The following is a 72,089-nucleotide window of genomic DNA, read 5'->3' as shown; positions in this document are numbered from 1 at the left end:
ATCTGTATTAGTGAACTTGCATCTAGCTTGACATTTTCTTAGTATATTGTTCAGGGGCATCATGATAATGATGAATACTAGTTATTGGCCTATAGTTGCTCGGAATAGCCCCTTTTTGCTGCGTCGTTTTGCGCTAATATGATTCTACCTTTAGTCATCGATTTTGGTACATGTGCTTCGTGGATACATCTTTTCAGGTGCTGAAGTAGCCTGAACTATTATTATTATTATTATTATTATTATTATTATTATTATTATTATTATTATTTGTCTTCCCAAAAAAGGGCCTTTACATATGCTAATCATTGATTGACAATTATTTTGTCATATTCCACCCCCACCCCAACCCCAAAAATAATGAATTATCTCCCTTACTTTATACACAACATGAACTAAAGAAAATACCAAAACACCTACACAATGCTAACATACAGAAATTTAAACATCTGAACAAATATTTTTCTACCAAACTTCTCACGTAGGCTTCTCTCTCTCTCTCTCTCTCTCTCTCTCTCTCTCTCTCTCTCTCTCTCTCTCTCTCTAAATCTGGACCATATAACAATAACTCCTTATATTTCCATCATAATATGACTTGTTTGATGCGGATAATAATATATATAATATATATGTAGAATATATAATATATATATATATATATATATATATATATATATATATATGTATAATATATAATAATATATATAATATATTATATAAAATACATACTAATATATATCATATATTATATAACATACACACACACACATATATATATAATATATGATATATGCTATTATATATATATGTATATAATATGATAGATATATGATATATACAATTATATATTTTATATATATACATATATATATATATTATATAATATATGATATATACTATTATATATTTTATATATATATATATATATTATATATGATATATACTATTATATATTATATATATATATATATTATATAATATATACTATATATATATATTATATAATATATACTATATATATATATTATATATGATATATATTATATATATTATATAATATATGATATATACTATTATATATACATATATAATATATGATATATACTATTTTATATATATATATATATATATATATATATATATATATATATATATATATATATATATATATATATATAAAGATTATATATACTCTGAAATCCAAACAGAAATATTCATTGACTTTGTATTTTTTTTCAAAATTTATATAAAATAAGAAATCTTTTATGCATCAAAAAATTTCAATCCATTACAATTGGTATGTACAAACTGAGTAACGTTTCAAGTAAATGATTAACATATTTCATCAGTGGTGAAAAAACCGGACTAAAGTGCTCAATGTGTAGCCAGAGCAGTATATAGGAAATTTATTGTTGTGAGTCCAGAATGAATTTACATATAGTTTCCGCTAGGAAGATATCCTCAAAAGATGAGGAAATATCCGACCAGTTTCGTCAGAATTCATAGATGGACTGAGTTTTAATACCAAAAAAAGAATGGAAAAAATCGTAGCAGATGAAGGGGAGTTAGACAAGAAGGAGGGGGGAGTGGAAAGGAGAGGATATTGGAATTTAAAGTAGTAGGAGTGTATATAATGAGAGGAGGGGTTATTATTAAATATTAATTATGTGTTTATGTTTATAGACGCTGTTCCACTCCCCCCTTCTTGTTTAACTCCCCTTCATCTGCTACGATTTTTTCCATTCTTATTTGGTATTAAAACTCAGTCCATCTATGAATTCTGACGAAGCTGGTCGGATATTTCCTCATCTTTTGAGGATATCTTCCTAGCAGAAACTAAAGGTAAATTCATTCTGGACTCACAGCAATAAATTTCATATATATATATATATATATATATATATATATATATATAAGCGTTTTTCATGAAAATTGGAATTTCAGAATTATCAATGACTCAAAATCATGTGTATATATTATTAGCATGCAATCTTTATTCTATACTGGTAAGTACACCCGGTGTGGCCCGGAAATGAATGAAGACTCCTCTGTACTTCCTCGCTGAGCCCTGAAATCCATAACACCATTTATATTTTTATATTTTCTGTGTGTATGATTTTTGGTTATTACTTTCAAGATATAAATAAAATAAAATGAAATAAAATAAAGCATTTGTCTTTGCTTTTTATGTATATTCAACATGAACGCAGACCCCAGGTTATTATGCAGAATTGAAAAAAAATTATGTTACATTTTCTGAAAATATCAAACATTGAAAAAAAATTGAATAATTCATCACTGGTCTTTTTCTTTTTTTTGTTTACATGGAGGTCACCACTTATCAAGGCCCGGAAGCCACTCGGGGATAAGGGTTATTGCGCGTACAGTAATCAATGGGATAGTATCGTAGTAATCGTTAGTATTGGAGATTTGATAAAGTGTCTTACTTACGGGGGCGGTTCATCAGGAATTTGTTTATGTTGGACTTGAAGACATCCAAGTTGTAGTCAGGTGGGAAACAGGCAAACGGAAGAGAGTTCCACAGGCGTGTGCTTCTAAGTAAGAAGCTTTGTTTATGGAATCTATGTTTTGATTTAGGCACAGATAACGTCTCTTCTGTGGGAAAGAGGTTGCAGGGAAGAGAAAAGGGCATCCCCCACTAAGCCACGAAGTCTATTTTGTACTCTGTCAAGGCAGGATAGGCTGTTTTTAGCAGTTCCTGCCCAGATGTGGCAGCAGTACTTCATCCTTGGGCGTACTTGGCTTTTATATAGATAGAGAATTGCATCAGTAGTGAGATATCTTCTGGAACGGTAGAAGGATCCCACCATTTTCCCTGCGACCTTAGTAACTGACTTGATGTACGTGTTCCATTTCAGATCAGGAGTAAAGGTCAAACCCAGAAGCTTGTCAAAACATGGAGCCTCTCCAAGACGAGAGCTATCCATTTCAATTGACGCCAGATGGGGATCAGAGCGTTGATGATGTAAAGATAGAAGCTTGGTTTTAGATGCATTAAAAGTAACGAGCCACCTCTTCCCCCACTGTACCACACACTCAAGATCAGAGGAGAGAGAATCAGAGAGAACTTTGGCCTTTGATGTGTTGCCATAGATAGTCGTGTCATCAGCATAGATGTCAACGAATGATTTAAGTATGTGTTTTGAGAGATCATTTATGTAGATCAGGAAGATAGTTGGGCCCAGGATGGACCTCTGAGGGACTCCAGCATTAATACTGTGGGCCTCTGATTTCTGCCCATCAACCACTACTCTTATGAGCCTATCAGAGAGAAATGATTTAATAATTGAGAAAACATTTCCAGTTATACCATAGCTGGAAATCTTGTGAAGTAGACCCTTATGTCATACCTTATCAAGAGCAATTGCCCGAGAAAAGAAACTTTTGTCAAGAGATTCACTAATCCTATGAGATATAACCGTTAGCACATCTGCTGTAGATCTAGCAGAATGGAAACCATGTCACTAAGAAGGTTATTTCTGCTGAGGTGGTTGACTACTTCTCTATTTAATATGGATTCTAGCAGCTTACTCATGACACACAGGAGACTTATTGGTCTGTACTTAGAGGGAGATGACTTATCACCTGAATTCTGAAATACAGGGCATGCTGATGAGGTTTTCCAGGGTGTTGGAAAGCACTTCTCGTTAAGGCAACACTTAAACAGTTTTGTAAGTATGGGGGCAAGTTCTGGTTGAAGCTTTTTCAACACTATAATTGGAATGCTGTCAGGGCCAGTTGCTTTACTGGAATCAAGGTTCTTGATTAGCTTGGCGACCTCATGCACAGATATTTGTATGTTGTATAGCATGTTGTCTGTTATAGGAGGAAATACGGGGAGTTGATGACCTTCGTCACATAGGGTAGAATTAGCTGCAAAGTTCTTAGCAAATAGTTTGGCCTTGTCTGATGCTAACGAGATGACCTCAGGTCCACTGATGATAGTTGGGATAGAACGCATGCTTCTGTTCAGGATTCTGTTTGCTATTTGCCAAAACTGGTGGGAACCAAACCGCTGCTCAGCTACTTTGGATTTAATGGACTGAGTATATAGCTCTCTTGCATTTTTTATTACTCTTTTACAGTGGTTGCTGGCAGTCCTTATAGCAGCTCTAGTCACAGTGCATCTATTACGTTGGTAGCTATGGAAAAGTAATTTCTATGCGCGATGACAGCAGCACATTCTTGGGAGAACCATGGCTAGCTGTTAGGTTTTTGTAGGAATTTTTTGAATGGTATGAATCGATCTACGCCTACAATTAACCATTCGGTCAGGTCTGATACTATAGAGGACACATCCTTTTTAAACATGGAATGCAGAGGTAGATCAGATATGAATGTATGGAAGGTATCCCAGTCAGCCATAGAGTATCAATATACAGTACGGTGGAGAGGTACATTTGAAGACTTATTACATTTCATTTTTATCGTAACTGATACAACGGAGTGGTTGGAGGATCCCAAATAAGACAGATGATGAGGGAAGCTTCTGTCATGATTTTGCCATTGCCTATGACTTCACTCAGATTGTTCACAAACTGTCCAATTGCTCTTCTCCGTTACAAGAACGCCATCAGGTTTTCTGTTGTATTCAACAGTCTCCACACATGTCTTTTTGCAACAACAAACTTACATCTTCTTCTTGCATCACCACCTTTTCGTGGTGAAGGATCTAGAACGTTTCAATGATTCCTAGAGCTATGCTGGCAGGAGCGAAAGCTTCTGGCAGGACCACCCTTGCCAGAAAAGTTGACGAATAGAAACCAGATGAAGAGTGATCCCTTGTCCTACAGGTTGAGGAATTGGGCATAGGGCTAAACGGTCCTTTCTTGTAAAACAAGTATGTGTTGGAAGCGGCAACAAAGAGAACCCCTACTTCAGTGGGGAGGGGGGGCTTCTGAGTACAGTGAAACTCGTATGAATGCTGGTGGCCAAAGCCGAGAGGGCGTTGACAGCAGGATGAGAAGAACGGTAGAAAGGGAGAGAATAACCTATACAGCCTTCTTGGAGTTCACTGATTGGGCTGGCTGAGGATAGGCGAAGGTAGAGGGGTTTTTTTTTGCTGCCTACTACACCACTGGGTGTAATGGTTGATGATGATGCTGACAAACTTACATAAAAATATCAATCTTAATTACTTTTAAACGTGCTTGAATCTTTAATAATGAAACATAAATTTTGTTGTTAATTATTTGTAAACATTTTAAAACAAAACTAACCTTCGATAGTTTGGGTTAGGGTTAGTGTTATCATTAGGACTGACAAAGTTTTCCTCATGGACAACTGTGGTATACTGATAAATACCATTATCAAAGGTTTCCAATCCATCATAAGCTGCCCATCCATCCGAAATTATTCTTGTTCCCTGCAAAATTCACGAACGAATTATCAGGAATAATGTTTTTCGGTTCCTCCTTTCAACCTCTGTAATGGTGTACCTGTTGCTCCCTCTCTCCGCTACCCCCAAACACCCAAATGTTGTCTCCAATTCTTCCTCGATTATATTTCCTCTTGAAGAAAAAGACTCGTCTATCTCCACTACCTAAGCGGTACCATCCTCATATAAGCCCCCCCCCCGGGCATAATGGCTTGTTCAACAGGTCTTGCTCACAAATCTCTCTGATGAAGTTTATCCAGTTGACGATTATGCGTGATGAAACGCCAATTTCCTCCCGTATTCTGCATTGCTTGATGTGAACACTCCATAAAAACAACAGTATCATTATGTAATGTATCATTATGTACCGTATCATTATGTAACGTGTCATTATGTAATGTGTCATTATGTAACGTGTCATTATGTAACGTATCATTATGTACCGTATCATTGTGTAACGTATCACTATGTAATGTATCATTATGTAACATATCCTTATGTAACGTATCATTATGTAGCGCATCTTTGTGTAACATATCGTGATGTAACATATCACTATGTAACGTATCATTATTTACCGTATCATTATGTAACGTATCATTATGTGATGTATTGTTATGTAACATATCGTTATGTAACGTATCATGTACTGTATCATTATGTACCATATCGTTATGTAATATATCGTTATGTAACGTAGCGTTATGTAACGTATCATTATGTAACGCATCGTTATGTATCGTATCATTTCGTGTCGTATCACTATGTAACACATCGTTATGTAACATAGCATTGTGTAGCGTATCATTATGTAGCGTATCATTATGTAACGTATCATTATGTAACGTATCGTTTTGTAATGTATCATTATGTAACATATCGTTACGTAACGTATCATTATGTAACAGTAAATATAATTACACGTAATAAGAGTTTTTAATGTGAATATTAATACGCACATTATATATATATATATATATATATATATATATATAAAGAAAAGTTATAAGCTTTTATACTTTTCGTATTCTCTTTTATATATTTTCATTCATATATATATATATATATATATATATATATATATATATATATATATATATATATATATATATATATATATATATATATATATATGAATGAAATATATAAAAGAGAATACGAAAAGTATAAAAGCTATAAAAGCTTATAACTTTTCTTTATTCGTTTTCAATTGGTGACGTGCTGGAATACAAAATAATGTTATGAAAAAAAAAAAGAATAGCATTTTCTTACAATTGCTTCTCGAATCAAGGGAATTCACTCTTGTTAGAGTCTTGCAAGAGTTATTTCCCATAATGTCTAATACAAAATGAATACCATAATTGGATTACTTGTAAAATTATTATTTCCGAAAAGTTGCGTTTGTTCTTGTTATAGGGCTTTATTTTCAGTTTTTCAATTGCATTCCAAGACAGAGTGACAGACTACGATAGACATCATTGTTACTGATATAGAACTATTCTCGCATATAATAATTTTTTTCACAAAAATGCAAAAGTGGAAACGAGATGTTATACTTTCGAAAAGTATCAATTGAACATTGAAAAAATAGGTAACCTTTTAGGTGCTTGTGTATATTGGTGATATTTTAAACCAACGCATTTCAGGTGAAAACATTATTACGTACTTATGTGTCAGATCGAAATTAGTATAAGTTCCAAAAATTATACTAAATTATACCAGTAAAAAATGTGCTAGATGTATTTTTAACAAAAAGAAAATGTGTTTAAAAATGGCAGACCATTAATTAAAATCAAGGGAGATAAGTCAGTTCGACATACAGAATTAGTCGCATAACTCTTCTACATTAAAGCAACATATTCGTTTTACATATATATTTTATACAAACAGTGTATTATAGAAAATGCTGGAAGCTACTGAATGAAAATTCCGTGATTTTTTTTTTCGATCAAACAAACACTGACCCATTTTTTTACTACAAAATATATTTTTTCTGTCAGTACAAAGCTAATTCAATGAAAAATATTTATTATTATTATTATCATTATTATTATTATTATTATTATTATTATTATTAGATGACGTGTCACGTGTAATCACCTAATCTTTCTGTAATATTGTTGTTCTAACTGAATAAAAACGTTGTATGCAAGGAAAGTCGCAAAGGAAATGAGAACTTTGACACAAACTTTCTAGGTGCAAGAAAAAGTTATTTATTTTCTTTGTTTACCACGACAGTCACCAACACGTATTTAGATCTAGTATGTTCTCCTTGTCTGATTGCCACATTGGCCGGCTGTCAATATACGGCACCAGACACTGCTGACTGTCTTTACATTTTTTTTTTTTTTTACGAGGTGGTCACCACTTATCAAGGCCCAGAAGCCACTCAGGGATAAGGGTTATTGTAAGTACAGTACGTTAGTGTGGATATTTAAAGTGTCTACTTAAGGGGGCGTTTCATCAGGAATTTGTTTACGTTGGACTTGAAGACACCCAAGTTGTAGTCAGGAGGGAAGCAGGCAGACGGAACAGAGTTCCACAGGTGTGCAGTTCTAAGAAAGAAGCTTTGTTCATGGAATCTACGTTTTGATTTAGGCATAGGTAAAGAGTGGGGAAAGTTTTTGACATAGGACCAGACACAGCTGGCTGTCAATACACGGCACCAAACACAGCTGGCTCTCAATCAAAGAAAGAACCGCTGTGTGTTTATCAAGCATAACTTCCCACATTTATTTTTTTATTTTTTCTTCTCCTTCTTTCAAATCTTAATCTCTACATATACATTTGAGTCCATGACGTCATGCTCACACCACGCCCCAAAATGCTCATGTGATAATGTTACATTTCCCATGTGAGGTTTGTGCTATTAATGTTTTTTGTTGTAACCTCACCTTCATTGGATCTAAATTTCCTGTGTGTTGATTTTTCTGCAACATGATAGTCACGACTAATTGCATGTCGAACCAAACTAGGTTTGAACTACTGCACCATAATAACAGCTGAATGACCGTTCCATTTGTAAGTTTGTGCAACTGCATGAATGGCTTTCATTCATAATCAGACTTTCCAGTTCAATAGAGTTTCGTCTATAAATTTTTAATAACAAATTAAAATCTTCATGCATATATATGGGGTGTTTATACATGGTCTTTTATCGCCATATCTGATGCTATTTTTCTTCGCCACATTTCATGAGTGGCCATCGATCATCTCATCTGTTTAAAGATGGATAAAACTCTTTTCACAAAGTAATACAAGGAGACGTTCGCTGGGAGTTTTCTTCAAGGTTTTATTTGGAGAGAATGGACTTAGGAGAGAGGGAAATGTTATTTTAGCTAGCTGTTTACTTCTTAATTTTAACTTCCTAACTTAACGAAATGAGTGACACACACAGACAAACATCAAAGTAGCATTTGCCACGATTGCAAACGAAAAAACGTGAAGTCATTCATCAGCCATCAACGTTCGACTTGTTTTATCTACACCGTTTGACCTCTGCCCCCTGCCTCAACTTTACGCCACCTGTCTGCAAGAACAATTTTGTTTGCAGATTAAGATTATTCTGACATGTACTAAATGGTACCCTTGTTAAAATTCACACTAGCTAACTTAATCGCTACTGAAGTCAGGTCACTAATATGTAACAGAATAAATGAACTACCATTAGTAGCATTTGTTTAATTGTCTGTCATTAGATGAATGTGTGCTTACATCTCACAGAAACCAATGTACAAAATACACAAAATGACACTTTCTCACTTGAGATATGATTGGACACATTTTGCCTCAACAAAGCATTCCTATCATACAAAAGGCTTAAGCCATTTTATACAGAAAATGTTCAACACTGATTTCAGTAATGAGTCAAAAGCTGTAGCCTCGTGGATCATCTGCAAAGCAGTTGGTGTTCTGATGGTTGATGCAAACACTGAAATAATTTCTGGTTCTGCAGATAATTTCTATTATTATATAAAAAGAACTTTGTCGTTATGTGTTTCCTAGGGACTCCAAAACGGCTGGACCGATTTTTATGAAGTTTCACCAGAATGTACTTTATGTGTTTGATAAGCGTCGATGATCGATAATCAATAAAATTCGATGAAAGAAAGCTCCGGACATTTTATGCAGAGAAAGTGTAACATTGATTTCAGTAAGGGGTCAAAAGCTGTAGCTTCGTGGATCAACTGTGAAATCTCTAGTGGAATGGAGGCATAAATGGATGGTCACATTCAATACTGCCAAGACTAAGCTTCTTTCCTATGATAATAACAAGAAACCTTCTCAATTACTAATGAGCCATGTCTAATGATACATTACCTGAAAATACTTCTTTCAAACTCCTCGGCTTAACGTTCATAGGGAACATGAGTTGGAACAGATACATTTGGAGCATTGCAAAGGCTGCTGCGAAAAAGGTGAGCTCTTTACTGTGCAAGAAAGTTACTTATGCCTGAAAGTATCCTGTACATCTACAAGGCCACCATTCGCACATATTATGGAGTATTGTTGCCACATTTGGGCTGGTGGATCTGCTACTAGTCTCTCACTCTTAGCCAGGGTTCAAAAGAGAGTCGCCAAAAGATCCCGTACTGTCAACTAGTCTTCAACCTCTGTCCCATCGACAAAATGTTGCCTGTTTTACAATAATTTTGATGGAAATGTGCTCCGACGAACTACAAGTCTTTGTACCCCTTGACATAGATATACCACAATCAGCCGGTCACTGAGGTGTGACCGACAGACGTGTTACAGTAAATGTCTTAAAGCGGTCTCATGAAGATATGAAGATGGGCCAGTCATTAGGGTCTGAATAGCAAGAAGAAAATCATACCTGAGATGTTGGATCTGGGTGTGGCTCCTTTCCTTTCTCAAGATGATCTCTTCACCCTGGTGGCGTTCTGATGGGAATCTTCATCTCTTTGTCCTCAGGGCCGCCTTTCGACTTCAGACATTTATGAAGGCATTCATGGCAGACACAAGAAAAATGACACGCGACACAATTGTAATATACATAAGGTATGACTAACTATTTTATTTTACCTTAGAAATACAATATATATTACAAAAAACAATTTACAATTCATTTTTACGATTAAAAATGGATAATAGGCTTTTCGAAGCTAACTAAACTACCCTAACTAGTGTTGAGGGAGGGGGTGCCCCCCTCATTTACGGAGAGACAAAATATGCGTCCTCACATCATGGTGGTCGTGCAGGAAAGAGACAGAAAGATAGCAAGGGAATTATGGGAAGGGGTTTCTTTGTATCTCTACGCTCATGGACAATTTACCACCCGTCCATGCTGCAGAGTGTGTTAGAAACAGTGGCACAAGGAAATAGTGCCACATAGATACCCCCAACAAACCCGACAAGCAGTGAAATCCCACCCCTACGCAAACTCATCAGATGCCAAAAAGCCTTATACTCTAATAATTTCAAAGCTGATGACGTTACCACTCTATCAACGTGAACTGATTGAAATAAACTAAGCTGAATGTTTTCGGTTATGATTCTAGCTGATGGAATACTTTTTCTTTTTTTTTTTTTTTGGAAATCACGATTCTATGATAATATATACGAAATCTGGACGAATTAAAATATTATATTTAAGCGTATTTTACGACCGGACAAAGCCGCCCCCACCCACTAGTAATATCATAAAATCAACAGTAGATTCTCTACAGTGCAATGTAGTAATATCATAAAATCAGCAGTAGATTCTCTACAGTGCAATGTAGTAATATCATAAAATCAACAGTAGATTCTCTACAGTGCAATGTAGTAATATCATAAAATCAACAGTAGATTCTCTACAGTGCAATGTAGACTATAATGTATTGTGGACTAAGTCACTTCAGGAGGTATGTGAAGCTTCATCCCAGTGCACTGCAGTGGATCCCCGACTATAACAGGCAATCAATTGATTTGATTGAAAAATGGGCAACTTCACTGATTTCGTTATTGGAAGTGTAGAACATCCGTCAATCATCATTCAATCCCGAGCAATGTCGCGTCTTCCTGTTAAAATATGATTGAGAGGTACATGAATCGGATGAGGTTCTGGCAAAACTGTGATATAGTAGTAAATTATACACAAACAAATGACATAAAACAAAATAAAAAGTTGAAGGTAGACTTTTTTCGTATCGAGGACTTTTATTGATAGTATGCACGTGTACTTTAATCCCCTTTAGCTGCAATGCATTTGTTGTACCATTCCAACAACTTCTGGAAAGCCTCATGAGAGTCCTTTTGTGTGAGCGTGTCAATGACCATCATCACAGCCTCTTTCATCTCTTCTGTTGTCCCATTACGACAGCCTCTCTGGGTCGTAGTAGTAAATCCAGCTTTTATCGCAGATCACCAGAGCATCAAGAACTGTGAAGTCTGAATTGATCAGCTCGATCATTTCATCTTTCTTTCTGGTCTGTTCTGAGCACTTCACGCAAATCTTCCACATCTTCAGTTCCTTGCAAATAATTGTGTGTACAGTTCCCACACTGACATCAAACTGTGCACTTATTGTCTCTATAGACACCCGATGGTCCTTATCTATGAAATTCTTTATTTGGCCAATCAACTCTCGTGTTCTGACTTCCTTACTTATCCCACCCCTCTCATCATCCCTCACAGGCTCTCTGCCTTCCTTGAATCTCTTATGCCACTCAAAAACTGATGTTCGATTCATGCAAGATGGTCGAAAAGTAGTCTAAACCATTCCATACATTTCTGTGGCATTTTGGACAAGTTTAAAACAGAATTTTATTGCATATAGTTCTTCTAAAATGTCCTCACGTCCAGATTGCATTTTTGAAATCCAACAGCTGTGATAATCAGGCTTTAGTAGGATGTATTCCAATTCTTGTTATAGCTGTTCCTTTGAACCTGAATTATAAAAATTAATCAGTCATCTTATAAGATGTATAGCAATAACATACTGAATTTTCAAGCGTCTATGACAATTTTAAATGCCTGCACAAAAAAAGTCTGGAAACTTTTTTAGTGTAGTATGAACAGACATCTCGCTACTCAACTCCCTGCATAGTATTCCTGTGAAATTGATTCTTAATAGTAATTCCTTATGTCCAAGTGTTGTATATTGTAGGAGATTATATTAACAAAGAGATATATTAAAACGTGTCATGTGTTATCTAGTGGATGTGAGATATTGTTCTTTTAACAGACAGATAATAAACGTATAAATCGTATGTATGTTGTTTAGCCAGGAGGACATGATATTGACGTGTAAACTGAATCATGTTGTATCAGACTTATCACACGGGATATTTTTACAGTTCATATATAAGAAGAATAATATATGCTTCATACCTTTTTTCTTGAAGAGTTCTTCTATCTTCCCGATGCTCCATGACGAACCATGAAACGATCAGCACCATCCAATTGAGACATCTGTTCTTACTTGTGAAACCATAAAACAACTCTTTATATTTTTATAATATAAATTTATTACAGTTGTCTCAAATGGTTTTCACAGGATCTGCAGTTTGTCTACATTTTCTATTCTTACAGCCCGCTCCTAGCTGTCTGTCCACCCCTGTCTAGACGTCTGTCCGCTCTGGTGGTCAAATCTCAACTCTCTGAATCTCTCCAAAACTAACTACATCATGTGTTCTCTTACTTCACCTAATTGCGTGTCTCAGACAAACCTAATGTTTCCATCTAGTTATTTGTTTATCCAAATCCAAAAGGATGTTTACATCTATTTTCTATTTTCACATTTCTTTTGCGATTCACACATCAATCATTTCTTCTCCAATTTAATTGTTTATTCTTCTAATCATAATAACTGATTCAGTGACCATCTGTCACTCAAAGCAATTAATAATAATACAACAACAATAATAATAATGTTTTGACCATTGACCCCGCTTGCCACAGTAAACAGATACTATGCTATGATCACAGCCTAAAAGGGTCATAACATTACGCAAGTAGCACTGTGCCTTGTTTGGGATGAATTAACAATAAAAAATTAACAATTTAAATTAGTGTTGAAACGATTAATCAGAATCGGAATTAGGAATCAGAAAAATCAGAACTTTTGGAGGTATCAGAATCGGTATCAGAATCAGTATCAGAATCGGTATCAGAATCGGTACTGGAATCAGTATCGGAATCAGTATCGGAATCAGTATCAGAATCAGAAACATTTGTGCCCATTTTCCGATGCCAAAAACGATTCCTTTAATTATCTTTTTTATTTGATTCAAAACAAAATCTTCCACTGCTGGGGGTGATAATAAAAAATTAATATTTATTAATTTTAAACGACCAGTAAAATTAAAATCTATAGATCACCCACCCACAAGTGTGTTTTTACGTTAGATAAAATATGTACACATTTAACATGTTTTTATCGTAATCAGGAAAAAAAAAAATTTTAAGTTAAATATTTAGAGATTTATAAAGAATCACAATCGGTAACGTTATTAGAATTGGTAATTTTATCAGAATCAGTAATTGTATCAGAATCAGTAATAGTATCAGAATCGGTAATTTTAATCACAATCGGTAATTTTATCAGAATCGGTAATTTCATCATAATCAGTAATTTTATCAGAATCTGTAATTTAATCAGAATCGGTAATTGTATCAGAATCAGTAATTGTATCAGAATCGGTAATTGTATCAGAATCGGTAATTGTATCAGAATCGGTAATTTTATCAGAATCAGTAATTGTATCAGAATCGGTAATTGTATCAGAATCAGTAATTGTATCAGAATCGGTAATTGTACCAGAATCGGTAATTGTATCAGAATTGGTAATTTTATCAGAATCAGTAATTTTATCAGAATCTGTAATTTAATCAGAATCGGTAATTGTATCAGAATCAGTAATTGTATCAGAATCGGTAATTGTATCAGAATTGGTAATTTTATCAGAATCGGTAATTGTATCAGAATCAGTAATTGTATCAGAATCGGTAATTTTATCAGAATCAGTAACTGTATCAGAATCGGTAATTGTATCAGAATCAGTAATTTTATCAGAATCAGTAATTGTATCAGAATCGGTAATTGTATCAGAATCAGTAATTTTATCAGAATCAGTAATTTTAATCACAATCGTTAAGTGTATCAGAATCAGTAATTGTATCAGAATCGGTAATTGTATCAGAATTGGTAATTTTATCAGAATCAGTAATTTTATCAGAATCGGTAATTGTATTAGAATCGTTAACTGTATCAGAATCAGTAATTGTATCAGAATCGGTAATTGTATCAGAATCAGTAATTTTATCAGAATCAGTAATTGTATCAGAATCGGTAATTGTATCAGAATCAGTAATTGTATCAGAATCGGTAATTTTAATCACAATCGTTAATTGTATCAGAATCAGTAATTGTATCAGAATCGGTAATTGTATCAGAATCAGTAATTTTATCAGAATCAGTAATTGTATCAGAATCGGTAATTGTATCAGAATCAGTAATTTTATCAGAATCAGTAATTGTATCAGAATCGGTAATTGTATCAGAATCAGTAATTTTATCAGAATCAGTAATTGTATCAGAATCGGTAATTGTATCAGAATCGGTAATTGTATCAGAATCGGTAATTTTATCAGAATCGGTAATTGTATCAGAATCAGTAATTTTATCAGAATCAGTAATTGTATCAAAATCAGTAATTGTATCAGAATCAGTAATTGTATCAGAATCGGTAATTTTATCAGAATCGGTAATTGTATCAGAATCAGTAATTGTATCAGAATCGGTAATTGTATCAGAATCGGTAATTTTATCAGAATCAGTAATTGTATCAGAATCGGTAATTTTATCAGAATCAGTAATTGTATCAGAATCAGTAATTTTATCAGAATCTGTAATTTTATCAGAATCGGTAATTGTATCAGAATCAGTAATTTTATCAGAATCGGTAATTATAATCACAATCGTTAAGTGTATCAGAATCAGTAATAGTATCAGAATCGGTAATTTTAATCACAATCGGTAATTGTATCAGAATCGGTAATTTCATCATAATCAGTAATTTTATCAGAATCTGTAATTTTATCAGAATCGGTAATTGTATCAGAATCAGTAATTGTATCAGAATCGGTAATTGTATCAGAATCGGTAATTGTATCAGAATCAGTAATTTTATCAGAATCAGTAATTGTATCAGAATCGGTAATTGTATCAGAATCAGTAATTTTATCAGAATCAGTAATTTTAATCACAATCGTTAAGTGTATCAGAATCGGTAATTGTATCAGAATTGGTAATTTTATCAGAATCAGTAATTTTATCAGAATCGGTAATTGTATTAGAATCGTTAACTGTATCAGAATCAGTAATTTTATCAGAATCTGTAATTTTATCAGAATCGGTAATTGTATCAGAATCAGTAATTGTATCAGAATCGGTAATTGTATCAGAATTGGTAATTTTATCAGAATCAGTAATTTTATCAGAATCGGTAATTGTATCAGAATTGGTAATTTTATCAGAATCAGTAATTGTATCAGAATCGGTAATTGTATCAGAATCAGTAATTTTATCAGAATCAGTAATTGTATCAGAATCGGTAATTGTATCAGAATCAGTAATTGTATCAGAATCGGTAATTTTAATCACAATCGTTAATTGTATCAGAATCAGTAATCGATCAGAATCGGTAATTGTATCAGAATCAGTAATTTTATCAGAATCAGTAATTGTATCAGAATCGGTAATTGTATCAGAATCAGTAATTTTATCAGAATCAGTAATTGTATCAGAATTGGTAATTGTATCAGAATCAGTAATTGTATCAGAATCGGTAATTTTAATCACAATCGTTAATTGTATCAGAATCAGTAATTGTATCAGAATCAGTAATTTTATCAGAATCAGTAATTGTATCAGAATCGTTAATTGTATCAGAATCAGTAATTGTATCAGAATCGGTAATTTTAATCACAATCGTTAATTGTATCAGAATCAGTAATCGATCAGAATCGGTAATTGTATCAGAATCAGTAATTTTATCAGAATCAGTAATTGTATCAGAATCGGTAATTGTATCAGAATCAGTAATTTTATCAGAATCAGTAATTGTATCAGAATTGGTAATTGTATCAGAATCAGTAATTGTATCAGAATCGGTAATTTTAATCACAATCGTTAATTGTATCAGAATCAGTAATTGTATCAGAATCGGTAATTGTATCAGAATCGGTAATTTTAATCACAATCGTTAAGTGTATCTAATCAGTAATTGTATTAGAATCCGTAATATTTATCACAATCGTTAAGTGTATCAGAATCACTAATTGTATCAGAATCAGTAATTGTATCAGAATCGCTACTTTTATCAGAATCGGTAATTTTATCAGAATCAGTAATTTTATCAGAATCACTAATTGTATCAGAATCTGTAATTGTATCAGAATCGGTAATTTTATCAGAATCGGTAATTGTATCAGAATCGGTAATTTTATCAGAATCGGTAATTGTATCAGAATCGGTAATTTTATCAGAATCAGTAATTTTATTAGAATCGGTAATTTTATCAGAATCGGTAATTTTATGTTGTTGATTTTTGTTCTATTTTCATTATCTAAATATTAATACCATAGTACCTTTAATGTACGTACATGTGTTACGGTTTCCAGATTATAAATTATTCGATAGGGAGATGCTATTTATTTAAAAAGTAGAATAGAAGGTGATAACATATTACGAACATGAAATTAGTATATAGGATATTCTGATTTAATGTTCGTAGTATGTTCTCACCTTCTATCCTCCTTTTTATGAATAGGATCTTCCGATTACCGAAGACGCAATTTAAAATAAAAATTAATAAAATAAATGATGTCACTTTTGGACCATATGTGAAACTAAAATATACCTTCTTAGTCTTTTAGCTAGGATCCAAGAATAGTATCTGTTCTGTCTACAGTTGTTGTAATGATATTGTTGGGTTTCCATTCGTGCCAGCCGTCCATAGAATGGGACTATGTCACAGACTCTTATAAGGATATTGGAGATAAATCGTAATAACCAGATATATTCTGACACTACATTAACCAGATTACTTTAGATAAATAATTTTAGAGTTTTAACAAAAGGGCTACAATAATATTGTGGCTGAATGTCCACAGAATGCGTAGCAACATATATATTTCATATGAAAGATGCCGCTGTGGAATTTCCACAGGTCCCACTAGTTATTATTATATATGATTAGATGAGGAATCATTTCAAGTTTAAATTCAAGTTTCATTTTTAGATAAACACGACATCAGCTCAAATCTGGTGGCCATTTTGTTTTGATTTCACTTATATTCACATAATGTTGATACACTTCGATGCTTTTGTGGAGGACTAGGATATATATATCCTAATAAATAATGAAACGAATGGAATGACGGAAACAAAACTCAATTTCTGGATAAGATAAACGTGTCGTTTATTTACTGTTGAAAAGTGACTGTTTTAGGTGTAACACTTGCGCGTTTGTATATGACAAGAAATATAGCTTGAAATGTGAACGCGTGTTTTTGTGTGAGACTTGAAAAGGCTCGCGCACTTTTCTCAATTTTACATGCATAATACTAAATGGATTTTAAATGGAAATGATTCATCATTTATTTAATAATATTTAACAAAAGCAAAATAAAAACAATTTTTATTGCTTGTACAGAATTTTTCTCGCATTCTTCTCCGCCTGCGGCCTTCACACATAACCATTATTTCTTTAACTTATTTAAATGTAATCGCCTAAAAATGTAGAATCTTATTGATGATACCTCTTTGACTGCTTGTGTAGATTGGTGATCTTTTAAAGCAGCGCATTTCAGGTGGAAACATTATTACGTGCTTACGTGTCATGTCGAATTTAGTATAAATTTTAAAATTTACAGAAAATCCCGTAGAAAAATAATTACAAGTAAAAATAGAATTCATCGAATTATCGAGTTTTATTGGATGTTTTAGTGTGGAAGAGCTGTGCTACCAGTTCAGTATGACAAACTGACTTATCTCCCTTGATTTAAATTGACTTAAATTAAGAGTCTGCCAATTTTTAAAGGACGTCATTGTGGCTGATTTTTTCTTTCTTTTCTTAAAAATACATCTCGCACATCTTCTACTGGATCATTTATCGTAATTGGTGGACCAAAAGAATAGGCGACTCAAAGTCGGCAGCAAACTGTCCGATAAAAAAATTCGCATTATGATTAATTTTTTTTTTTTTTTTTCCATAAAATAATACAAAAAGTTATTGTTTCATTGTTTTGAATTTATTAGTATTATATATAATATATTACTTTATGAAATATTCAATGGTTTCTTTTTTGTTTCTTTTTTAGAAAAATAGAATATTTTTTACCTTCTGAGTTAGAGTCATCTTGTCATTTTTTGGAATTTATATTTATTTCTATATGACACATAAGTACGCGATAATGTTAGCACCTTAAATGCGTTAGTTTAAACGATCACTAAGATACACATGCCCTCTTTATAGTACTATATATAGGTACAATGGTACATCAAGAATTTATTAAAACAAAATGTTTTTTTTTATTGGTTCCAACAAAGGTAATAATAATTAGAGGATGGGTTTGTAATAAATATTTAAAATAAATAAATAAAATCGTGACTCAAAGATTTACCAATAACATTGTGTGGAGAGTTACGCGCCCTTTTCCCAACCACTTTGCGTTTATAATTGTAAGTTAACGAGCACCTTGCCGCTCTGCGCCGCATCGTCATTGATTTCATTGACAAATTACGATAATCGGCTCAACAAAAGCCTCAGATTATCAGCCATCTCTGCCCTGCCAAACTACTCCCCGTGTCCCTCTTGCTGTTCAACTATTCGTTAATTGTAGTGAGAAGGCGGTCGTTGTATTCCGGACTATTTTTAGTTTTGAAACGCCGAGTAAGTAGTGCTCGGAAGGCTTTACGTACGAGTGGGCAACTTATTATTATCATCATCATCATCATCATCCGTCCTCGTCTGTCACATGGTAGCCACGCTTCTATCAATACTGTCCGCTTTCTGTCCAGTCATGGCCGAAGTTCGAGAAAGAACCTTTCTTGCTATCAAACCCGATGGCGTCCAACGTGGACTTATCGGACAAATTTTGAGCCGATTTGAACAAAAAGGATTCAAGCTAGTTGCTAGTAAAATGATCCATGTAAGTAAACAAAACAATTTTTTTATTCTCTCTCTCTCTCTCTCTCTCTCTCTCTCTCTCTCTCTCTCATATATATATATGTGTGTGTGTGTGTGTGTGTGTGTGTGTGTGTGTGTGTGTGATTGTGGATCTATTATCGCGCTATTTTTTTTAATAATATTTTGCGAGTGGAAGTCAATTTTTACGGTATTTTTGTTTATTAAATTGTAAGGTGAAAGTACAGAATAGTTACTAAACATCCCCCCCCCATGTTATGAATGAATTGCTTTCTAAATTTATATATATATATATATATATTTATATATATATAAATATATATATATATATATATATATATATATATATATATATATATATATATATATATGATACTTATGCATCTGTTACCGTGCTGAAATAATTACGTATGTTATAAGGAGATATTTCGTGTATCAATTTTCGGTACTCATGCAGAGAGTGATCCATCCGTGCTAAAATAATAACGTTATTATTTAAAAAGCCATTCTTAACATGGGGAGGGGAGCGTGTTTTGTACCTATTCTGTACTTTAACCTTACAATTGAATAAAAAAAAAAAAACATATAAAACTTTAATTAAACGTGGAAATACGATTTAAAAAATAGCGCGGATGATCACTCTCTGCATTAACACCAAATATATTTATGGCAATTAAGCTACATGTTTGCACGAATTTTATGCAGTGCAAGAGATCCAAAATAATGCACTTTATTTTACCCTGTTTGCATTTCCGGTTTCAGTGAAGTTAATCGCAATCCTTTGGCAGCAATTAAAAGATTAAAATAAAAAATAACCTGAATTGCTATTCGACAGTTCAGTCAGTACTTCCAGATTATTTTCAAACTTCGAAGAGTAAGAGTTTCTAGCCTTTTGATTAGGAATATTTAAGTTTAAATAAAACTTTTTTCAAATTTATCTTTAGTAGCATAGCCCTGGAGTGAATAATGTGGTATTGTGGTGACTGAGATGATTCTAGTTAAGAGTAGGATTAGAAAGTTTGTTCAAGTATTTTTGACCAAATATGGCCACGACACCCATTATCCCCACATTTTTTTATTGGTCTTGTGCCTAATTTGTTCATTATGTAATATTTTTATATTTTGTGCAAATAAATATTATAAAATGTAGTATCTGTTCCGATGTTACATTTAGTTAATTCTGTTTTTAGTCAGTGAAGGGGAAGTCTTTCTCAACTAAGGCAATTTAATTTTTTTTGTTTCGATCCAGATTGCTCCTTTTTGGGGGGGGGGCTGGATGTTCCCCACATTAAAAACGCTTGTCTTATTTTGCCTTCGTGGAGGAGACAAGTAGATAGAACTTCGAAGAGTAACAAAAGCATTTTTTTTTTCAACTATTAACAAAAAAATGACCGAAGAAACCGAAATGCATTATGATGGGTGAATATGTTTTTAAATGAGATTTTTAAATGTAGTTTAATTTTGTCGTTTCAGGTTTTTTTTTTGGTATTATTATACAAACACCGTGACAGCGAATTAGTAAAATCTTTTACGTAGTATTCTGTTACGTTTCGGTGGTGCTGAACACGAATCTGAAAACTGGGTTAGGGTTAGGGTTAGGGTACATTTTTTTCTACTAATTCGCTGTCACGGTATTTGTATAAATTTACCTTTTTTTTTATTGTTTTTTTTTTCTTTTCTTCAATGAGTGTTTTGTGTAATTATTAAAGTTACATCTCCGCGATAAATACAGGCATATGGAAAATGGTCATGCAATTTTGTTAATAAAGCAGATTATTCTAAAGCTCTATCTGAAACGATCTGGAGCACTTGCCACTTTGGGTGCGCAAGGTCTACAGTCTTGATTCGATTCTGTTTCGATTTTGAGAAATTAAATCAAATTTTTTTTCTTTTTGTATGTTTGGTTGAATTTTATTTGAGAACTAGTCCAGTTTAACATCCGCAAGTAAATTGTTTTCATTTTAAGAGAGTTCTGTCTGAACAACGTGAGAGAAGACTTAACAAAACTTCCTTCTTATGTTAAGAATAGCTTTCTAAATTTACTTATAAATGTTAAACTGCAGAAGTGCCATGATTTGTGTCTTTCGATGGATCTTTTAAAATGTCGATGGTGGCTCATAGTTATTCAAATCTGAACAAATTCAATACATTGGGGGAGGGGGATAGTTCTTATTTTAGTCACGTAATTTATCCCGGGTGAAATAAGCAGGTTCTTCTTCGTTATTGTAGTGTCAAAAATTTAATTCCAACTCGAGTTGGGCTGGATGCTCTGAGATAGAGCCGGTATAAAAGATTGTAAAATGAGTGTTATTTCGCAACCCCAACTCGGGAGTCAGTTAACACCTGGATGATGGCAGATGACGCGTTAACTCTGTGGTGAGTTGCTGGGCAAGCTCAGAAAGGAACCAACGAGACCCACATCCCGCAATTATCATGCCCAGACTCAGTATGGTGCATGTACATCAGCAACCAACTGGTAATAAATGAAATGCTCACCGAAGCACTGCTAACACCCTACTGCGTCACGTAACATGAATATGCACAATGTAAGAAGCTATATAGGCAGACAGGGAACACCGAAGAACACGGACGACGTTGGCACCCCTCAAAACTCTATGGAATGAAGTGGTGTGCACCAACTACCTACTAACCACCTAACTGATCCAAGGCAAGTTCAGTATATATCCAAGGGCCAGCTCCTCCCACTACTCCTCCCACTACATATTCGCTAATCACCCCTCATCGATGTGCAAACATAAGACAACGAAAGGGAGTCTCATTTTAACATTTCAAAAATAACTTTATTTGTCATTTTCGTTAGTAGCATGTATATGATAGAAACAGGTTAGTAGCTTAAAGTGTTCTTGTGTGTAAGGATAGATTGAATATTATACCGGCTTGTTGAAGGAGAAAATAGTTCAGTGTACACGTGTTGTAGTCGGTAGTAGCCGGGACAAAGCCGACAGTCCAGAGACATAGATTAGATCGGCCAGTTAACGGAGAAAGAAAGAGAAAAGTATTCAGGGTGGTTAAGTGTTGTAGGAGCATGCGTCTAGTCTATGTATCGACGTGAGCAGTCCTGTACCATGATAAAGAAAGTTTGTGTGTGTGCCACCTGTGGACAAAGGATTAAAGAGTCCTGTAGCATGAGAAAGAAAGTTGTGTGTGAAGATAGCTATGTTGGCTTGTGGTACTTACGTTAGCCTGGGGCCAAAAGGAGGGAAAAAAGACAGAGCTTGTTGCTGGTTTCATGTTTTATACACTCGGTCACATGACTGAGAGCTGGCTTGTGATTGGACAAACCAGGAAGACAGTAGATTTAAATCTCGAGCCGCAACATTTCACCCCTGCCTGTGATTGTAGCAATTTTCGACTGTTACAAATGTAAAATGGCAGTCGAAGACGCCTTAGGGTAGAACCTACCCTCTCGGATTTCCACCCACCTCTTGGCATTGGCGCTTCCCTTATTTTTTCAACAGTAGCAAAATTCGGAAATTGAAATATTGAATTTCAAGTGAAACCAATGATATCTACTGAATTGTCATGTTGCAGTAATGAAAGTATCCAAAAATTATGAAAAACGATAAGGTAAAGTTTTCAAAAAAATGTCAAGTGTGTTTATAAATTAATAGAATCAAATTGGAGAGAAGTAACTCCATCCGTCTTGTTACAATAATGGCGGCTGTCATGCAAATAACTTCTTAGCTAAACAATGTTAGTAATGCCTGTCATAGTATGAGTTATTCCCCTTAGATACTCCCTCTCTAATAAAAAGATAATATATAGGCACTTCCATGAATAAAAGTTATACACATGCAGGGCTCTACATTGCAAGTGAAACAGTTGCATACGCGAATGATTTTTCAAAGTGGCGACAAGAAATAATAAAACGCTTATCTTTTAGCGATTGCATTTCCTTTACTGACAATCTTCCAAGGTTCACTACCGAGTGAAAAATATCTTTTCATCTTTTTTAATAAAATGAACAAAGTAAAATTATTTAAACAATAAAAATTTATTAGAACACTTTTTTTTTAACGAAGGCTGTTTAAAAAACATCTGGAGAAATCAGAATGCTTATACGTTCAAATATCAACATAAAATTTGTTGTATATTTAGAATTACACTTATTTAAAAATATACAAAAAATCATGATGTACATACTCCTCACAGAACGAAGATGTCATATTCTAAAAATCATGTGGTTTTGGCTAGTAAACAAAAATATTTAGTTGTCAAAGGTCAACTAAAGATAAATTTGTCCATAGAGCCATGTCATACCCTTATATTATATAAAAAATGTTGCAACAGAGAAAAACCTGGTTGATGAGTCGAAGCTAATCTAGAACACAACCTGAGTCCTCAAATTTTGATGCAAGAACTTTTGCCTACATAGACAACATTACCGTTTGTAGAGAAAATCAGGCTATGCATGACATTAACTTGAAAAGGTTCGTGAATGCTGTGGCAAAGTATAGGTGGACATTGAACAAAAGTGTCACAACTCGCTTATGTCCGTAGACTTGCTTGGGTATATAATAAACAAGAATTTGGTAAAACATGAGTCCAATAGGTTGGAAGGATTGATAGACTTGCCGGTATTTCAAGATTTTCCTTTTCTTTTTGGCAAGCAATGAGAATGTTCTATCATTGTTTAAGGTGAATCTCAAACTTTTCTGAAAAATTACAATCCTTAACCAAAATTACCAATATTTCCCTCGCTAAGGAACAAGCAAACACTGCCACCTGAAGAAGCAAACTTCAAAATCATTTCCAGTAAGGTTCTTCTCTCCCCCTCCAAATCGAAACTCGTGCTTCATAACATGCTATCACCGTCTGTCTAACCCAAAACTCTTGGTTCATGGCTTTTTTTTTTCAAGAACTTTAACTTCTGATGAGTAAAAGTACTCCTTTGTTGAAAAGGAGGACGACACTATTGTAGAGACGACCAAAGATGACGATACTTACTACATGGAAAACATTTCTGTATTTCAAACGTATCCCAACTTATGTCTCTATTACAAATGTATATTGATTATAATCCAAAGATAACCGAATACCATTGCATCGTGGCAGCGAACGGGATTTAAAAAAGAAAATAAATCTGCAACAAAATGAATGCAGAGACTAAAAACTAGCAATAAGAAAACATACGCATATCGATCAGTCTTCATTTTTTTTCCTAAATGCACATAATAGCAAACGCCATTTTAAAAGAAAAAAAATGTACACCAGAAATCGTAGCAAACAAAGCATAAAGTAAGTACGCCAATTTTAATTTATTGATATCATTATCCGATATTTTATTTATTTATTTTGCTATTAAAAAAAAAAATAATGCAAACCAATCATGTATTGGAACTCAGAAAATCTGGTCATTCAGATTTTTCAAACAGTGCTGTTCGATATATTTCTCTGGGAAAAATATCTCAGTCGAAAAACAGTTAGACCACATACTACTGTTATTTGGCGAGGAAGAACTTAGGAGATACAATGCCTTGATGTTCAAAAACAATCCTGATCGAACAGATCCAGAGATTATTTGGCAGAAATTTGAGGTACGACTAGTGGACCAACTGAATGGGTTAGCAGTATAGTGTACATTTGAAAGAAGAATGAAAACTTTGCCTACGTCTCAATCCAAAGAATCTTAACCGAGCGATCATGAGATGCCAATATGGAGGAGCTAGTGCACGATCTGTCCAAGTCAGACACTAAAAATGGATATTGGTCCATTCCACTTGATGCAGAATCACAATTATTAACAACCTTCCACTCACCATTTGAGAGATTCTGTTTTCAAAGAATGTCCTTTGGTCTGGTGATGGCTCAGGACATATTTATGTAGAGAATGGACATGATAATAGAAAAATGGCCTCGTACAGTTGGACTAGTTGATGATGATGATGTTATTGTTTATGGGAAGACGAAGTAGGAGCATGATCGCAACCTGCACAAGTTAATGAAAATAGCACAAACCGAAAGGTTATGTTTTAACAGTGAAAAATGTGCAATTGATCAAAAGTAGATCAATTTTTTTTGGTGCTATCTATGACAAGGATGGTATGAAACCAGAAGCAAAGTAAACGCAATAAAACAACTACCCAACCCTAGCAACATCATAAAGTTGCAAAAGGTGTTAGAAATTATCGCCTACTTTGCACCCTTCATTCCACTGATTTAACTGCACCCGTGAGAGTTCTACTAAAGAAAGAATTTAATTATCAATGGACTGCCAGCCATCAGGAAGCACTGCAAAAAAATCAAGGACTTGATTTGCAAGGAAATATTTCTCACATACTTTGGTCCATTCAAACACACAAACCTACAAGTGGATGCATCAAAGATTTAGGCATAGTACTCCTGCAAGAAGGAAAACCAAATTCATTTGCCTCAAAAGAGCAAAGATATGCAAACATAGAGCGAGAGCTTCTAGCTGTTGATTTTGGCTGTAAGCAATTCAAAACTTGTATGGATGTGAATTTCAAGTAGAAAGCGATCATAAGCCATTAGAAATGATCAGCTTAAAGAATTTAATCGCAGCTCCACCTCGTCTGCAACGTGCAATTCGTTTTTAAAATAAGTGTAATTCTAAATAAGAACGTTGTCATCTTTATGAACAAGTCAAGGAAAAAACTAATGACACATAACATGAATTCAGAATTTTCTAAGGACCATAAACTGGGGGGGGGTGATAAAAAAAGGGCGGACTTGTACAAGAGTGCCCACCCACTAAAAATGCTGGTTTTTCACCTTTTTTTATTAAGTATTTCCCAGCGATTATCAAACATTACAGACTTTAAGTATCATATTTACAGAAAAAAAAAGTTTGAAAAAAAAAATTATGACTTTTAAGAAAGGGGTTCACTTTCGCATTATAGCGTTCTAATCATGTGACACGTTGGTATAGAAATGGACAGAAAGTCAGGTAGCAATGAAGTAGAATGTTATGAGAAAGTGAACCCCCTTTTTAAAAGTCATAATTTTTTTTTTTTTTTTTTTTTTTTTTGCTAAGATGATACTTAAGTCTGTAATTGATAATCGTCGGAAAATTTAAAAAAAAGCAAAAAAAGCTGAAAAACATGCATTATTTAGAGGGTGGGCACTTTCGTATGGGTCCACAAAAAAAAAAAGCAAATAAAAAACTTAACTAAATGAGAATTTGCTAAAAATTTTAAAGCCAAAAATGACATTCTGTTTAAAGGTTTTCAAATTTCTTTCAAATCTGAAAAAGTTCAACTATTAAGAAGATATTAAAATGGCTGTCTTGTTTACAAAGAAATCGAAATGCATTCTGGTATATTTTATCTCGTAATTAAATTATTTTCCTTGGGATTGTTAAAAGCCTGTTTTTTGTTTATCATATATATTTCAATAAATATTCGATTAATAATAAATAATTATGTGTAAGTCACGTAGAGACGTGAAACACATCTACTGGGTGTTTAGTTTTCTCTCCCACTGCAAGAACTTAGATACCAGGGTTGAAAAGTGGGATTGAGAGGTCAGCGACCTTGAGGAGGGGCACTCTGGCCTGCAAAAAGTGTCTTGGCAGTCCTATCAACATTTCCCAGTAAGAGCGCCTCAGGCGATTTGCTATAAAATAACCCCTTCTCAAAAAGAGAAGGCAAAGCCTGGAAGAACTGCACACAACTAAACTCCCCCCCACACACACACACACACTGCAAAATCAACAGGGACTGGATCATTTCAGGATTGTCTAATCTTGTTGATTTTGCTGAGGATAAAAATCCATTGAGGCACACGAGAAATGATCATAAAATTTTAGTTACAGACAGCTTGCAACATTCGAGTAGGCGAGATATTATTTAAAGGTCATTTATGTGACCTGTTGCACTGGATTTTCACTCCTGACTCGATTAACATATTTGCAGAGAGGGGGGGGGCAGATGTGTCAACACAGATGTTGACAGATGTCGCCACACTTTAACAAAGTGTACCACATTATTCTCAAGGTTAATTAAATTAATGTTTTTTGTGCTTTTGCACTTATGTTACCATGCTATTTTTTTTTTTAGTATTTTCAAGTTAAATCAAAGTTTTATGATATCCTTTTTTTTTATTAAATTGTTAGGTGAAAGTACAGTTTAATTAAGAAACGTTTTCCCCTCCCCATGCTAAGAATGGCTTTTTAAATAATGTTATTATTGCAGCATGGTAACCTAAGTGCATAAGTACCTTTTTTTTCTGTTTGTAAGACAGAGCTTTATTTCAAGTTTTTATATATATATATATATATGCAATTATATTGATTTATTCAGTTCTGAATTTTTGAGATGAGGGTTGATTTGTGCAATGTTTCGGTCTATGTAGCCTTCAACCTTTGTCAGGCATGTTGTTTGTTGTCTTGGAAAAGAAAGGAGAAAAATTTCTGGCTCCATAGATGATTTTGTATTCTTGGAGTTGTTTTTTTGTTGTTTTTTTTTTTTTTCGCCATAGTTTTGTATGCATGAAAAACATTTGGTTGGTAGAGGGAGACAACTCTAATAAAGTTTGACAGGAGATTATCTCCCTTTTATCATTAAAATTTTAAGGAAGTTTTGTACAATATTTGTTTTTCTTTATAACTAGAAGTTCCCATATGCTGCTGATCTCTATGCTCGATCTGCTTAGTAATTTTTCTTTTTTTAGCATATGTAAAGCTTCTTTAACTCTCCCTCTTGTATCCTCCTTGAAATTTTAAAAGTGAAAGGGCGATAATCCCCTGTCAAACTTTATTAAAGATAGTTGCCTCCCTTTGCCAACCAAATTAATTTATTCAGTTGTTTAGAAATTTTACAATATTAGTAACTGAAAGAACTCAATTCTTTTCATCAAAGAGTTTTACATTACACTAAGCAGAAACCATCATTTTTTCTGCCAGAGTGCTCCACTCATGGAGAAGTGTATTCTTGTAATAATCTATATAAATAAACCAGTAAATGTATATATGTGTGTCTAAACTCTTAAACTACTGGTCACATAACACTGAAATTAACATGAAATTGTAATCATACACCGAGGATGGTTTATAACGAGTAAAATCTTTATGAATGAATAATGCATACGGAAATATGTCGCGAGTTGAAATGCAAAATGTTCATTTCAACTTGCCGACATATTTCTATTACTTTTGTGCATGCGCAAATTCAATCATAGCTTGGAGTGCTTTAATTTTAAATCTTTCTTAGCTATCTGTCGATAGCTCAAACAGTAGGAAATGTGGCTGAAATGTTAAATGTTTTGGTTTGGATTCTTGGGTGCCATCAGCTAGAATCGAAACCAAAACTTTTAACTCTCCAGCCTTAGTCGTTACCATTTAAGCTATCATCAGACGATAAGAAATAGTTTGTTTTTTTTTTTTTTTTTTTACACAGTGATCACCACTTATCAAGGCCCGGAAGCCACTCAGTGATAAGGGTTATTGCAAGTACATTACGTTAGTGTGGAGATTTGATGAAATGTTTACTTAAGGGGGCGGTTCATTAGGAATTTGTTAACATTGGACTTGAAGACATCCAAGTTGTAGTCCGGTGGGAAGCAGGCAGACGGAACAGAGTTCCATAGGCGTGCAGTTCTAAGAAAGAAGCTTTGTTCATGGAATCCGCATTTTGATTTAGGCACGGATATAGAGTGGGGGAAATTTTTCACAGTTTATTCAGCTAGACAGGTGTTTTTCGTGAAAGATTGGCGAGGGGGGACCAGAGATTGGAGTTCAGACGAGCACCTGCCATGGAAATAATGATAAAACAAGGATAGGCTCGCAACGTCTCTTCTGTTAGAGAGAGAGTGCAGGGTAGTTAAAATTTAACCGACTTTTACATGCAAATGTATATTTGCACATGCGTACAAGATCATTTTAAGTTGATTTACGCTAAGTCCCATTTTTTTTTTTTTTTCAATTTTGACTTGGTAACAGCTATTTTTACCAGCTAAAGACTAAATCCCCTATATATCAAGTTTCAAGCCTGTAGACCAAAAATTGACAGGAGTTTGGTAGAGACTGTTCCGCACACAAACAGGCAAGGGCACTTTCATTTATATACGTGTGTGTGTGTGAGTATTTTTCCATTTATCACACAATAATATTTTGAAATGCCATATACATAGAATAGATGAAAAGTCCAAATGCAGCTACTTGAATGCCTACTTTGCATAATTATTTTTTTAAACAATTCATAATAAATCAATGTTTGATGTTATTCATTTGTAATTTTATTGTCCTGTTTTTACTATATATATGCAATCGTTTTGTTGATATTAACAGTGAGCAATTAATGATTTGATAAAAAAAAAGAGATAAATTATTACAACCTTTCTTAAATTTAACTAACATCGCTTGTTAAAAGGACAGATAAAGACGTGGCATAAGCAAGAACAATCCATAACGAAAAGGGAGGCAAAGGGTGATCCACTGATTTCTCTTCACTCTTCCCCTCTTTGCTCACTCCCCCATCTCTTCCCCATTAGCAACACTTGTTTTGATCCCATAGACAAAACATGTCATATTTGTGTTTAAATGTATCTTTCCTGCTTTTGGTGGCGATTGACTTATTTTCAACAAGTTGTCATCCATTACTAAATTGTTATTAGGTTGAGAGGAAAGTTCTTGCGAAATTTTTAATTTTGATTTCAAATTATGTATTTTCAAATAAATTTTCATTAGAATACTTATACTTTATATATCATTTTAAAGCGCGTTTCTCGCTGTATCTAATCGTTTAAATTACAATCGTTTTAAAACAATTATGTCTTCTTTTTTGAACGTTGAATGCAAGATTATATAGAAAGCAAATTCGCACAGTTTTCTTATTTCAATTCAAGTTGGGCTGAAAAGATAGGCTGAAAAGATAGGCTGAAAAGCTGCTCTCGATATCAATGACGTGTTTGGCCCAGGAACCACTACTGAATGCACAGCATAATGGTGATTTAAGAAATTTTGTGACTGCTACAACAATCTTGAAGATGCTGAGTGTAGATGAGTGGTCGGTCATTGGATGTTGACAACGATCAATTAAAAGCATTAGTCAAAGCCAATCCACGCAGAACTGTCCAAGAACTTGCTTCTGAATTAAACGTAACGTATACAACAATTTTCAACCACTTGAAAGAGATTGGAAAGAAAAAAAAGCTTGATAAATGGGTGTGTCACGAATTGAACGACAACCAAAAGAAATGCTATTATGAAGTGTCATACGCAACAAGAATGACCTGCTTGCTTGAAATTTATAAATTTAAATATATTTTGGAGTCAAACTCCATCCTATTGCCATGTTGTAAAGTTGGAGAAAAAAAATTTGTTTATTTTTCTAATATTGTGCCCTTGATACATATTTTATTCAAATTAAATCAACGTTTCTATGATGGAACTCACACCCTTGACGTTAATCTTGTGTAGCCAGCGCTACATTCCAACATTTCAAAATACAACCACTGAGAGACAACATGCGGATCTTTACAAACAGACTTTTTTTCCCCCAATTTACAAAATGGCAAGAAAGAAGAAAAAAGAAAGAAAAAAAAACATACTGAGGATGCAGTTTGACTCTGAAATATATTTAAATTATAAATTTCAAACAAGTAAAATATTTGTTTATTTTCCTAATATTGCGTTGTGATTTGGCTTTCAAGCGCACTTTGATGCATATTTTATTTTATTATATATATATATATATATATATATATATATATATATATATGCCGTCTAGAGCCCACCAATCTCACTCCCCTATATAAGGCCACTAACTGAAAGTATTTGGGGGTAATTAACATCTTCGATACCCGTTTGGCTTCGACAATTTGGCAACATAAAATATACATCTGCCTTACTTTTAATGCTAGGTTTATTTATGGTGTCTTTTAAATTTAATAAAAACCCTTCAAAATTTGCTGACGAGGAGACCTTGCTTATTAAAAAACTATATGTAATAATTATTGTCCGTAACTTGATGTCTACCACAATAAAAAGCATTGTTTTCCGAAATGATCGTACAGATAATTGATTTTGTTGTTGTTCCTTCTTATGAAACGGATTTTTAATTTAATTATAATTTGATTTTTAAATTTTAAATTATCAATCACATTACTTTATATATATATATATATATATATATATATATATATATATATATATATATATATATATTGGTCAGATAGTGTACAACTAAGTTAAGCTGACTTTTAGTTATAGGTAGCTGACCCAAATGAAGGAGTTGGCATTTTAATCAGCAAAAGAGATGGGAGGATGATCGTTCTCTTAGCCTCTCTTTTGGTATTTTGGGAGGGGTTTGTCTTTTTCTTTTCGTCTACAGAGCTCATTTGGAGCCTTGACGATAGATGAAGAATGTAGAAACGTTGATTGATCCACATACATAAATAAAATTATATAAACATTGTGAGAGAGAGAGAGAGAGAGTGTGTGTGTGTTTTTATTTTAAACTTTTTTTTTCCACAGTCAGACTTCTCCGCTGATTGCTTGATTTGTTTTAGTTAATAGACTTTCTTGTATGTAATATAGTAGCTCTGGTAGCACATGTAAGTACCTATTTACAATGCCTCCCCACAGGACAGAGTTAGACACCAGGGTCGTTTTTTTAACGTGAAGAAAAGGTACAAAAATAAATAATTGTCTTAGTCGTGAAGGATTTCTCCTCTACCGAAAGAGAACAAGAAATAGAAGTGCAGCATCTGAAGAACAAATACTACACTTTGATCTTGGCACATGTAAGTAGCTCGGTTTTGAATCCTGAATTCAGATATGTTCACTTGATGATCACAAAGAAGGGCGTAATTTAAGTTTTTTTTTTAGTTTTTTTATTACATTTTCACCCCAAACAAGGCACATTGCCACTTTGGTGTAGGGGGCTACTATCAGGGGCAGCAACTACTGGGGCACTATGTTGGGATTTGGGCAGCAAGATATCGGTTCACGTTACACTTGAACTTCTGCATGTCAGTACAGTTAGGGAAACAGGGACCTGGAATGGAATTCCAGAGTCTAGCGGTTCTGGGGAAGAAACTACTGGAGTAGAAATATCTTTTACATCTAGGGATCTCTACTGTGTGGGGGTGGGATTTAGCTGCCTGTCGGGTTTGTCGAGGGCGTCTCCGTCATGGGGGCACAAGTGTCTGCAGTTCGCCAGAGCATTCACCATTAAAATACTTGTAGAACAGGCAGAGGGATGCAACGATCTGTCGATGGGACAGAGGCTGAAGCTTAGATGCCAGTTCAGGGCCTATCAGATTGGCGACTCTCTTTTGAACCTTGTCTAGAAGCGAGAGACTAGCAGCAGATGCACCAGCCCAAATGTGACAACAATACTCCATACATGGGAGAATGGTGACCTTATAGAGGTACAGGATACTTTCAGGTGTCAGTAGTTTTCTAGCACGGTAGAGAGAGCCTACCTTTTTCGCAGCGGCCCTGGCAATGTTTTCAATATAATTGTTCCAACTCATGTTTCCTGTGAACGTTAGGCCAAGTCTTGGATTTCCAGTCTGCAGCTTTCATGCTTTGTGTGAGTTGCAGAGTTGTTAGGTTGGTTGTCTTTGTTTTACGGCATATCAACCCTTTTCACGTTATTTAATGCCGAATCCAATGATTTTGAAGAACAATTTTTTAATAGAGTATATTTGTTTTTAATAAGTTGGTTTCTATTTAACCCATAGTTGGGACCCTAACAGGTACTACCACTCCAGGTCAGTGGACCTGGGAGCAATGGCAATTAAAGGGTGGCTCCACACTCCCCAAAGCCCGCAAGTTGGGGCCTCACCATCGGATATAGGTCATATCAAGGACCGCAGAAATGGTGTGCACCATCCCTAGGTGAGGTACCATCATCATGCCAGGTTTCATCATGATTGATTCAGTGGTGTGAACTGTAGAAGTGTGTATGTGTGTGTGTATATATATATATATATATATATATATATATATATATATATATATAGGTTATGACCGTGACCTTTTACCTTAACCTTAGAAAAATGGTGTTCACCATCCCTAAGTAGGGAACCATAATCATGTCTGTCGGTTCCAATTTTTCTCAGAAACTACTGTGTGGACCCTTATGATAAGGTGCAGCAAACTAAGTATTATGGTATCAGTTTGATGCACAATTAAGGATCAATAGGAATTAGTAGTTAATGTAAAAATGAGCACAAATTTAACCATCAATTTGGTATAAAGTACATTCTAAGTCAACAAACTAAAATACACACACACACACACACACACACACACACACACATATATGTATATATATATATATATAATCTCCATTTCTCTTTCTATCCGCCCCCCCCACCCCTTCAAGTAAATACTATCTGCTTTGGAGCCATTGGTTCTTGCTTCAGTATACAATCAATCGGCTGCATTGCTACAACCTTTATCAGCTGTGTTCGAGCATTAAAACATTTTGTACTCAATCAGACGAACAAGATCATTATTGACTACCTTTTAATTAAATCACCTGAAAAGGTTAGCTCAATGGTTGTCGACATGACAACGCTAGTACTTACGCACTCGTCTTACAAGGTTAAATACTGCGATTTGCATCAAACTATGACGCTTCATCCTGACAACAATTTTTGCCTTAAAATAATTTTTCTTGTTTGAGCATAACTTTAATGAATAAACATTGAATGTAAATAACAAAGTATTTGTTTATGTATCTATATTAGATAAATTCTTGCTTTTTATTTCATGTATCTATATAAATAAAATATATCTATATTAATAAAATATATCTATATAAATAAAATAGTATACCTATATAAATAAAATATATCTATATGAATAAAATATATCTATATAAATAAAATATATCTATATGAATAAAATATATCTATATAAATAAAATAGTATATCTATATAAATAAAATATATCTATATGAATAAAATAGTATATCTATATAAATAAAATATATCTATATGAATAAAATATATCTATATAAATAAAATAGTAAATGTATGTATGTGTGTCTGTCTGTATAAATACTTAACTGCTAAATATTTAACCGATAAACTCTTAAACTACTGGTCACATAATACCGAAATTAACAGGAAACAGTAATTATACACCAAGGATGGTTTATAACGAGTAAAATCTTTGTTTGGATGGATGAATAACCTGTACAGAAATAGCAAGTTGAAATACAAAATGTTCCTTTCAAATTGCCAACATTTCTATTAGTTTGTGTATGCATAAACTAATCATAGTTAAAAGTAGTTTACTTTTCTAACTTTCTCATCTATCTGTAAATAGCTCAAACAGTAGGGAATCTGGCTGAAGCACTGAATGTTTTTGTTTCGATTCTAGCTGATGGCATTCAAGTCTTTTTTTTTTTATTAACTTTTGAAATCATTACTACTATTTATTGGGTACAAGATAATAATCAATAGAAAATTAATAAATCTGCAGAAGTTAAAATATTTTTTAACATATTTTATGACTGGAAAAGGTTGTGCCCCCCCCTCCTGCTAGTTTGAAATAAATTTGTTTGGAATTCAATACTTTTTACTAATGACGATTCCAATACAATTGTCAATTCAATTCTAAATTCTTGATTCCAATTCTGATTTTAATTCTAACATTGCCAATTGCAAAAAATAAATTTTCATTAAGGAACAGTCCACATTTACTTTATTTTAATTTGACAAAAAACTTCTTAATTGTATTGTATCACATATTTTGATAAACTCGTGAGATTTTCACCTATATTTTTGTGCCATTATGTCCTATTTACCCGCTCATACTATTTTTACCTGTGCCTTTTTATGGGTTTTTCTTTTTGTTTTTTTGTTTTTTTTTCTGAGCCATATTTACCTAAATGCATTATAATGATCTTTAAGATTTTTGCTTTTGATATGTCCCACAAAAGAAATAAATATATCATTTGAAGTAGCTGAGCAAGTCTTACTACAGTCTCTGGTGAGTTGCCTTATTCACAAGTGGTCATGGTCAAAGCTGATGTTCCTAGTGTGATGCTTGTGTACTTTTCAACATCTGTCTCAGTGGTTCAATCATTTAGTATTTATGGCTTGTCTAGCCAATCATTTATTATTTATGGCTTGTCTAGCCAATCATTTAGTATTTATGGCTTGTCTAGCCAATCATTTATTATTTATGGCTTGTCTAGCCAATCATTTATTATTTATGGCTTGTCTAGCCAATTATTTAGTATTTATGGCTTGTCTAGCCAATTATTTAGTATTTATGGCTTGTCTAGCCAATCATTTATTATTTATGGCTTGTCTAGCCAATTATTTAGTATTTATGGCTTGTCTAGCCAATCATTTAGTATTTATGGCTTGTCTCGCCAATTATTTAGTATTTATGGCTTGTCTAGCCAATTATTTAGTATTTATGGCTTGTCTAGCCAATCATTTATTATTTATGGCTTGTCTAGCCAATCATTTATTATTTATGGCTTGTCTAGCCAATCATTTATTATTTATGGCTTGTCTAGCCAATCATTTATTATTTATGGCTTGTCTAGCCAATTATTTATTATTTATGGCTTGTCTAGCCAATCATTTATTATTTATGGCTTGTCTAGCCAATCATTTAGTATTTATGGCTTGTCTAGCCAATCATTTATTATTTATGGCTTGTCTAGCCAATCATTTATTATTTATGGCTTGTCTAGCCAATTATTTAGTATTTATGGCTTGTCTAGCCAATTATTTAGTATTTATGGCTTGTCTAGCCAATCATTTATTATTTATGGCTTGTCTAGCCAATTATTTAGTATTTATGGCTTGTCTAGCCAATCATTTAGTATTTATGGCTTGTCTCGCCAATTATTTAGTATTTATGGCTTGTCTAGCCAATTATTTAGTATTTATGGCTTGTCTAGCCAATCATTTATTATTTATGGCTTGTCTAGCCAATCATTTATTATTTATGGCTTGTCTAGCCAATCATTTATTATTTATGGCTTGTCTAGCCAATCATTTAGTATTTATGGCTTGTCTCGCCAATTATTTAGTATTTATGGCTTGTCTCGCCAATTATTTAGTATTTATGGCTTGTCTAGCCAATCATTTATTATTTATGGCTTGTCTAGCCAATCATTTAGTATTTATGGCTTGTCTAGCCAATCATTTATTATTTATGGCTTGTCTAGCCAATTATTTATTATTTATGGCTTGTCTAGCCAATCATTTATTATTTATGGCTTGTCTAGCCAATCATTTATTATTTATGGCTTGTCTAGCCAATCATTTATTATTTATGGCTTGTCTAGCCAATCATTTATTATTTATGGCTTGTCTAGCCAATTATTTAGTATTTATGGCTTGTCTAGCCAATCATTTATTATTTATGGCTTGTCTAGCCAATTATTTATTATTTATGGCTTGTCTAGCCAATCATTTAGTATTTATGGCTTGTCTAGCCAATCATTTAGTATTTATGGCTTGTCTAGCCAATTATTTAGTATTTATGGCTTGTCTAGCCAATCATTTATTATTTATGGCTTGTCTAGCCAATTATTTAGTATTTATGGCTTGTCTAGCCAATTATTTAGTATTTATGGCTTGTCTAGCCAATCATTTATTATTTATGGCTTGTCTAGCCAATCATTTAGTATTTATGGCTTGTCTAGCCAATCATTTAGTATTTATGGCTTGTCTAGCCAATCATTTATTATTTATGGCTTGTCTAGCCAATCATTTAGTATTTATGGCTTGTCTAGCCAATTATTTAGTATTTATGGCTTGTCTAGCCAATCATTTATTATTTATGGCTTGTCTAGCCAATTATTTAGTATTTATGGCTTGTCTAGCCAATTATTTATTATTTATGGCTTGTCTAGCCAATCATTTATTATTTATGGCTTGTCTAGCCAATCATTTAGTATTTATGGCTTGTCTAGCCAATTATTTATTATTTATGGCTTGTCTAGCCAATCATTTATTATTTATGGCTTGTCTAGCCAATCATTTAGTATTTATGGCTTGTCTAGCCAATTATTTATTATTTATGGCTTGTCTAGCCAATTATTTAGTATTTATGGCTTGTCTAGCCAATCATTTAGTATTTATGGCTTGTCTAGCATATCATTTAGTATTTATGGCTTGTCTAGCCAATTATTTAGTATTTATGGCTTGTCTAGCCAATTATTTAGTATTTATGGCTTGTCTAGCCAATCATTTATTATTTATGGCTTGTCTAGCCAATTATTTAGTATTTATGGCTTGTCTAGCCAATCATTTAGTATTTATGGCTTGTCTAGCCAATTATTTAGTATTTATGGCTTGTCTAGCCAATCATTTAGTATTTATGGCTTGTCTAGCCAATCATTTATTATTTATGGCTTGTCTAGCCAATCATTTATTATTTATGGCTTGTCTAGCCAATCATTTATTATTTATGGCTTGTCTAGCCAATTATTTAGTATTTATGGCTTGTCTAACCAATCATTTATTATTTATGGCTTGTCTAGCCAATTATTTAGTATTTATGGCTTGTCTAGCCAATTATTTAGTATTTATGGCTTGTCTAGCCAATCATTTATTATTTATGGCTTGTCTAGCCAATCATTTAGTATTTATGGCTTGTCTAGCCAATCATTTATTATTTATGGCTTGTCTAGCCAATTATTTAGTATTTATGGCTTGTCTAACCAATCATTTATTATTTATGGCTTGTCTAGCCAATTATTTAGTATTTATGGCTTGTCTAGCCAATCATTTAGTATTTATGGCTTGTCTAGCCAATCATTTATTATTTATGGCTTGTCTAGCCAATCATTTATTATTTATGGCTTGTCTAGCCAATTATTTAGTATTTATGGCTTGTCTAGCCAATCATTTATTATTTATGGCTTGTCTAGCCAATTATTTAGTATTTATGGCTTGTCTAGCCAATCATTTATTATTTATGGCTTGTCTAGCCAATTATTTAGTATTTATGGCTTGTCTAGCCAATTATTTATTATTTATGGCTTGTCTAGCCAATCATTTATTATTTATGGCTTGTCTAGCCAATCATTTAGTATTTATGGCTTGTCTAGCCAATTATTTATTATTTATGGCTTGTCTAACCAATCATTTAGTATTTATGGCTTGTCTAGCCAATCATTTAGTATTTATGGCTTGTCTAACCAATCATTTAGTATTTATGGCTTGTCTAGCCAATCATTTATTATTTATGGCTTGTCTAGCCAATCATTTATTATTTATGGCTTGTCTAGCCAATCATTTAGTATTTATGGCTTGTCTAGCCAATCATTTAGTATTTATGGCTTGTCTAGCCAATCATTTATTATTTATGGCTTGTCTAGCCAATCATTTAGTATTTATGGCTTGTCTAGCCAATCATTTAGTATTTATGGCTTGTCTAGCCAATCATTTAGTATTTATGGCTTGTCTAGCCAATCATTTAGTATTTATGCCTTGTCTAGCCAATCATTTAGTATTTATGGCTTGTCTAGCCAATCATTTAGTATTTATGGCTTGTCTAGCCAATTATTTAGTATTTATGGCTTGTCTAGCCAATCATTTAGTATTTATGGCTTGTCTAGCCAATCATTTAGTATTTATGGCTTGTCTAGCCAATCATTTAGTATTTATGGCTTGTCTAGCCAATCATTTAGTATTTATGGCTTGTCTAGCCAATCATTTAGTATTTATGGCTTGTCTAGCCAATCATTTATTATTTATGGCTTGTCTAGCCAATCATTTATTATTTATGGCTTGTCTAGCCAATTATTTAGTATTTATGGCTTGTCTAGCCAATCATTTAGTATTTATGGCTTGTCTAGCCAATCATTTATTATTTATGGCTTGTCTAGCCAATTATTTAGTATTTATGGCTTGTCTAGCCAATCATTTATTATTTATGGCTTGTCTAGCCAATCATTTATTATTTATGGCTTGTCTAGCCAATCATTTATTATTTATGGCTTGTCTAGCCAATTATTTATTTTTTATGGCTTGTCTAACCAATCATTTAGTATTTATGGCTTGTCTAGCCAATCATTTAGTATTTATGGCTTGTCTAACCAATCATTTAGTATTTATGGCTTGTCTAACCAATCATTTAGTATTTATGGCTTGTCTAGCCAATCATTTATTATTTATGGCTTGTCTAGCCAATCATTTATTATTTATGGCTTGTCTAGCCAATCATTTAGTATTTATGGCTTGTCTAGCCAATCATTTAGTATTTATGGCTTGTCTAGCCAATCATTTAGTATTTATGGCTTGTCTAGCCAATCATTTATTATTTATGGCTTGTCTAGCCAATCATTTAGTATTTATGGCTTGTCTAGCCAATCATTTAGTATTTATGGCTTGTCTAGCCAATCATTTAGTATTTATGGCTTGTCTAGCCAATCATTTAGTATTTATGGCTTGTCTAGCCAATCATTTAGTATTTATGGCTTGTCTAGCCAATCATTTAGTATTTATGGCTTGTCTAGCCAATCATTTATTATTTATGGCTTGTCTAGCCAATCATTTAGTATTTATGGCTTGTCTAGCCAATCATTTATTATTTATGGCTTGTCTAGCCAATCATTTATTATTTATGGCTTGTCTAGCCAATCATTTATTATTTATGGCTTGTCTAGCCAATTATTTAGTATTTATGGCTTGTCTAGCCAATCATTTATTATTTATGGCTTGTCTAGCCAATTATTTAGTATTTATGGCTTGTCTAGCCAATCATTTATTATTTATGGCTTGTCTAGCCAATCATTTATTATTTATGGCTTGTCTAGCCAATCATTTAGTATTTATGGCTTGTCTAGCCAATCATTTATTATTTATGGCTTGTCTAGCCAATCATTTATTATTTATGGCTTGTCTAGCCAATCATTTATTATTTATGGCTTGTCTAGCCAATCATTTAGTATTTATGGCTTGTCTAGCCAATTATTTATTATTTATGGCTTGTCTAACCAATCATTTAGTATTTATGGCTTGTCTAGCCAATCATTTAGTATTTATGGCTTGTCTAACCAATCATTTAGTATTTATGGCTTGTCTAGCCAATCATTTATTATTTATGGCTTGTCTAGCCAATCATTTATTATTTATGGCTTGTCTAGCCAATCATTTAGTATTTATGGCTTGTCTAGCCAATCATTTAGTATTTATGGCTTGTCTAGCCAATCATTTAGTATTTATGGCTTGTCTAGCCAATCATTTATTATTTATGGCTTGTCTAGCCAATCATTTAGTATTTATGGCTTGTCTAGCCAATCATTTAGTATTTATGGCTTGTCTAGCCAATCATTTAGTATTTATGGCTTGTCTAGCCAATCATTTAGTATTTATGGCTTGTCTAGCCAATCATTTAGTATTTATGGCTTGTCTAGCCAATCATTTAGTATTTATGGCTTGTCTAGCCAATTATTTAGTATTTATGGCTTGTCTAGCCAATCATTTAGTATTTATGGCTTGTCTAGCCAATCATTTAGTATTTATGGCTTGTCTAGCCAATCATTTATTATTTATGGCTTGTCTAGCCAATCATTTAGTATTTATGGCTTGTCTAGCCAATCATTTAGTATTTATGGCTTGTCTAGCCAATCATTGTCTTGTAAGGAAGTTGAACCAGGATGTACTTATATTCATTGCATCACCTCTCCAGGAGTTAAATTTTTCCATGAAATTTAGCTTTAATATTTTCTCATTTTTAGGCTTTGGGCAAAATGTATTCAGTTTTTTTCCAAGTCTTTTCTTACTCAATCTTGCAGGGGTGACATTTGACATGCTGGTACCTCTGGTCTTGAGTTTGTGGATACCTCCATCGGAAAATGTTGAATTTCAAACACGTCATACATGACTTTTATTGGAATCTCTTTGGTATTTTTCATGAACGCTATAGCGTACCTGAGTCTCGATTCCAATATCTTTGCAACAAAAATTTGTTTCCTTTAATGTCATATACTAGCCTGAGTGCCCGGGTGTTTGGAGGTGTGTGTTGAGCAAAAAAAAAAAGAAAAAAAAAGAAGTTGTAGTAGGCAGGCAGGCTTGAACCTGTGACGTGAAGGCAGAAAAGAAAGTGAAGGTGTATGTAAGGGTGTTGGTTGCGCAACAAAAAAAAAATTGCGAGTGCAACAAAAAGAATAGTAGTAGGCAGGCTCAAACCTGTAATGCATCAGAGGAAAAAGAGATGAAAAAAAAACAAAATGTCTACCGATGTACCTATCTTGATTGTGACGTCACGGGCAGTCAAAATAACGCCTTTTAAGTGACGTTGTGAACGTGAGGGTTGAATGACTTGCAAAAAATGTTAGCAAAAAAAGGTGACTCTCCCTGTGGAAAACTGCTCAGTTGAGGATGAAGGAATTAATGTTTTTGGCCGATTTTTCGATATTTGTCGTCCAAAGGGTCGAGCTTCAAAATGCTACCAATCCGGTGAAAATCCGTCACATTTGTCGAAAGTTTTAGGCAAACATACATGCATACATACATACATATATTTAAACAGGCAGGTGAGATTAATATTATAGATGACTTGTCCAATTTTTTTTGGGGGGAGGGAGGTACTATTCCTTCTTCCCAATACAATCTTCCAGCCCTAAAGTTTTTGAGATAAACTTTGTTTCCTGGTTTAAAGACTTTAATAATCTTCTTTCTTTTTTTTTTGTGTGTGTGTGTATATATATATATATATATATATATATATATATATATATATTCACTGGAATAGGTAACAGCCTATCAAACACAGAGCATAGTTTTCTTGCAAACATTAACTTTGCAGGCGATAAACATGGCATCGTATTTAGGTTTGTTGCGATTCTGTAAATTTTCTAAATGCTTCATTCATTTGTGTCCATGCTTCGATTCTTCTCCAGGGTTCGTTTAAATATGTCTACAAACTTTTCTGCAATTTTATTCAATCTTGGATGGTAAACTGGTGTTGTCATATGCTCAATGTAGTATTCCGTAAATTCTTTGCCTGTGAACTGCATTCCATTGTCATTAACTAAAATTTTCAGGATCCCAAAATGACTGAAACTTTCATTAAGTGAATTAATCGTATTTGTTGCCGACGGATGTCTGCACTTAACAATTTCTGGCTACTTTGTGAAACTTTCCTCAATCATCAAATAAGATTCATTTATGGCTCCTGCATAGTTGACATGCAATCAAGTCCATGAGACGTTTGTCTTTGATCATGGTTGAATCTTTACAGGTGGATTCGTTGCTGCCAGGTGGCATCCTTGTCACTGTTTCACCAAATCTTCTATGTTTTAGTCCATCTCCGGTCAATAAATATAACTACTCATTAAAAATTTTATTTGTGAAATTTCCGGATGGCTCATGTGAAATTTTTTTTGAGTACTCTCCTCTGCAGAGTAGCCGGCATTACTACTCTGTTTGTGTATAGTAATATCTGTTCACATATTGAAAAGAGTAATCCACTTATTTCCTTTTTTAGTTTTATCATTAAACCAGATTTGCTTTTTCATTTTTCCAATGAAATTATCCATTTCCGTTACTTTTTTCACATCTCTTAGCATAACTGGAAGTTCTCTAATTGTATTGCATAACAGATAATTCACTTTCATCTCTTAGTGCCACTATTACTGTTTCTTTGAAGGTTTCCATATATTTGGGTATCAGTCTTGGTATAACCTTTTTTTTTTCTTCTTTTTTTTTAGGTACATATTCCATTTTAAAATAATAATTCAATAGAACTATGCTCCAACATTGTAGTCGATTTGCCAAATGAATTGTTTTTTTGTTTTGTTTTTTTTTTTGTTTTTTTTCAACCAAATATTATTATCAGCAGGTCTGGTTGTAGAATAAATTTTCTTTTGTATAAAAACCTGTAAAATTTTTTTACAGCATAAATTATTGCTAAACTCTAATTTTTGATATGACTGCAATTTCATTCCAAGCCATGTGATCATATTGGCGTCTCGGCGCCATCCTCGAATTTGTGAAGCTGTGCAAAACGCAGTTCCTCATTACTAGCATCTGCTGCGACAATGATTTTCTTTTTCCTTTTTGTGCTAATGATAGGTCTGTTAACAAACAGCTTTTTATTGTTTTGAAAGCCTGTTCGCATTCTTTCTGACCATATCCACTCTGTGCCCTTTTTTACCTAATTATTTAACAGTTCCCTCAAATCATAAACTTTTGGAATATATATATATATATATATATATATATATATATATATATTATATGTGCTATAGTGAATTACTAATCCCAAGAAATTCTGGAGTTTAGCAATGTTATCAGGTGTAGGTATGTTCTTAATAGTTTCAACTCTTTCTGGGTCGGGTTTTCTTCTTTTACTGTCAACGATCTGCCCTAAATATTTTATTTTTGTCTTTAAGAAAAACTTGCAATTTCAGCATTCAGTTTGAACCAGTATGCGTCAATTCTTTGAAATGCTGTGTTTTATCTCATTTTCACTATTAATCAAAATATCTAAATATGTGATTGCATATTCCATGCTAGCCAACCTTGTGTCCATTATTTACTGGAATAAACTTGGGACTACCTACAATCCAAAAGAAGATAACTCGGTTTAAAATTTCCTTTATGCACGTTTATTGTTGAGTTCTTTGAACATTCTTCACTGCATTGACACATGCATCACTAATGTAACAGTATAAGGAACTCTTTAATGTACTGAGTTACTTCCCCTTGAGCACTCCTTGTATTTATAATAGTCAGCTCATGACAATAAACGAATCCACATTACAATTGATTCTGTCTCTAGTATCTTTATTAACTTACCGACAATATTATAACTAGCATTGACACATGCATCACTAGTAGGTTGTTGTTCATTTTTATAAAGGCAAGAGTGGTGCTCATATCTCACCCGTCGCCGTTTTCTGGACATTTTGATGCAATGTGACCATCTTTCTAGCATTTGTAACATCGGATGGTTGGCTTATGGCTTTGTCATTCGAATTGACTATGCTTAAATAGATGATTGGGGCCCAGAGCAATGTAAAAAATGCAGTGAATTCTTTGTAGTCTTGGGTGAAGTCAATTTTCTGTGACTGATTGATCCATTGTTCACGATGGCCCTTGCTCACCTGAGTATGCTTTCCGTCTAGATGTGGTCAATGTTGGCAGATGCACGAAACAACTTCTGAGTATGGGCAGGCAGCCCAGGCATGAATGCATACTTCAGTATTTAGTTGGGGACTCCTCCAAACAGGCTGGAGAGTTTCATCAATGTAGCTAATCTACCAACTCGTCCAAGCGTTAGATGCATTTCGAAAACAGCTTGTACACTTTGCATGGGTCAAGTACAAAGTGCATCTTTTATCCATGCCACAGTGTTTTTATCTGCATTTGACACTTGATGGTAAAGCCCTTCTCTGGTCTAGTCGTAAGAGGATTACTTACTCGATCCAGTCAACTCTCAAGAGATTTTAAATTAGATCGACAATACATTTACAATAGATGTTGTTCTATCGTATTCTAGTATGAATTTTATGTCGAACCTTTCTTCCGCCATAATGCCAAAATAGTTTGTGCTTAAGTTTTTTGTTTTGGTCATCTCCTACTTCTTCCTCTAATCCCCGCCTCTCCTTCTGAAACCGCACGGGAATCAGACTCTAAAACAAATATTATCTTTTATGCCTCCGATGCCCACACGTATGCAAATAAAGTATAAGCTTTGCTTTCAAGTCCAGTCACGTACGTACAGTGTTATTTCTGCATCAGCCGCCATTACGTTCACCTCGTCACACGTTGTTTACAATAACGAAAATAAAATAAATACAAAGGTGTAACAAAACATATTGGTCAAGAATTAGAATTATTTGGTCAAATTGATAAATGGCAATTACCTCCCCTGGATTCTGAAAGCTCTTCAGAATTAACAAATACAATAAAACGACATTATTTAATAAATTTTATTTGCAATTATTTTTTTACTCAATTATTTTTCGTTATTTTGACTAATTTCTATATGACACATAATTACATAGGGTTTTTGATTAAAATATTTTTTTTATCTAGATATCAAATTATAATGCACATTTTTTTTTTTTTTTTTTCATTTTTTACACTGGTGATCTATTTTTGCAATTATCACAAAAAATTTCTTTTCTTTTTGCAGCCGACTGAAGAACTTTTAGAAGAACATTACGCAGAACACAAAGGAAAAGGATTCTTCCCTCACCTGATTACGTACATGTCATCTGGTCCCGTATTTGCCATGGTATGTATTTTCAGGACAAATCTCATTGGATTTTGTTTTCTACTATTAGTGTCCTCTAACAATTTTAATCAATTACATAAAAACAGTATGTAATCTTAAAATCTTTAACAAAATTCACAATCCTGTTTGCAATCTCATATTATTTTGTACAAAAAAACTTCAGTCTGTGTCTGACTTGTCCACTAAGGTTAAGTCATAAATGTCCAATAGTATTTGTTTTGTTTTTTTAGGTGAGAGGGGGTACTTTTTTGGGGGGTGGGGGTACTGAGGATGGAACATCCTACTGAATGGCAGACGTTCGCCCGTTATTTCAGACATTCCCACTTTGAGATCGTTTAGGTTTAGGATTTTAACCATCCCTTTTTAAATGCAATTATTTATATTTATTTCTCTTGCACTTGGTTCACCAAGTATATTCACCAGATTCCTGTTTCTTTTCATGTTGTCCATAAGATCTTGGTATTCGATTATCTTCTTCCTCTCGGCTCTGTTTAAGCCAGCATCATTAGGGACACTGACTTCAACTAGGGTTGCTGTTTTCTCCCATATCACTATGTCAGGTTTAACAGCTCTGTTTTTTGTTTTTTTGTTTTTTTTTTGCTTTATTACCATTCAACAATAATATGCTCCAACTATGCACTTCTGCGTTGCAAGCACACCTGCGTACAACTGATGTAGGTTTTCATGTCTTTCTTTAGTTCAGGAATAGTTTGGAGATTGTTTTTGATAGACCACACATATGTCGTCTCTCCAAGGCATCTCCAAGAAGCTAGTGGTTTCTTCTCTCACCAAAAGTCTCCATTTCACTGAAAGCCCTCATCACTGGAAAGGTTTTGTTTGAAGATGTTTTGCGAAAAAAAAAAAAAAATGAATCACTTTTGAAACATGAAAAAGGCAAAACGAAATGATTAATAAATCACTGATAAGTGTTATAAAAATAATTCAATTAAATATTCCGGGTTTGTATTACTGTACACATAGATTCGAAAAAGTTGTCAAAAACCAAATATATAACAAATAAATGTTATCAAAGGCAAGATAAGTTACTTTTCTACTAAACTGGATATAATTTTCGTGTTTTTATTCAATGTAACATGTTTATTCAGCTCGAAAAGCATACAGTGTTTACCGATGTATTGGAAAATTCAAAATGGCGCTCAACTCTCTCTTTAACACGGTACGTTCGGGAAAAGGTGTTATAAATAATAAACTAGACAAAATACTGTTAGAAATTCGCTCAATATATGTTACCGTGACATAAGTTGACATATATTCGGTGGGTTTTGAATAGTATTTTGTCTAGTTTACTATTTATAACACCTTTTCCCAAACTTACCGTGTTAAAGAGAGAGTCAGACGCCATCTTGAATTTTCCAATACATCGGTAAACACTGCATGTTTTTCGAGCTGAATAAACATGTTACATTGAATAAAAACACAAAAAATATATCCAGTTTAGTAGAAAAGTAACTTATCTTGCCTTTGATAACATTTATTTGTTATATATTTGGTTTTTGACAACTTTTTCGAATCTATGTGTACAGTAATACAAACCCGGAATATTTAATTGAATCATTTTTATAACACTTATCAGTGATTTATTAATCATTTCGTTTTGTTATATATTTGTTTTTTAACAACTTTTTCGAATTTGTGTGTACAGTAATACAAACCAAGTATTCCAATAGTGTGTGTGTGTGTGTGTGTGCGTGTGTGTGTGTGTGTGTGTGTGTGTGTGTGTGTATGAGTTTTTGTGTACAAATATTTTATTTAAAAAAAAAAAAAAAAAAACTCCAGGCGTTTCAAATGCTGATCTATTCATTTGGACTTTTAGTCTGATTCTATGTATATTTAGTTTGTTTTGGATGTTTTTTTTTTTTTTTTTTTTTTTTTTTTTGTCAAACTCATTGAATTGTACCCATCACCTTCATCCTGATCATTGAGGATATATGATTTTTGGAACGCTCCTTCATGAGTATTTTACATGTATATGTATTTGTGTGTATTCATATGTAAGTACATGCTTATATGTGTGTATGTTTGCATGTGTGTGTACATACATATGTATGTGTGTGCGTATTCTGTGTGTATGCATGTATGTGTGCATGCATGTGTTTATTTCCATGTGTATGTGAGGTGGAGAGGGCTCCCGTAAGCCGGTGTGAAGGCAACCCCTCTAGAAGCAAATCTCTGATATAAAAAAAAACCATAAAGCGGGAGACCAGTACCCGCATTAAGCTGGTCTGCAGTTGAACTTGTTGCTGGCTATCTTGCTCTTGCTTGTTGCTGGATCTCAACATTTTGAACTGAGAGAGAGATTTAGCTATCGTACAAAGCTAAATCTCTGTAACATCATCTGTGTATAGATACTTCCTCGGGCATTTGTCTATAAAAAATAGTCCTATAGCAATGGAAAAGTTGTGATGCATGTAGGCTTGAAATGCTGGAAGCATGTAATAATTGATCTGCCATCATTATATGTATCCGTGTGTGTATGTACGTATATGTGTACATATGTTTATATATGTGTATATGTATGTATATATGTATGTATGTTTATATGTATTGTGTATGTTTGTATGTGTATATATGCATATGTATGTTTATGTATAAATGCATAGATATATATGTATATATAGTTAAATATATGTGTATGTATATGTGCATGTATGTGTACGTATTTGTATGTTTATATGTATGCATATATGTGTTTGTATTTGTATATGTGTGTGTGTATATATATGCGTATGTATTTGTGTATGTATGCATGTGTGTATGTATATGTATTGTGTACGTATCTATATATGTGTGTATGTTTATGGATGTGTGTGTGTGTATGCGTGTACGTATATATATGTATGTATAGCAATGGCCGTCTTCAGTGTCATGTCTGCTTGAGTGTGTGAATTTGCCGGTACCACTAAAAAAAAAAATTAAAAGGGAAAAAAAAGTCATGTTATGGCTCATGGACTTTAAGTGTCTGAGGGAGTGGCACTCGCCTGACAAGACGTTGCAGTCAAATATATATGAGTGTAGTCATCAACAATTGTAGGTTTTTCAGACTTTTAGCATTTTTTAATATTTAAAAAAAATATTTAAAAAATGATAAAACTCTTTTAAATATACACTTTTTTTTCTCTCGTTGAAACCACATAACCATCACTATATATATATATATATATATATATATATATATATATATATATATATATATCCAATATATGAAGCTGAACGTCTGTATGTGTGTCTGGTCATGAATAGGCTCCTATATGGTTGACTATTATAGAAAACTGATCACATATAATAATAGAAGATGTATCGAGACACAGGAATGGGTATGTTTGATCTGGCATAATGATGATTCATTAAAATTGTGGGGTCTGCGTACGCACATGGTCCACAAAGTATGGCAAAAAAAAATTTAAAAATTAAAAAAAAACGTTTACAAGTGTTTTTGATATAGATGTACATAATAATACTTTGATAAGTATGTTTTAACTTAAATAGGGATGGTATAATAAAATTGTGGGGTCTGCGTTCGCGCCTGGCCTCCATAGAATTGAAATAGGTACAAACTTTAATAAAGACTTTTCATATCTATCTGCGTAAGTATACTTTGATAATTATGTTTCAGTTTAAAGAAATATGGTATAATAAAATTATGGGGTGTTCGTTCGCACCTGACCTCCATAGAATGGAAATATGTTAAAGTTTAACAAGGTTTTTTAATATAGATCCACAGAATATTATAAGTTTTTCAGTGTGAACAGGTACTATGGGGTTTATCTATTTTATTTTTACTTTCATCATATTTTGCTTTGGTTTCGATACCCTCAAATTCGAAGCTATCTCTTTACAACCCTCCCTTTTCATAACCTATCATCAATAAATATAAAAGGCAAAATGTGTGTGACCATTTTGTGTATGTCTCGCAAAGGCTTTTCTCGCACACGGTCCTGGGGGGGTTACGATCGCTTACAAGTATTTATATAGGCCGTAGATAATAATATCTACGATTTGGGAACACGGGTCGCCTCTAGATTCATTAACGTCCATTTTTACAAAATTATTGCTATTTCAGCCCGTCTTGTGTTTGTTCAGCTTTTTCGTATAAAAAACGAAACTAATTCAAAGCTAATTCAAGTTCCTGGCAATCGCACCAGGAAACGTCCAGAATCAGCTTTGATCAATGTGAGGCAAAACTCCTCTCATACAATTGCTATTCAATCTGGACAATGGAGAGCTGGTTTCCCCCTCCCCAACATCTTGGGGAAAAAAACAAAGTTGGGTAAACAAACCCAAGTTAACTGCGTGACTTTTATTTGACCTCAATCCAAATAGAAGCAGCAGAGTTAACTTTTATTGCTGCCACCTGTCAATAGTTAAATAAATAAATTCAAACATATTTCTCTTGTATGTCTCCGTGGATCAGTGGTTAATGTCGTACATCTTTTTTTCACACTTTCATTTCCAACTTTGCCTCAAGGGTTTAGGTTCGATCCTCATACTCACCTACCAAAACTTTTTTTTTATTTATTTTAGTTTAGTTTGATTTACCCAAAACCACATACACCTCAAAACACCCGGGCATCGCCGGGTACCCCCCCCCCCGCTAGTACTTTCATAAATCAGTCCATTTTCTGTAGGCTGTTTTTGAACCCAGTCAACGACGGGTACTTTTGCTAGTATATATATATATATATATATATATATATATATATATATATATATATATAAATTTGATGCAGGGTACAGAATTTTATTATTGCAATCATGACAGGAAGACCCATTTTGCTGTTTATGATTAAAAATTGTAAATGAGAAAAAAAAATACAATTTAATGAGGGAGGCCAGCTGACCAGTTTCACCCTCACTTTTAATTAGCTGGATCGAGAGATTGACCCCCCCCCTTTTTTTTTACCTTTTAAATTTCATTAATAAAATCGAGTGAAATGAGAGTGATATGTTTAAAAAAAAAAGATAGAGATATAGTGTATTAGAAAGAAAAAAAAAACAGGATACACTTATGTCTAAAATACCGAAATGTATGATATCACCTAGAGACTTATCACGTTCAAACCTGAAAAGTTAGGGTGAAACTGGTCAGCTGGCTTCTTCCATTAAATTGTTTTGTTTTTTTCTCATTCCCAATTTTTAATCATGAAAATCAAAACTGGTCTTCCTGTCATGATTGCTGTATATATATATATATATATATATATATATATATATATATTTGAAAAGGTTGTTCCAACGGTTTAATATATTTAAAATCAGTTAATCATTGGTAGTGTACATATATCAATAAGAATGTAAGCCATGTAAATTGACTCAAATATTAAGCAACATGATTAGCATTTCGGTAATCGTATATATATATATATATATATATATATATATATATTATATATATAGGGAATTTATTGCTGTGAGTCCAGAATGAGTTGAGCACTTTACAAAAAAAGCTCGGAATCTACTCCATTTAAGAATGGAAAGGATCAACTTCCACCTCTCCCTCAAAAACATTCCAACGATACCAAAAAATGAATACTTTCTTATCCTAATAAGGAGAATGGAGGAACTCATTAGAAAAATGCGCTGGAAGGCCTACTTCTTCCTTAAAGAAAAAGATCCTGCTAACCCAACCAACCACTACGGATTTACCAACAAAAACACAGCTCCATACATAGAACAATTGGCCGCTTTTGAAACGGATCTAACAGATATTATTAACCACATCTCTTTCCGTAAACAAAAAAAAATCCTTTCCAACACTACATGGACAAAATAATTAAAGATATAAATAAATCTAAGCAAATATACCTCAAGGCTGATAAATCACAAAATTTCTACAAAGTCTTCAAACAAAAATACTTAAAACTTTTAAATGATAATCTCACCTCAACATACAAAAAATCAAATATCAACTTAATCAAAGACATAAATATGGATAGCAAAGTTATCACAGATACTCTAAACTTAAGCGACAGAGTAGCTAAGCTAGATACTAAAAATGCATACCTCCTCATCAAAGACCATAAAGAAAACTTCCGTACCAGACCACAAACCAGGCTTATCAACCCCACCAGGCCAGAAATTGGCAAAATCAGCAAGATAATTCTTGAAAGAATTAATAAACAAAGTAAAAATAAATTCAACCTAAGCCAGTGGATTAACATTGAGGACACTATTAATTGGTTCAAAAGGATCCCTAACAAGAATAATGCTGCATTCATCCAATTCGACATAATTAATTACTACCCGTCTATTTCCAAACGCCTTTTTGACATTGTCTTGGATTTTGCTTCTACCTTCTCCTATATTCAACCATTCGAAACCAACATCATTATAAAATGCTGTAAAACTGTCCTACTAAACCAAGACTCTCAATGGACTAAAAAAGACCAACCCACCTCCTTTGACCTTGAGATGGGTGCACTTGATTTAGTGGAGGCCACCGACTTAGTAGGCCTTTTCATCCTATACAATCTCACAAAGTTTATCCCCAACAACAACGTGGGATTTACAGAGACGATGGCCTCATCATTGTTGAAAACTCCAACGGCCCAATGTGCGAAGGCATTAAAAAGAACATCGTCAGGGAATTGAAGAATATGGATCTAAAGATCGAAGTGACTTCCAACTTAAAAACAGTAAATTTTCTAGATGTTACCTTTAACTTCCCTAATAATACCTACGAACCATACACCAAAAATAATACATACCCCCTATATATACACCCTATGTCCAACCACCCCAAGCACATTATTAAACATATCCCTAAATCAATAGAAAAAAGGCTTAGCACAAACTCATCTAATCCCAGCATTTTTAACCTACACAAACCCTTCTTTGAAAATGCTTTAAAGGAATCTGGATATCCCAACCCTAATATCATATACTTGGACCCTAATAAACCCAATAATACAAATAGAATAACAGATTCCGCAAAGTCCTCTGGTTCAACCCTCCCTATAATAATATGATAAAAACTAAATTAGGTAAAAAATTCTTCATGCTTCTTAATCATCACTTCCCCCCTAACAATATCCTGCATAAAATTTTTATAAGAACACTATTAAGCTTAGCTACAGTTGCACAACTAATCTGGAAAATAAAATAAAAAAACACAACAATAAAATACTAAATAACCACAACTATAATAACAATAGTCAAAATAATTGTAACTGCCTTAACAAAGCCCAATGCCTGCTCCAACAAAATTGTCTCTCAACTAATGTTGTTTACAAAGCAACTATTGCTCCTGCTGAAGACCCACAAAACAAAAAAGTCTATATTGGCCTCTCAAGCACTGCGTTCAAAGACAGATTTAGAGTGCACAAATGCTCCCTAAATGACTCCAACCACCCCAATAGTACTTCACTAACTAACCACTATCTACTACTTACCCGTAACAACCTCACCCCAATTTTTAGCTGGGAAATTCTGAACAGGTCTAGTACCTGTAAATCACTAAACTCTCCATGTTACTTATGCTTAACTGAAAAATTACTGATTACTAATTTTAGAGATAGAGACAAACTTTTAAATAAAAAAAAAAACCGAAACCCCACTTAATTGCAAGCATTATAAATCCCACCTCTTAAGCAACTTCTCACCCTTCTAACAATACCTATTACCCACCCCTAAAATAAAATACTATACCGTTTGCATACCAATAACGTAATTGTCCAATTATAGGAAACGCACAACTCACTTGATCCTTAATTACACACCCCCTACTTACAACCGGAACTGTATATACCCCCATACATTCCAAAAGAACCCCATCACAGAACCCCCACCAATTTATCCCCACCACTTTTTAACTGTATCTCTCTTTACCTAACTCATTCCTCATTTCATTATTTAAAACCTAAATCCCAACCCTTATCATATCTTAACCCTCCTTCCCCCTCGTAACACCACACAAGCACTGGCTTTAATTAACATTTTACACCTCACTTTGCCCAACCCTCCCCACAATACCTTCCAAATCCCTCCTAACTTTACCCCCTAAGCCCCTTAAGTATCAGTCCCTTAACATGAATACTATACACTCATATATGACCCCGTAGCCCTATCTACCACACATTTACAACTCATAACTTTCGCTAATGTTTATCCTAACAACCTGCCAATCACTCAGAGTTCTCGCCTCATAGTTTCTTATTGGCTAATTTGATTGCTAGGTTTTAATTTCTAATGTTTTAGTTACGTCTTTATCACACTTGGTATCCTCTGACTTACTCTTCTGTCTATTATTTACTTGTTAACAACTAATTATCTATTTACCATCTACATTATTTAACTAATTATTTAATTTACCATCTACATGTATTATATTTTTTCTTTTATATTTACCTCTCACTAATTCTCTCTTTAATTATTATCTTTTTGATCCGAAGCTTATATATATATATATATATATATATATATATATATTTATGTATGTGTGTATGTATATATATTCATGCATGTGCTTTTCTCCCATTGATGTGTGTGCATATGTGTACATGTGTATATGTTATTTACTTATCATAAACATTTCCTTAAATATTTTTATTAATTTATTATTTGATTAACTTACTGATATTCTTACCTATTTTTATATTATCAAAATAAACCTGTAACGTATAATTCCTTAATTTATCCTTCTATTTTCCTTTCTCCCTTTCTTTCGTTCAACCACAGCGTCCGACAATTCAAAAAATAATAATAAAAAAATAAAAAAAACAAAAAATATTATTCAATTCCCCCCCCCCGCCTCCACTTTCACTATCACTTTAAACCCCGTATGCAACCTGTTTTTTCCTCCTCCCACCACACCACGCTGGTCAATACTGACTTTGCAACTAGTTGCCATGGTGATCTGTTAAATTAACTGCTACTTAAACTTAAGCCGTTATAAATTACAACAGCGTCTATAAACATAAACACATAATTAATATTTAATAATAAATCCCCCCTCTCATTATATACACTCCTGCTACTTTAAATTCCAACGTTCTCTCCTTTCCACTCCCCCCTTCTTGTCTAACTCCCCTTCATCTGCTACGATTTTTCCATTCTTATTTGGTATTAAAACTCAGTTCATCTATGAATTCTGACGAAGCTTGTCGGATATTTCCTCATCTTCAGAGGCTATCTTCCTAGTGGAAACAATATGTAAATTCATTCTGGACTCACAGCAATAAATTTCCTATATACTGCTCTGGCTACACATTGAGCACTCTAGTCCGGTTTTTTCACCACTGATGAAATAAATATATATATATATATATATATATATATATATATATATATATATATATATATATATATATATATATATTACCAAAAACAACAAGAACGAATAATTTCATATTTTCGGATATTACAATTGTTTGGACATAAACCAGACAATTTAAAATTTTATATCATTTAAAAATTTTCATATTTACATCTCATCAGATATGTTTGAAAAATACAAAGTTTGTATCTTGACACATTTTCATTCTGATATAACCACATCATTCCAACTTAATTTTTCTTATATATTATTATTATTATTTTTTTTTTTATTGGAATCCTTTGAGACACTTGTGCCCCCACGACGTAGACACCCTCGACAAACTCGACAGGCAGCTAAATCCCACCCCCACACAGTAGAGATCTCTAGATGTAAAAGATCTTTCTACTCCAGTAGTTTCTTCCCCAGAACCGCTAGACTCTGGAATTCCATTCCAGGTTCCTGCTTCCCTAACTGTACTGACATGCAGAAGTTCAAGTGCAACGTGAACCAACATCTTGCTGCCCAAATCCCTACATAGTGCCCCAGTAGTTGCTGCCCCTGATAGTAGCCCCCTACACCAAAGTGGCAATGTGCCTTGTTTGGGGTGAAACTGTAAAAAAAAAAAAAGAAGAAAAGATAAGTATTTTATTTATTTGCAAACTGTTATTCTCATCTTTTAGTTGTTGTTTCAGCCAACTCTTACTGCTTTCCATAGTTGTTGTGAGACAACAACCATGGAAGGCAGTAATTACCGGGGGATACAGTTACAAGAGTCAACATTCCTATTTTGTTGCGGTTAATCACCTGAAGAAGGCTAGAGGATGAGTTGGCCAAAACTTGGCAAAACAACAACTATGGAGATGAGGATAACAAATATATATAAATACATTAATTTTTCTTTCTAAGTTTTTTTTTTTTTTTTTTTTTTATACATGGCAGTCACCACTTATCAAGGTCTGGAGAAGCCACTCGAGGATAAGGGTTATTGCATGTACATTAATCAATGGGATAGTATCATAGTAATCATTAGTGATGGAGCTTTGATAAAGTGTCTTACTTAAGGGGGCAGTTTATCAGGAATTTGTTTATGTTGGACTTGAAGACATCCAAGTTGTAGTCAGGTGGGAAACAGCCAAAGGGAAAAGAGTTCCACAGGCGTGCACTTCTAAGAAAGAAGCTTTGTTCATGGAATCTTCGTTTTGATTTAGGCACAGATAAAGAGTGGGGAAAATTATTGACAGTGGTTTCAGCTAGACAGGTGTTTTTCATGAAAGATTGGCAAGGGGGGGCAGAGATTGGAGCTCAGACGAGCACTTGCCATGGAAATAACGATAAAACAAAGACAGGCTCGCAACTTCTTTTCTGTGGGAGAGAGGTTGCAGGGAAGAGAAAAGGGCATCCCCCCACTAAGATCAGAGGAGAGAGAATCAGAGAGAATTTTGTCATTTACGGCCTTTGATGTGTTGCCATAGATGGTTCTGTCATCAGCATAGATGTCAACAAATGATTCAAGTATGTGTTTTGGGAGATCATTGAATATAGATCAGGAAGAGAGTTGGGCCCAGGATGGATCCCTGGGGACTCCAGCATTAATACTGTGGGCCTCTGATTTCTGCCCATCAATCACTACTCTTATGAGCCTATCAGAGAGAAATGATTTAATAATTGAGAAAACATTTCCAGTAATACCGTAGCTGGAAATCTTGTGAAGTAGGCCCTTATGCCATACCTTATCGAAGGCCTTTGATATGTCAAACCAATTGCCCTAGAAAGGAAGCCTTTGTCAAGAGATTCACTAACCCTATGAGATATAACCGTTAGCACATCTGCTGTAGATCTTGCAGAACGGAAACCATATTGCATGTCACTAAGAATGTTATTTCTGCTGAGGTGGTTGACTATTTCTCTATTTAATATGGATTCCAGCAACCTATACATGACACACAGGAGACTTATTGGTCTGTACTGAGAGGGAGATGACTTATCACCTGAATTCTTAAATACAGGGCATATTGATGAGATTTTCCAGGATGATGGGAAGCACTTCTCCTTAAGACAACACTTAAACAGTTTTGTAAGTATGGGGGCAAGTTCTGGTTGAAGCTTTTTCAACACTATAATTGGAATGCTGTCAGGGCAAGGTTCTTGATTAGCAGAGTTGGTTTGTTTGCAAACCCTAGTAACTTGCATTTCACACTGGTTGGGGACTTAGGTACTGCGTAAAGTGTCTCTGATCATCTGAAATTCTTTGTTTTTATTGAGCCTAGTGCTGCTCTCTTTCATTGCATCTTAGTATATGTATTTTAATAATTTTTTCTTTCTTTCTTTATCTCCTCTAAGAAACAGATAGTATAAACAATTTTCTTTCTCTTAATACTCATATATCTCTCCCGCTTTTAACAAAATAGCATTCCTGTGTTTGTCACAGTTAGTTGTTGCTTTTTTTTTTTTTTTTTTTTTTTTTACATGGTGGTCACCACTTATCAAGGCCTGGAAGCCACTCAGGGATAAGGGTTATTGTAAGTACAGTACGTGGAGATTTAATGAAGTGTTTACTTCAGAGGGTGGTTCATATTTCATGATTCTTTCCCCACTGCCATGCTTGAATACCACTCTATGCTGTGGCTAAATAGATTAAACCTGCAACGATATACTTTCACATTAAACTCTCTGCATAATCACACTAGTGTTTGCTCAGAGATGTACTATTCCGCATTGTGTTCTGCAGTCCTGAACATGCTGCCTCAGAATTGGGTAAATAAACATGTATCACTGTCACGTTTTCAGAATTCTGTATTGTCTATCGTGATATTCCTAAGTTTTATGCATTCTCTAATTAGCTAGGTAGCATCTGTCTATTTCGAATGGGTTTATGACCATCTATAAATATAAAAGCGAAAATGTATGTATGTATGTATGTATGTATGTATGTGTGTTCGCTTTTTCTGTATGCCTACAAAAGGCTTCTTTCAAAGAAGCGGTCGGTCGGTTCACAACTTTTTAAAACTTTTTATATCACATATAAATCGTAATATCTCACAGTTAACAACGAAGCTCGCCTGTCTATTTAATTTGCTCGATTTTGGGAAGATAAATATTCAACGTTTGTCGCTCGCCACATGTGGGTTAGTCTTTTTCCTATAACATCTTGGGAAAATAAAAATCCCGCAGTCAAACCTGACCTCATTAACTCATTAAAACGGGCACCTGCCAAATCCAAGTAATTAAATAAATTCAAACGTTTTTCTGTTAGCATCTCGCCGTGGGGCAATGGTTAACGTCGCACGTTTTTTGTTTTTTTTTCACACTTTAATTTACAACTTTGCCTCAACGGTTCGGGTTCGATCCTCATACTTCCTTTTTTTTTTTTTAACCCCCCCCCCACACACACACCTCCAAACACCCGGGCAACGCCAGGTACCCCTCGCTAGTGACTTAATAAAGGGGAGAAAAAAATGTAAGAATAAATTCACTGTGAGCTTTATGCCAGCAACCTGTTATAGACACCATTTTCCTGTGTAACCCCATTTTTCGCCAATTGTTATTTTTTTTTTTTAACTTATTTCTGGGAATCAAAAATGCCATGAAAGGACCCAAGAATGTCTCGGGGGAGGGGGGGATATGAACCCATTGTAGAACGTGTCTGCCTTTTTAATGCAATTGAAATTGTATTTTTATATTTACTTTTTAATATAGCATTTGTATGTTCATCTGAATTTTTGAGATGAGGATAATTTGGATTATTCAGACTACTGTTCTCATCTTGATATTTGCACAACGTTTCTGCCCATGTAACCTCCGATCTTCTCAGGTGTATTGGCATTTCGGTATATTTCTGGAGACATTTCATTGTTGCATTACTTGCCGTTTTCTGATAACTGATTTGGCATCTCCGACGAAAAATCTTCCAACAAATACTATGTATTATAAAATATAATAGGTAATATTAGAATATTATTTTTCATTATTTATTATTAATATTTTATGTGAAAATAAATGGAACAATGTTAGCAATTCTTACTTTTATTTAAAAAATATGTAATATTTATTTTTTGTAACTAAAATTTTTATGTGGAATGTTCTTAAAAGTATATAAACATCTTTTTTTCTTACGCCAAATTACTTATTATAATAATAATAATAATAATTAATAATACAAATATTACTACTACTACTACTAATAATAATACAAATATTACTACTACTACTAATAATAATAATACAAATATTACTACTACTACTACTAATAATAATAATACAAATATTACTACTACTACTACTACTAATAATAATACAAATATTACTACTACTACTACTACTAATAATAATAATACAAATATTACTACTACTACTACTACTAATAATAATAATACAAATATTACTACTACTACTACTAATAATAATAATAATACAAATATTACTACTACTACTAATAATAATAATAATACAAATATTACTACTACTACTAATAATAATAATAATACAAATATTACTACTACTACTAATAATAATAATAATAATTCGTCTGATAATGTGATCAATTTCTTCAGGTAAAATATAAAAAAATGTTTGAAGATGCTTTGTCGGGGACACCAAATCATCTGTCACCATCTAAAAAACAGGGGAAGTAATGCAAGAATAAATTGTCTCAAGAAAGATGCCGGAATGCCAGCGTATTTTGTCGAACTTGAAAGATTCCAGAGTTTAACGAACTACACTTGGAAAAGGTCAAAGGTGACTCGGTTAGAAACGTTATGAAAATAATGACCAAGATGCAAACAATCATCTGAATAATTGAAACTTAATTGTATTTTTGACTTATCTTTCAATCAGGTCTGGGAAGGTACTGAAGTTATCAAGACTTGCCGTACAATGATGGGAGCCACCAAACCTCTTGAATCAGCCCCTGGTACAATTAGAGGAGACTTTGCCATTGATATGGGAAGGTAATTTTATTTATTTTTTTTTTTTTTTGTATGTGCAGTTTCATTTACCAAGATTTAAATGGAAGCTAAGACTTGTGATATGTTCACATTGTAAATCATGGAGAAAAGTCTTTTTGTTGATACAAAAATGTTAGTGTTGAGTACAATTAAGAATCAAAAAATATATTTGGGTCATCAGAATGGGAAAAATTTATGCTTAAGTTCCAATTCCAAAAACAATTCTTTTATTTCATGTTTATCTTAATTTCCCATTGCTGGTACTAATGATGAAAATGATAAAAATTGTTTTTGAATTATCAGTAAAACTAAAATCTAAACATCATAATAAAGAATTTATGTAAAAAATGGAACCAGAAGAAATTGCAAAAGTGAAAAAGCACAAGTGGGTAAATAGAAAAAAAATGGCACAAGTGAAAACTGCAGATGAAAACGTCACAATTTATCAAATCATTATTTCCAATCAATATGAAGAAAAAAGAATAGGGAAACAGTGGAGGAAAATTGTTATAAAAATCCATTCATGTAATGTGCGCCTCTCTAGCGAATTTTTACTTTCAAGAAAATATGTAAAATATATTTCACAGTAATCCGGTTCTGTCAGATTGTGCACTGACATGAACATTCTAATAGTTTTATAAGCCTTACTACTTCCGTGCTAGTTCATGACAAATTGGAAAATAGTGTTTTGTTTGTGGTACAATCTAGTTTGGTTTTTCAACAGATCTCCCTTCGTTACCTTCACCACGGCTAAGGAACTCCATTGCCCAAGGGTGACCTTGAACTGTGCAAGGCAGGGGCGTTCATTTCTCCAAGGTATTATAAATACTTAACCGAGGATAACGGTTGAATGATGACGAATATTATGAGAGGATTGAAAATGATGAATGGAAAAACAAAATTTGATTATTTATGAGGAAGATTTATGATAAGCAGTTATTGACATTAGATTTGAAGACAATTGTGTTGTAACTTGCAGGAAAGCAATTCCATGGTAATGTGTTCCATAGATGGGAAATGCTTGAAAAGAAGCTTTCTTTATAGAAATTCTGTCTTATGTTACGCAAACGGATAAAGAAAGAAAATTTCTTTACCATGGTGGTAGGAAAATGAGTTCTTGCTGTGAATGTCTTATTGGAAGGAATAAGATTGAAGCTCAGTCAAGCATTTTCCATGAAAATAACAATAGAGTAGAGAAAGACTAGCTATGTCTTTCCTGTGAAAAAGGGACTGCAGCGATCAGAAGAGATCACTACCCACTAGATTGCAAATTGGTTTGAAGACGATCATGTTTTAGCCTGCAGCAAAAACAATTCTGTGGCTGTGTGTGTGGAACCCGGTCAACCACCTTGAATGGAAATAAACAGAAAGACTAACAGCATCTCATGTTCATGACAAGTGCTTGTCTGAGCTCCAATCTATGGTCCCCCTCGCCAAACTTTCATGACAAACACTCACCTAATTGAAACCATTATCAATAATTTCCATCACTCTCCATCTGTGCCTAAACTCAAACATAGATTCCATGAACAAAGCTTCTTTCTAACAACTGCATGCCTGTGGAACTCTCTTCCATTTCTCTGCTTTCCAGTGGACTACAATATGGTCATCTTCAAGTTCAATGTAAACAAATTCCTGATGATCCATTCCAATCTTACCAAATTTCTATTACTAACGATTACTATGATATTGTCCCATTGACTATTGTACACTCTTTAACCTTTATCCTTGAGTGACCTGTGGACCTTGATAAGTGGTAACTCCTTTGTAAAAACGAAAAAAACTCTCCTGTAACAAAGAAGGGTTCGTACAGACTTAAAAAGTCCTTGAATTTTGAATTTTGCCTTGAAAAGGCGTTATTTCTATTATTACCTGGAAAAATCCTTGAAAATATGGAAAATGTTTTGAAAATTGTATTCTTTATGACCAGTAAAAATTTGTGTCAAAATATTAAAAATCAAATTGAAATCTCATTAAAATATTTTTAAGTATTAATAAAAATACCATTAAAATATTTTTTTAAATATTGAAAATAAAATTGAAATACATTGTCTTGAAATTGCATAGAAGTATTGTGGATACAAGAGTTACGTCCCATGGACATAACTGGTAGTGGCTAGGCTTGGATCAAATACTGACTTTTAACAATTGAAATACAAATACAAATACTTTTATTCCTAAGTCTAAAAATACAAATACAAATACTTTTATTCCTCAATCTCAAAAAACAAATAAAAATACAATAACTGATTTAAACAAAAACAAATATAAGTACTTTTTTTTTTTCAAAGTAATAAAAAAATCTGAAAATATGCAAAAAAAAAAGAAAAGAAATATTTCCTTCCAAATTTGACATCTACATTACATTCTATATCATGTCCTCATTGCATTTTATTATCATTAGAGTTCTGAAAGTTTCCTTCTCTCTCTCTCTCTCTCTCTCTCTCTCTCTCTCTCTCTCTCTCTCTCTTTTTAGAGAAAGCCTTGAAAAACTTTGTAAAGTACTTGAAAATGAGTATTGAAAATCTGTACAAACCCTGAAGAGATCATTCCTTGCTAGATTGCAAAATTGATTTTGTACTCTGTTAAAAGAAGAAAAAATGCTCTGAGTGGCATCTCCTCAAATTTGGCAGCAGAAATCCATCTTAGGTTACGATTTAAGGTTAAAAGTCATTTCAAGATAACAGTTAATGAGATGGATAGATTATCCATCAAAATGAAGAATATTACGAGAGGATTGAAAATGATCAACAGATGAACAAAATTTGATTACTTATGAGCAAGATTTATGACAAGCAGTTGTTGACATTGGATTTGAAGACAACCGTGTTGTAGCCTGCAGGAAAGCAATCCCATGGTAATGTGTTCCATAGATGGGAAACTTTTGAAAAGAAGCTTTCTTCATGGAAATTCTGTCCTGTATTAGGCACAGAGAGAAAGAAAGAAAATTTCTTTACCATGGTGGCAGGAAAATGACCTCTTGCTGTGAATATCTTACAGGGAGGAATCAGATTGAAGCTAAGTCGAGCATCTCCAATGAAAATAATGATAGAGTAGAGAAAGACTAACAAAGTCTCCTCTGTGAAAAAGGAGTTATAGCAGAAAAGATCATTCTCCACTAGATTGCAAAATCGATTTTGTACTCTGTTAAAAGAAGGAGTGCTCTGAGTGTTACGTTGTTGCTCTATAATAAAGGGTTGAGTGTTTGATTATCTTATCAGTTTAATGTCGTTGTGTGTCTGAGCGTCTAGTGATGCTGTTAAGTGTGAATATGTGTGACATGCATTTTCACATATCTCTGCTTCTTCGTTGGTCCATCTGGAAATTCTCGTCTGGGAGGGAGACTTGATTCCTGTGTTTGGAGACGAAGAATTATTTCACTCCAAGACAAGAAATTGGTTCTATAGTTTTTTATTCACCTTCCAAATGTTTTGCAGAAAGGAATGGAAAGTGAATCTAGCCTATGGTTTCTTCTTCTAGGTCTTATTTTTACCACGTCAGCGTTCGTCCCCCCCCCCGAAGGGGAGAAGAGAACGGCAAAGCCGTCCGCTTTCATCCAAGTCCTAACCAAATCTCATCGATTCAGCTAACCTGATCACATGACTCACACGCAATCAAATCAGCTGATCTTTTACTTCCGGTTAATGTGTCTACACTATAATTTCACTCTCCCTCTCTCTCTCTCTATTCCTTAACATGAGTAGCACCTCCTCAAATTTAGCAGCAAGAATCCATCTTAGGACATATCCGATTCTTACATAAGTGAAGTATTGCATCAGGAGCGATAGAATGATCCAAACATTTTTGCAACTTTTCATTGAAATTACATTTGATGTTATGCACACGAAGAAAGAATTAAAGAAAGTTCTTTGCCGTTGAGGTAAGACGAGTTCTTGCTGTGAATGTCTTATAAGACTGAAACCTTGCATCACAATAATGACAGATAAAGACTAGTACCATCACTCCTCGCTAGATCGTGAAGTCGATTTTTGTACTCTATCAAGGCAAGACGGTGCTCTGAGTGGCACCTCCTCACATCTAGCAGCAATATTTCATCTTAGAACGTATCTCATTTTTATGTAAGTACATGATTGCAGTGTCAGAAGTCTGGTATTTTCTGGAACGGTAGAAAGACCCCACCACTTTTTATTTATTTATTTTTTTTTTTTTTTTAAACGACCTTATCAAGAGATTGGATGTAAGTCTTGTATTTTAGATCTTGATTAAAAGTCAGTCCTAAGAACTTATCAAAGCAAGAAGCTTCCGGTTTGTGACATAATTTTAGTTACAGACAGACATGATATCTGAATTCTAATAAAATAAAATTTTCATTGCAGTTTTTTTTTAATTTTATTTTATTTATTTATTTATTTTCAGGAATATCATTCATGGCAGCGATTCTCTAGAATCTGCCGAGAGAGAAATTACTCTTTGGTTTTCAGACAAGGAAATTGTAGACTGGGAATGTGCCAATAATTCTTGGATATATGAGGATTAATAACCCTTATTCTTAGGAAGAAGCAGACGAGAGATGAATATGTCCCTATTTGACTTATTTTAGTTTTTATTAAAATCTGTACCATTCTGTGAATAAAATCGATTTCCCTCTTTTTATGTTGTTGCCATGTTTTTTTTTTTTTTTTTTTTTAAATTTCACATTTTCATGTTGATATTTATTTTTAATTTTACATTTTTTTATTTTTATTTATTTTCTGCAATCATTTAATTTTTCTTGTAAACCTTTTTGTTTTAATTACTAGAACTCCAGAGGTCTAGATTTTCATAGAGTAAACTATCCTGGATCATCTCAGTACATGGTCTCCTCCACTCTCTGTGATGGAAGTTGGGTAGAATTTGATTGCTTAAGGGAGAAAACCATGAAAACTTTGTTTACATTGGACTTGAAGACAACCATATTGTAGTCCTCTAAGAAAGCTTTGTTTATAGAACTTGCTTTTCGATGTAGGTACCCACCGACAAAATTTTGCATCCCTCTACCTGTTTTACAAATATTTTAATGGCGGATGCTCTGATTAACTACAAGCCCTTGTAACCCCTCAACATAAATACCCCTGACAAACCTGACAAGCAGCAAAGTCCCACCCCTTCACAGTAAAGATCCCTAGATGTAAGAAAGCCTTCTACTCTAATAGTTTCTTCCCCAGAACTGCTAAACTCCAGGTTCCTGCTTCCCCAACTGTACTGACATGCAGAAGTTCAAGTGTAATGTGAACAGACATCTTGCTGCTCAACTCCTTACATAATAGCCCCCTACAACAAAGTGGCACTGTGCCTTGTTTTGGGTGAAAATGTAACAAAATAAAAAGCTTCATCTTTGTTTTTTGTGACTTTAATGCTCATCATTCTGTCTGGCTCTCCTACTCCAATCACACAGATCTAACTGGTCAAGTCTATTTTAACTTTTCTATTAAAAAAAAATTTTTTAATTGGCAGATGCATGTTTATACTACAATGTCCACCAAATTCAGTCATTCTGCGTCCCAGTTGATCACTCGATATCTGGTAGTTACTCTGGTAAAAGGTCCTGCATGTTGAATGGTCTCGTCCGATGAATCACTATTTCCTCAACATTGTGAAAAGATCAAAAGAGCAAATCGTCCGGCATCGATCACCAAAGTTTGTACCGCTGATCACCAAAGTTTGTACCGCTGAGGAGCAAAGTTTGTACCACTGATCACCAAAGTTTGTACCACTGAGGAGCAAAGGTCATTTCAAGCCCAAAGAAAAAAGAATAACACTTCAACAACTGGTCTTTTTGGATAAAGTAACAATAATTATTTGTTGAAAAATTAAACACTGATTCTTCCCAAGTTTTAACTTGGGCTCTTAGTATTCATGTCTGGATGACACTAGTAAAGTCTGGACGATTGACAAGTTTAATCATTTCAACCCTAAATCTGAGGCTCAGTCTCTTAAGTGTTGAGTCAGCTGGGAGCAAAGCGAAGTTTGTGAAGCTCATTTATGCTTTGATTTATATCGAGAATTAGGTGGGGGATGACTCTGCTCCACTACTAATAGGATGCAACTCATAATTCTTCATAACAAGATCCTCCTTTCTGACACTGGAATGGTTAACATTCTATCCTTTCTTTTCTTTATTATTTTCATACTACCATAATTGGGATTCCTCCTCTCCTCCCAATAAAATTCAATTCACAGTTCTTGACAACATACTTTCATTCCAAATTATCAGTACAAACTCCGATTCTACAAGAACATGAGTGGCCAACGGGTCTTTAGGTCTGCTTTTCTCTTCTTAATGGGACCCAATCTATCACTGTTACTCTGGCAGGAGGAGGGGGGGGGTCATAATTGTAAAAGCGCTTTCAGTATTTGTGAAAATCACAATTTTCCTTTGTTTAACTCGTAATCAACTTGAACCACGGGAAAGATCCAGGTAATTAAATAATTATCACCATAGATATGTGTCATCTTCAGTCTTGACAATCAATCCACCTACAGTAGAACCCCAGGATACGGTGTCCCTAGAATATAGTTTTTTCAGATTACGATGTGGAATATGATGCTTTTCTGACCCCTGGTTATGGTATTTGCTCCGTCTTATGGTGTTATTTGATTATATACATGTGAATTATATACTGTACTTTATTTGTTACTGATTTTTAATGCCTTCTCCCCTGGTCCTATTGTAATTGGCACACTTTAGAAAATTTGGTTAGCGGCGTCCTGCCTACGATGTTTGTCAAGATTATAAATTCTGATTACATTTCACAAATATTCGGGAAAGTTAATTCATTATCAAAATCATTGCTTCTTTTTATGGCCAGGATTAACCCAAAGGCTTTTCTTGAGAAAAAACAAAACAAAAAAAAACACACACACAGAATATTTCATTATCAACACCATTTTTTTTGACGATATCTACAGACATTTAATAAAGTTCAAACTTTTTCTTTCTTTCCCTTTCTTCTTTTTTGTTTTTCACTGTCTGAACTCAGACATTTGTCTCTGTGGTATATCAGCACTTTTAATCCATCAACATTTTCATAGTTTGCAGTGCATGCAACTAGCAGGTTTGACGCAGATGGTTAAGAGAAAATGCCATACAAGAAATTCTCTCCAATTTCGGTTTTGGCAAATCAGAGTTTAATTTTTCTTTGGAAAAAAAAAAAAAAAGTCAGTCTTTCTTTACTTGAGAAAATAATGGTCAGCTACGCAGGGCTCTCTAGAGAATTTTTTTTTTTTTATTTTTTATTTTTTTTTTTTTTTACACAGGCATCGCCACAATATCAAGGCCAAGAGGCCACTCGAGGATAAGGGTTAAAGAGCGTACAGTAGAAATTGGACAATATAGTAATCAATTCGGTAAATTTGTTAACTTATATGGAACGGCTCATCAAGAACTTGTTTACATTAGACTTGAAGACAACCATATTGTAGTCAGCCGGAAAGCAGGAAAACGGAAGACAATTCCACAGGCGTTTATTTTTGTTTGTTTTTCAAGTACCTAATCATTATCTCCAATGGCCAAGCACTGATTGAGAATAAATTGATACTGTGACCAGTGTCCGAATCAAACGACTTTGGACTGGTACAACGAGCAGATGATCACAGCCTGTGCAATTAATGCAATGCATGTAACAAATTATTATTCATAGGTTTTTATATATGTTGACGTCGAGAATTGTTAATTTCTATTAAAACGTTTAGAAGGAGGATTTTATTTTTGCTTAGTGTGTATGTAAATTTAAGCACATTTATTTTCGAAAGCGGTTTGCAATGTGTTAATTTCGTTAATATTATTGGTATTAAAACGTCATCAACATGTTGCAAATACAGTTGTGGTGTGTCAATAAGATTAAATATTTTTTCATAAATTCAATATATAGAAATTACTAAACACAGAACTAATTAGTGAATGTTTGAAGATGTTGCCGTTATGGTAATATAATTTAGCGTTCTGTTATGGAGTAAGCTGATTTGTCCATTTCAAGAATAGACTTTCTCAGAGACAATAAATATGTAACACTAAATATGTAAAGAAATACATAATAAATATGTAACACTAAATATGTAACAGGGCGATCATTCACTAATGATGCTGCGTTAACAGCAGCAATATGCAAATGACCAAGCCGGCTGCACAATGTGACATAGCAGCAGATAAAAAAGGCACGTGCTCAGAGAAGCAGATATTTGAGACGTGTTCGAAACATGAGAGAGCAGAAACAGACGTGTTACACATGTAACCCATGAGTGACAGGGAAAGACGTGTTCTAAACATAGCCGGATAAAAACGAAGTACCATGTGTTTGACACAGTAAAGTCTTGTTAAGCACATTGGAATGCAGGAAGACTTTTCAACAAGAGACAAGGTGTTATTCTGGAAGTACCTGTAAATAAATGTCTGTTGTTTCAATTGAAAAAAATAAAGCGAGTCGAATTCTTTCCTTGTTTTTGTTTCCTTGCGATTGTCTACATACAACGTGCAAGTCCCAAGTTTGACATGTAATGGCTATGTTACACACAAAATGGGTTCATAATCCAAAGTTTTTTTTGTTTTTTTTACAAAGAAGTCATCACGTATCAAGGTCCAGAGGTCACTCGAGGATAAGCGTTAAAGAGTGCACAGTAGTCAATGAGACAATATAGAAATCGTTAGTAGTGTAAATTTGGCAAATTGGATAACTTAAAGGGAAGGGTTTATCAAGAACTTGTTTACGTTGGACTTGAAGACGACTATATTGTAAACCTAAAACCTATCCTAATTAGAAATCATTGCATTCTAAGAATTAAAACATTAATCCATGATTTTATAATTCACGTAAGTTGTCTATCCATGGTTTCGTAAAAATAATTTTTTTTTCACTAATATTGAAAATTAGCATAAGGATTCAGCAAAAAAATTAATCATAAGAAAGGCTTAAAAAAATATCCTAGTGACCCCTGAAAATTGACCTTTTTTTTTTAATTTACAGACACACCCTACAAGGCACGTTCCGATTTCTTACAATACAAAGCTAACCCCTTTTCCTTAGCTGAAAAAAACATGGATTTTACACCCGACTAAGATCGTAGGTTTCAACGACCGAAATGTTGTGCCAATAACACCCAAGATGAGAATAATTGTTCAAACGATCAAAACAATTCAAAGAAATTGTAATTGTATCAGGGAAAGTATTAAAACCGTCCCATCACCAATATATATATACATATATATATATTGTTTTAACAAAAATCAAGACTTCAAAGAATGGGTTCATAGCAACAAATAGTCTGATTCATCGTTAGTTCCAATTGTTTCAAAACTATTCGGACAAATCCAAACATTATGTCGCTTGAAAATTTTCACAAGAACAGCCTTCAGACTTATTCAATAAAAACACTTTAACAATAAAACATTATTGAAACCATTTCCCTTATAAGGAAAAGAAAACAAGCGAAAGTATTTTACCTCTATCGCATCCTTGCAAATTATTTTTTAAAGATTATATATATATATATATATATATATATATATATATATATATATATATATATATATATATAATAATAGGAATTATAGACAATACAAAGTTATATGTTGATATACATAGATTTATTTGCTGATGTAATAAGGAAACACAGTAAGTAGGGGAGGTTTTACATACATACATACATATATATATATATATAGCAACATACGGCTTTGTATTGTCTATAATTACTATTATATATATATATATATATATATATAGCAACATACGGCTTTGTATTGTCTAAAATTACTATATATATATATATATATATATATATATATATATAAGCTCCACCATACCTGTTGAGCTTTACACATCTTTATAGGTTTAATCTTAAAAAAGCTTCCTATACTACTTCTTCTAATACAGATATATTAGTTCTTGTGGAATGACAAAGGCAAATCCATATTTACAAAACCTGTAAGCTTTATTTATTTGTTCCTTCAAAAACAAAAAAAAAAAAAAAAAAAAAAAAATGAAAACTTGCTGAGCAACATTCATTTTCATAAAAAAATTTTTTATTAAACATTTTTTTGGTAAAACAGATTCTCTCATTCATGCAGTCATTTTGATCTTTTTTAAAAAAGAGAAAAAAAAAACAGAAAAATGATGTCAAGGATGAAACGTTCTGTGATGACAGACGACAAAGAAAGAAGGTAGATTTAATGGAGTTTATGGAGATTTGGGTTCATTTCTCGTCTCAAACTGCAGGTGTTAAGGAAAATTGTCTTTGGAAAGTGTCAATCATTCTTCTCAAGGACCGTCGGGAAGTTCGTCACTCGTAGTTCATTACCGTAATCACAGACAACCGTGTGGTCAATGGCTTGAATGAATCGGACACAATCCGCATGTTCACTGCTTCCTCCGAGTTTCACTTGTTTCTTTAGTTGGCCACGGTAGATATCCCACAGATATAAATAACCCTGAAAAATAAAAAAAGAAAAATTAAAAGATACCATAATTAAGATGAGCAATTCGGTTTCAAAATGCAGTTAAAGTGATTACAGCTTTTTCTTTCACAAAAAAACACTCATCCAGCCAAAAACACTATCAATAAATTCACCCACTCTCTATCGGTAACTAAACCTAAACATTCCATCAACAAAGCTTCTTTCCTAGAACTGCCCACCTATAGAACTGTTCTGCTGGCCTGTTGACTACAATATTGTCATCTTATTTTCCTCACTCTCTGTGTCTAAATCTAAACACAGATTCCATGAACAAAGCTTCTTTCCCAGAACTGTTTACCTTTGGAACACTGTTCTGCTGGTATGCTTCCTAGTTGAATACAACAAAGTGGTCTTCAAGTCTAATGTAAACAAGTTCCTGTTAAGCCGTCCTCCCAAATAATCAAATTCTACTCAATTTACACAATAAGTGATTACTACACCACTTTACATTCATTAACCCTTATCCTCGAGTGGCCTTCAGGTCTTGATAAGTGGTGACTCCCAAGTAAAAAAAAGAAAAAAGCCCAATGTAAACAAGTTCTTATTGAACCATCCTCGTAAATAAACAAATTTCCATCACAAATCATTACTACATTACTATGTGAATGACTACAATACACACATTAACCCTTATCCTCAAGTGGCCTCCACGCCTTGATATGTGGTAACCCCTTTATAATAAAAACAAAATAAAATTTTATTTAAATAGCTTTTCCAAAAGTTACAGAAACAAACTATTTCTAATATATTTCTATATTTGCAGACTGTTATCTTCATCCTCATAATTGTCTGAAGATAGCGGTTTCAATCCTACCCAAGCCATCCAGAAAATTAGTTGGGCAAAAACGTGGTGAGACGACAACTATGGATGGCAATAATTACTGAGGATACAGTTAAGAGACTCAGCATCCCTATCCGGTCGTGGTTAACCACCTGAAGAAAACCAGAAAAATAGTTGGACAAAACGTTCTGAAACAACTATGAAGATGAGGATAACAGTCCACAAATAAACAAATAAATAAAACAAAAACACAAATAAACAAACAAATAAATGAATGAACAAATGAACAAATAAAAACAGAAACAAACAAAAACACAAATAAACAAACAAAATAAATGAACAAATAAACAAATAAAAACAAATAAACCTAAAACAAAACAAAAACACAAATAAAACAAAAACAACAAATACATAAACAACAAATACATAAACAACAAATACATAAACAACAAATACATAAACAACAAATACATAAACAACAAATACATAAACAACAAATACATAAACAACAAATACATAAACAACAAATACATAAACAAAACAAATAATAAACAACAAATACATAAACAAAACAAATAATAAACAACAAATACATAAACAAAACAAATAATAAACAAATACATAAACAAAACAAATAATAAACAAAAACACAAATAATAAACAAAAACACAAATAAATAAACAAAAACACAAATAAATAAACAAAAACACAAATAAACAAAAACACAAATAAATAAACAAAAACACAAATAAACAAAAACACAAATAAACAAAAACACAAATAAACAAAAACACAAATAAACAAAAACACAAATAAACAAAAACACAAACAAAAACACAAATAAATAACAAAAACACAAATAAATAACAAAAACACAAATAAATAACAAAAACACAAATAAATAACAAAAACACAAATAAATAACAAAAAC

At 33.4% G+C, this 72,089-nt stretch overlaps 2 protein-coding genes across 2 annotated transcripts in view; one reads left to right on the top strand and one right to left on the bottom strand.

The window, feature by feature from the left end:
- The first annotated feature begins 19,025 nt into the window (after nt 1-19,025).
- Nucleotides 19,026-64,537, top strand: LOC145291191 (uncharacterized). Its single transcript, XM_080136770.1, has 4 exons — nt 19,026-19,552; nt 45,609-45,710; nt 59,818-59,930; nt 64,305-64,537. Exons 1-4 carry the CDS (start codon nt 19,379-19,381, stop codon nt 64,423-64,425), a joined length of 510 nt encoding a protein of 169 aa, XP_079992896.1. The 5' UTR covers nt 19,026-19,378; the 3' UTR covers nt 64,426-64,537.
- A 5,386-nt stretch (nt 64,538-69,923) lies between these two features.
- LOC145291190 (sterol regulatory element-binding protein cleavage-activating protein-like) overlaps nt 69,924-72,089 on the bottom strand; it is a 190,214-nt gene continuing 188,048 nt past the window's right edge. The window contains exon 26 of the mRNA XM_080136769.1: nt 69,924-70,350. Coding sequence (XP_079992895.1) covers nt 70,168-70,350 — 183 coding nt within the window. The 3' untranslated portion in view covers nt 69,924-70,167. The remainder of the gene's footprint in view (nt 70,351-72,089) is intronic.

The sequence above is a fragment of the Euprymna scolopes genome, chromosome 12, assembly GCF_053919585.1.
Source record: "Euprymna scolopes isolate OS-2025 chromosome 12, ASM5391958v1, whole genome shotgun sequence".
NCBI lineage: Eukaryota > Metazoa > Mollusca > Cephalopoda > Sepiida > Sepiolidae > Euprymna > Euprymna scolopes.
The sequence above is the reverse complement of the archived record's forward strand: the minus strand, read 5'-3'. Positions and strand labels throughout refer to the sequence as shown.

Excerpts from the sequence above, each read along its gene's own strand:
- LOC145291191 (XM_080136770.1), top strand. The coding sequence starts at position 19,379 with ATGGTAGCCACGCTTCTATCAATACTGTCCGCTTTCTGTCCAGTCATG. Across the intron at positions 19,553-45,608 it reads TTGCTAGTAAAATGATCCAT|CCGACTGAAGAACTTTTAGA; the intron begins GTAAGTAAACAA and ends TTCTTTTTGCAG. Across the intron at positions 59,931-64,304 it reads TTTGCCATTGATATGGGAAG|GAATATCATTCATGGCAGCG; the intron begins GTAATTTTATTT and ends ATTTATTTTCAG.